Source organism: Nelumbo lutea, chromosome 8, assembly GCF_056320005.1.
Source record: "Nelumbo lutea isolate HS-2025 chromosome 8, American lotus-T2T, whole genome shotgun sequence".
NCBI lineage: Eukaryota > Viridiplantae > Streptophyta > Magnoliopsida > Proteales > Nelumbonaceae > Nelumbo > Nelumbo lutea.
In genome coordinates this window covers 14,685,147-14,739,762 of record NC_142691.1, presented here as the reverse complement: position 1 = coordinate 14,739,762, position 54,616 = coordinate 14,685,147, and the positions used below count along the sequence as shown (strand labels likewise).

Below are 54,616 nucleotides of genomic sequence, written 5' to 3'. Positions count from 1 at the left end.
ATCCCCAATGCAAGGCTGTAAATGCTCTTCAAACTTCAAACACGCTCTTGCACTGATTGAAACCAGCTTCCAAATTTATACTACTTTAAAAAGTACGAATAGCCTCAAGAATATTTCTGGAATTTTGTGATGACAAAATTTACCCCTCTATATTTAAATTTATTGATAAAAAATGAGGGCAAATAGGACAATTAATTTTTGATATTAAATGAGTTGAAAATAGTTAATTTTAAGATATTCAATGCATTCAATTATCTCTCATTAAATCTAACATTTAAGGTATTAATTTGCATTCACCTTTATTGAATTATATATTTAAGGCTTTTTTTGTTTCTTTTCATCATTAAATTCTATAGTTCAATACATACATAATAAATTAACAATTTCAATAACATAAAAAACTTATACTTTTAAAATCTACTTGGAAAAAATAGTGTTTTCATTTAGGTGGTGGTAAGAAATTAAACCATTTGGGTCAAATGGGTCAATCCATATTGTCACAATTAAATAATAAAATTCAAAAATATATAAAATGAAAAATATAGAAATTAAAAAAATGGGAATGTTTTTAACATCATATATTTGACATATTAAACAATAATAAGTATGATAAATAATATGTTAAAAACCGTCGGGTCATTGGTCACCAGTTCGACTATCAAGGTCAAACAAGTCAAACTGCTCTGCATCAACACTATGTGTGTGTGTAAAAATACATATTTTATCAATAAATAGTATAATTATGTTTTACATACATTTGATAGTTATGATTTACATTATTACATATAATATATGTACTATATTACATTTATTTATGTTTTTTTAATTTCATTTTAATTTTTTATTTATAAAAAATATTAAAAATTGCCATTTGGGGCTAAAAAAGGGCATTTTTTGCAAAAATAGCAAGCAAGGAACATAATGCCCTTGGGAAGTATAGATCTTAAAAAATTACTCAAAAAAAAAGATAACTCCAATCGAACATCAGAGTGCAAAGTTATGGCTTCCAAAAATTTGCACATAATTAAGTGCACAACCTGCAACTTGATTACTGTATTGAATGAGTCAATGATTGAACTGCCCAAGTTAGACGGTTTTTAACCAAAAGGGGGAGTTTCGACGAAACCAAACCTAGAATCAAAGTTGAGTGACGGTTTAAACAACTCAATTGGCCAGGTCAACAAGTTGAAAACATTGATGATAAATAATAAATGTTTTTATTAGTGATGGAAATGAAATGTAAAATTTAAAATCAATTGGAAGTAAAACTATTTTCCAATTATCTCATAAAATCTCATATTTGAGGTATATTCTCTTATTAATTCCTATATTTAAGATATATTTTTCTCATCATTAAGTTCTACTAATTAAATCCACAAACATTAATTTTAATAATATAAAAATAAATATTTTGAAAACAACACCATTTTCTTCCCTATCGGTGGTAGGTAAGCAATTCAACCATTTGGGATTAAATCCATTAATAAATAATAAAAAATTAAAATATATAAAATATATAATACAAGAAAATAAAAGGAACTAGGCATGCCATTAATATCGTATATTCATTATACTAAACAAAAATATGTATGAAATGAAAGAAGTATTTTTGTAAATGATGAAAATGAAATACCAAAATTAAAATCAACCTAGAAATGAAATGATGTCATAGTCAAATAATAAAATTTAAAAAAATAAAAAATTCAAAGAATCACAAAACTAAATATTATATATACGATATAATTTTATCAATAATGGAAATATAATACAAAAGTTCATGTTAGCATAGAAATCAAACTATTTTTCTTTTTGGATCGTGGGTTAGTGGTTTGGGTCAAATGGATTAATCATGATATAATAGTTAAATAATAAATATTTAAAAAATAATAATAATAAAGTACTATTAATCAAAAGAATATATGAAAATTATATATTAATTATGTTAAACAAAATTTAAGTTTGATAAGTAAAAATTATGTATATAATGTAGATGAGACATATAATTTAAAATTGATCCAAAAGCAAAGCTATTTTCTTATTTAAATGGTGGTTCAATGATCCAACTTTTCAAGGAAATTCATGATGCCCTAATTGAATAATAAATATTTTAAAAAATATAGAACACAATAGATAAAAAGGTATAGATTTTTGTCAATGAAATTTCAAAACATTTATATTTTTATATAATAATTGTTATTGTAATTTAAAATTTCGGTAGGTACACATTTAATACAAATATTTAAGTTTATTTTTAACCATATTGTCACTTTTATTAATTTTCAATTTCTATCCAAACTATGATAAATCTAAAATTAAAGTAATTAATATAAAAAATTCATACGTACAATGCACGTATGTAGTTACTAGTAAGGTAAAATACGAACTTAAAGTAATTCCCAATACAAATTAACCCAAATTTTGCATTCTTTCATTTGCACTCTCATGAATTTATACTAGTACAAATAAAATTGCACTACAACCAAACATAGCCTTGAACACAATCAGCACAATATATTGGTGTTAAAAAACAGGGATAATCAATGTTTTAAAAATCAACTTGGAAGCTGAACCGTTTTAGAGTTGTATATTTGTGTCTACATAAATATACTATATGTAGACATATAGTATATTTATACATATATAAGAGTTGTATATTTGTGTCTAAATGCAAATATATATATATATATATATATATATATATATATATATATATAAACCAATTGGAATAACAAAAAAATGCATAAGATTTACAAAAAGAGTATATATAAATAGCCATAAAAAATGCATGAGAAAATAAAATAAAATTACAGAAAATTATCAGTAATCATCCTTGAAAAATAACATTTTCAGAATATGAAACCAATTCAGGAATGCCATTCTCAAAAAACCATAACAGAATTTCTGGTTAGGACACGTCCGGCATTGTCAAAAATTTTAAACCAAACCGTTACTCGCTAACGGGTCTTCCGGATTGACGGTTCAATCATTCGGGTCAATGATTTGTTGACTTGGTCAATAATTTTTCATTAAAAGATGAACCGGAACCAGAAATGTGACCGGATGACGATTCGACCATCTGGATCAACGACGGGTTAAAAACATTGGGATACTGAAACTAAAACCTCCAACAAAACTAATTTGTTATTTTGGTAGGGAAAAAAAAACTCGTTGAATGCACTTTCGTTTGATAGCTGTTTTACTGACTGTGGGATCAACCATTTTACTCCACACCAACCATAAGTGAAACAACTAAAGTTGAGCCAATCTGTTCTCACACGATCGGGACCACGAATTGAACAACCCCTTAGACTAAGGAGGAGAAAGGAAACAATAGATACCCGAATCAATCAATTCCCTAGTTATTGTGCATGTGGCTCGTGCTTGTGAATTAAAGGAAAAAAAAGTTGCACCAAACAGCTACCCTCCTTCCCTAATCCCTAGTTCTAAGTCTGTGAGGTATGAAACTATGAATAGGTCCATTTGGTGATGAAGATCCATCATTAATTCGTTTTTTTTTTTCTTTTTGAAAAAGAAGTTTCATTAAAGCTCAAAGATAGTCTAATACAGCAGATATGATTCCATCATTAATTCTTTTTTATTTTTGGGTGAATAAGATCCACCATTTATTCAACATGCAACAAGAACCGCTTTTACAGTAAGAAGAATAATTAAAGGTGATATGATTCCTGAGTTGCCACTGTTTAGGAAATTGTGGGCCCCACTGGATGGACCATCTCAGCGATTAATTGGGCCACTAACTAGCTCGTTCATCTGGATGATCCACGTATCTCTTTGATAAAGAGGTTTTTTGACAATCATAAAAATCTCCCCTATAAGTTTCATTTTAGTAAAATCCTCTCCTGTAGTTTCAAACAATCTTATCTGTTACCTCCCTTCCATCATTGTTTGAGTTCATTATCAAGAAAAAACATTATTGTCTCCATAATATAGACTTTAAATTTACAAAATTGCCCTTATTATGTGGTTGGAAGCCTTTTAATATGATCAAAATGCGAGATTTTCCTTTTTAGACTTCACCCTATCATAATGAATTTACAAAATTAAATTACTTTACTCCTTAATTTGGCATAGAGAATTTTTTTAGTTAAAAATTAAAATTTTTTTTGAAGTATTATAGTAAATCTCTATCTGAATTATGGACATAAGGGTGAAATAAGTATTTTTAAAAATTAATGCATTAGACTAACGTTTTATGGCTGGGGCAATGACGAAAGGGATTAAGGGAGGTAAAGGTAGGATTTTTCAAAACTATAGCAGAGGTTTTTGTTAAAATGAAACTTTAAGGGAGGTTTTTATATTTTACCTTTTTCTATTTGATAAATCCCTTTTCAGTATTCACAAAATAGTGTCCACACTGTTCTCACAGCTATTTGCAATCATGTATTGGGAATATTTTCATGCTTGTATGCTTTGGGAGATATTTCTAATGCACAATTGCAAGTGGCTATAAATACGTACGGTATAAGCACCATTTTGTGAGGACCGAATCCTAGTTTATTAAACCTTCTCTGGGTTTTCTAAAAAGGTATTTAAACCTCCTTGGAGTCCCTTCAATTTTGACCTGCCCTTAAACCTCTCTTTGACTTATGGGACAAAGGGACTTACAAATATACCTTCGGTTATTTTTAAGTGAGAGAGACATTAAATGTCTATTACGCCCATACTAATTCTTCCTATCAAGTTGTTAGATTTTTTCTGATTCCAACTTTACCCTTAAACTGTTAATACAATAAATATATGTCTAAATCCTTACATAAGGACAAATTTGGTATTATAATATGTCTAAATCCATTCCAGTAGTTGCTATTAAATTTCTAACAGTAAAGTAATAGAAGGGGTGTATTAATCTCTTTATAGGTCAAAATTGAGGAGAGGTTTAAGACCTTTTCAGAAAACCCAGGAGAAGATGCATTTGGCATTTCTTATTTTAAGGATTTATCTCTTTTTTTTTAGTTAAAATGCCCATATAAACTTTTTTTTTAGTTTAAATTAAGGAATGCCAAATGCAACTTAAGGGATTTACCGCTTTTTAGGCAACAATCACCCATGAAATTCAAAAAGCTCTAAAGACCTTTTAGCATTTACTATCATAGATAAAATGGTTAAAATTATCCAGGGACTAATAAAAAATAGGGGCAGACAAAAAGGACTTGGGTCAAATTAATATGAAATGATCTTTAAGTGCCCACAATTTAATAGGGTTACAAGTTGGTCCAAGCTTGGAACTAGACCGAGGTCAAGTCTGACTTTCTAAGCTGCACCCAGTTCGTAGTCTCAAGTTGGAATAAAGACGAGGCTGGGTTTGGACCGGGCTTAGACAAGACTTCCTATTGGTTAGGCCCGGGCCCTGTCTGAGGATAAAAAATCCAAGCTGGGTTGACTGAATTCAAGTTAGGATCACCCAAGTTAATCCCCTACAATTCAAAAATAGACATGACAATGAATAAAACAAAATGGTGAAACAGAATTCATGTAGCCCGACCTTATATGGTGGCTTAGACTACGACATGGCTGACTTGCTGTGTGTGTATTTTGATGTGGTATAACCCATCTAGGTCCTATAACCCTAGACCGGGGACCTCCCACTGAACAATGTTACAGTGGTTTGTGGTCTGCTTTCATCATCACCGTACGTGGGCGTCAACTTATGCAGATTTGGAAATCCTACAATCTTAGTGATTGCTGTTAATAAACCAAGCAAAATATAAAAGGATCATGCAACTAAACTGTATTTAAGTTCGGATTGGACCAACCCAGTTTTCAGTTTGGGTTGCATTTGCATTAGGCACTTGAAGGAGACCCGGTTTGATCTCCCTCAGCTCAGTTAAACCAATTGGGCACACCAAGGTCCTGGACCAGTATATTAACAAGTCAATATTGAGCAATTCTTTTTTTTTTTAACCGAGTCAATATACATACCGACACACCTTCCTACATAAATATTAGATAACTTCATCTGCAATTTGGGCTGTTATGCCACGTGGCTTCACAAAGTGCATTGTTCATATGGGCATTAGAGTTTCAAAAGATGCATTTCCACACTCTTAATCAACTTTCTCAATACATAACTATAATATTAATTGTTTTCCTGCAAAACTCTATTCTCTTTCTATAATTCTGTTCAAAGTTTTGTGTCGGCTAGAGAAGAGTTCAATATTACTTTTCAAACATTTCATGTGTGGAATAATGTGGAATAGAAAAATAGGAACATCAAAGCAATAGCCACTGGCCCCACAAGCACAAACCAAACCAACCTCGATTCCTAACATCTGAGACCAAGCCAAGAGATCTCCTCAACTAGACAGTTCTCATAAAACAATATTACACCATCATCCACAGTACTATTCATACCAAGCATACATCCCACCTCCCTATATTCTATTTGATCAAGTCCACATCAATAGCTTCAACGAGTAGTTGAGAATTAGGACTCTTCTGCATTCTTCATCCTCTTCAGGATCTGTATTTTATCAACTTGATCTGCAATTTTGATTCTATAAGCTTTGCAAAGCTAGAATTATGACTTACTTCTACAAGCGGCCAAGTGTTTTCTTCAAGGAGGGAGGAGAAGTAGGCACAGTGGCATACTGTAAAGTTGTCAACATGGATCTGAGAGAACCTCTTTTTGTGCTCTGCAGCCAAATCCTTAGTTGACTTGTTGATGGAAAAAAAATCCATTTGATCTCTTTCTTATCGTTTCTTTTTTGCTAGGTGACCTAACAATTTTCTAGTGTCACCAACCAATTGATCTGATAAGACTGCTAGTAACAATTGGATTTGACCACATCATGGAAAGAGAGAGAGAACCCCATTTTGAATTTGGCACATTGTTGAGATGATTCAGTCTAAGCTTACCCATTACTAAAGGTAAAAGCAGCATAGAAGGCAAGAAACCCAAGTGTTTTCTTCAAGGAGGGAGGAGAAGTAGGCACAGTGGCATACTGTAAAGTTGTCAACATGGATCTGAGAGAACCTCTTTTTGTGCTCTGCAGCCAAATCCTTAGTTGACTTGTTGATGGAAAAAAAATCCATTTGATCTCTTTCTTATCGTTTCTTTTTTGCTAGGTGACCTAACAATTTTCTAGTGTCACCAACCAATTGATCTGATAAGACTGCTAGTAACAATTGGATTTGACCACATCATGGAAAGAGAGAGAGAGAACCCCATTTTGAATTTGGCACATTGTTGAGATGATTCAGTCTAAGCTTACCCATTACTAAAGGTAAAAGCAGCATAGAAGGCAAGAAACCCAAGTGATTTATAGAGGGAATTTGTGATTCCATTTGGTTTCTAATGATGATTCAACCCTTAATAACGGATTAATAAGTCACAAACATGTATTAATCCTTTGGAGTGAAGCCTCTAAACATGGGTTGATGAGTGTATTAGTCTAAAACCATGTACCCAACTTTGGTCGTTACTCAACAGTTTGGGAAAAAGTAGACGTTACTCTCTAGCTTCCTCACATCATATCATACACGTGAAGTTACAAAGTAGCTTAATTTGCAGTTAAAACTTAAAGGGGTCTGAGTTGCAGCATTGTCAACGCTTTAGGTGTAGAGACACTTAGGCAGAGGTAGCTTCTCACTCTCTACTCTCCTCCATCTCCATGTGAAGAAAGCATCTTCAAATCCGCGTAATCTCTGGCCATCCCACCTCTCCCACTCTCCACCCCGGATTTCAATTCCATCATTCAATTCAACTCGTTAATATTTCTCGATCACGCGCGGGGGACTCCTTTAATGGGCCTGTTTGGGGCCTAACTCAATTGCCATTCCCTTCGAGGTTATTCATGTGTGATGTGGCCCACTATACATTAATTGGTCTTTTTTCTATTATTAATTTTTAATGTGGAATAATGGGCCCTCCAATCCAAAGATGAGATTCAGGGGAGGTTATGACTGGGCCAGAAATCAAAAAACAAAAACCAAGAAAGTACAAAGAGAACACTGAAAACAAAGCCTTATGACTAAACCGTACCGTTCTATTTAAGATGGTGTTTGGAAAAAGGAATCAGTTTCTTTGAATCGCTTACTCATGAATCGTTGACTTTGAGGTTTTTTGAAAAATCATCAATCACTGCCATCATATTATTGCCAAAAATCACTTTTGAGAATGAAGAATCGATCCCTGATTCTTAGACTTGGTTCTAAACACAAAAATCAAGGGAAATTGATTTCTTAAAGAGACCAAAGTCCAAACCAAACCTACCAATGGGCTTTTGGAATTATAATCAACATAATCCACACACAGAATCACCAGGTCATACTCACTGACCCTCATTCTACATAGGCCCATGTAAAGGTAAAAGCCCATTAAGCCCATCTACACTTCCCAACACCAATACCATGGTCCCACCCCTACTTAACTAGAATTCCAGCTCTCCACATGCCTCATTCTACATAGGCTCAAGCTTCCCGTCCAGACTTCCCTATTTCTCAGTTCAGGGAGAGAGGGAGAGAGAGAAACTCAGGAGTCAGGAGTCAGGAGTCTTCTTCTCTGAGACAAAACAACTTGATTCCTCCGTCGCAGACGACTGACCCATTCTCCTCTCCTTATCCTACACTCACCCACGACCTCCTGATCTCGTCCTTCTCTTTTTAATCTACGCTTCCCCTCTTCCCTCCTCCCCCCTTCACCCGCCACCCCTTAATCGCTCCGCCAGTTCTAGGGTTTACAGAGCAATGGGGAAGGGAGGATCTCTGAGCGAGAGCGTCGTCAAGAAGATCCTGCTGTCCTACACCTACGTGGGCATATGGATCTTCCTCAGCTTCACCGTCATCGTCTACAACAAGTACATACTCGACAAGAAGATGTACAACTGGCCCTTCCCCATCTCCCTCACCATGATCCACATGGCTTTCTGCTCCTCCCTTGCTTTCCTCCTTGTTCGTGTCTTCAAGCTCGTCGAGCCCGTCTCCATGTCCCGAGATCTCTATGTCTCCTCCGTCCTCCCAATCGGAGCTCTCTATTCTCTTAGTCTCTGGTTCTCCAATTCCGCCTACATCTACCTCTCTGTGTCCTTCATTCAAATGCTCAAAGCCCTCATGCCTGTCGCTGTCTACTCGATCGGGGTCCTCCTTAAGAAGGAGGTTTTCAAGTCCGCTACTATGGCCAACATGGTCTCCATTTCCGTTGGTGTCGCCATTGCTGCTTACGGGGAAGCACGATTCGACACCTGGGGCGTAATTCTCCAGCTTTCAGCTGTCGCCTTTGAAGCCACCCGCCTGGTCATGATCCAGATCTTGCTCACTTCAAAGGGAATCACTCTTAACCCAATCACTTCTCTTTACTACGTCGCTCCTTGCTGTCTTGTCTTTCTGTTCATCCCCTGGGTGCTTGTTGAATTCCCCGTATTGAAGGAGATGTCAAGCTTCCACTTTGATTACGTGATCTTCGGGACCAATTCGTTGTGCGCGTTCGCATTGAATCTCGCGGTATTTTTGCTTGTTGGGAAGACCTCGGCGCTCACCATGAATGTTGCTGGAATCGTGAAGGACTGGTTATTGATTGCATTCTCGTGGTCGGTGATCAGGGATACTGTGACTCCAATCAACTTGTTTGGATATGGGCTCGCGTTCTTGGGTGTTGCATATTACAACCACTCGAAGTTGCAGGCGCTTAAGGCCAAGGAGGCACAGAAAAAGGCAGCTCAGGCGGATGAGGAGGCTGGACGGCTGCTCGAGGTGAGAGAAGGGGAAGGTGCGGGTAGGAAGGCCGATTCACAGGCCTGATTCTATACTTGATTCAGATAAATTTTTTCTATCTAACAAGTGAGCACAGGAAAGAAAGGACCGGAAATGGGTTGCCTCAGATGGATTTCGAGGCAGGTTTCCCATTTGGGTATTTTTTTGTTTTTTGTTTTTGTTTTTGTTTTTTTTGTTTTTGTTTTTAGATATTCGTTTTTTGTGTTAGATCATGGTGGTTAATACTGAGGAATCGAGTTCTCTGTCTGTTTTCTACTTTGCCAATTCCTGTATTTGAGTAGAGAAAGAATCTCGAAGCTCTTCTTTTTCTTTTTCTTTTTTTTCTTTTTTTACTTTGTTAAGCACATGTAGGAACTCGTTCTTCTCCACTTGGAGAAGATTTAAATGCTTATTTATTAATATGTGTTTCCCCTTACTTGAATTGAATTAGCTTACTGCCCTGTAAAATGTGTTTTCTTTTTCATATTCCATAGATATATGAGATAATGCGCTGGATGTGGTTATTGTTTTTGAATGTGAAGTATGGTTTGACCATATAAATGAGCCAAGGGTTTCCTTTGCATGGAAAATAAATGGCGAAAGTTTGAGATGTGGAAAGTGAGTTTCAGAAGGGTACTGCGTTAATGGACAACGTTCTCAGAAAGACAAGGTAGTACAAAACTAACTGGTTAATATGATGGAAATATAGGATTCTCCACAGGCATAAAATCAGCTTTGGCATTACTCGGATTATATCTATTTAACTTGGTGGTACAGCTTCATTAAGTTGCTTAATTCCTGGACACCCATCATCAAGTACATTGTATTATTTGATGCTTTATCATCTTTTTCCCTCCATGAAAATGATAGATGTTATAACCTAGTCTCTTCATTAATCCGTTATCAGTTTGCAAATTGTAGCCAAGCAAGGTCAATAAGGGTTTGATATCTTGAGGTTTACACGAAGAAAATAAGGAGATAAAGCCCAATGTTTTATCCAAGGATGTGTAAGTTGCAGTAGGTTCTGTTTTCTTCTTAACATCTTTGATTGCTCAGAAGGATAGTATTTTGTTGCTATGGGTCAAATAGTTGTGTTTTTGTGTGTGTCTGGGGGGGGGGGGGGTACATAGCAAGTTTGATGCATATACAAAATCATGTGTACCTTTTCTGATTACTTTAATCCAATAAAAGCCCGTTTCCGAGTTTTCTATTTGTAACTAGTTAATCCCCTGTTCTGGAAATTGGCTTCTGTGCTTTCTACATACATTCTAGTGAAGAATAAGGCCTCAGAATAATCACATTCAAAAACTTGGCCCAAGCACCCCTTTTCACTAGAGAAGTCAATTAAGTTGGGTCTGCCTGATAGCACCCCAACTGATTATATTAGTTCTGCTTCTGAGTTTTGTGTCCTGATTATAATTGAGTCAGGACTGGTTTTTGCTGTTCTGATCTGATTATGTAATTAATGATATATAAGGATCTCATGTATTGTTTCTTTTTTGTAATTTTTGTTATATTTTATATCTAAAACGATAAATTTAATAGACAGTATATAAGATATATGTATATACACACACACACACACATATACATACTCTTTTTGTTTAAAACATTTGTTTATCAACATATAAACAGCTTTCTGTTTAATATCATTTTTCTTACAGTTATATTATCAAAAACGAAGTCCCAAGTTGTTATATAATAGGTAATTATAGATGTCAAGTATAATTATTAATTATCCCAATTAATAATTTGTTCAATCCTGGGTCTTTTTGATAGAACTGATCAATAATCAGTTCAAGACCAGTCCAGCCTCTCCTGAACCAGACCCAACCCATTTAAGAACTATTTTTCACCCACTTTACCAAATGTCACAATCAATTGTTGTTTGACACCTTGTCTTTGATTTGGAGTGAGAAGTGCATATGCATTCTTCTGAACGCTTTTGGTATATAAAAGAGCACACAAAGTTAATCTGCAGGTTTGGAAGAGCACTGAGGCAAATGCGCAGTCCTTCTGAGGCCTATGTGTGGTGCAGTAAATGAGACACTAACACTGTATCCAGTTGCATCACTTTCCTTTTTAAACAAATTGTCTGTGAGTAGTTCTTAGCTTGTTATCATAGATGGGGACACAGGGTGTATAATTGTTACTAAGCTAGGTTGTGTTGTTAAGTAGTATGTTATAGCTTCTATGGTACCTATTTTGTGATAATTCAAGTTTTGTATTTTTTGTTTTTTTTGATGATTAAGTGCTTCAACGTTGCTGAAGAAGCATCGGCAATGGGAAATTTCATTTTGGGATTCAAAACTCTTGGGGAGTGGGTAACCAAACGAGTCACATCTCTATAACATCTCACCTTCAAGAAGTACAATACATAAACCATATTTTGCAGTCCGCTTTCTCACCCACACAGCTCATCTTCTAAAAGTACAATATATAAAATTATGAATCCATATTCTAAAGTCATCTTCCCCACTCTCGGTGCTCAGCTTAAACAACTAAAATCTACACTTGAACTTGCTCCACGCACTTCCACAGTACCTCTGAATATAATTTCTTGTAGCAGCATAGCACTTCTGCAATATATCAAACTCAAAATAAGTACAGAACTGTACATTTGATGAATGATGGCTTCCACATTTTCAGTTCAAAACCCAAACCAAGAGTGCCTTTGCAATTCCTTGTAAGCTGACTGGTAAAATGGATAATTTGGAACAGGGAACTCTCACTTGGGCTATTTTTAATTGATCATTTGGAAATATCTGGCAAGCAAATGCTGGACCAGATATTACAAAAGGCATCTTCTCATACAGTTCATAGCACATCAAAGCAATGAAGACAGTAGCAGTTAAGAAGTCTTGCTGCAGCACTCTCAGGTTCTGGAACAAGAGCAGATGTTAAGTTGTTCCAGAAATGGAATCTAAATGATTCGTTCAGAATCTTCTGAAGAAGACGTCCTGTTGGGCTCTCTCAGCCTCATCAGAAGGAGCTGTGAAATATCTTTTGATATTGTGATGACTTATTGGAAAGAACACAAAAGATAGTTGCTTTTTTAGCTCAATCGGTTTACCAGAATTATCCCATTTGCTTAGAAACTTTTTACCCACTCTTGTCAGTAGGTCAGCCTCATTCCATCTCAACTGAGCATCATCATATGTTGAATAGAACTCTTTCAGGCACTCCATTATGAAAGGACTATGCTTTCTAAATGCCATCACTGCACCATTGAGAGAACTTCCATCCACCGGATCCTCCATGCCCCGATAGAATTATTAAATGAAGACAAACGCTTCAACACCACAACATCAGAATCAATAGAGTCCGCAATATTTATACAGAGCAGCCAGACGGATAAGCTTACTGTAGTGGATAGAATAAAATTTTGTCTTTCTCCATTCATACCTAAGATCTGCTATGCTGTTCCATTTATCTTTCTGTGGATTGTTTGGAAGATTTGGCCAGTTTTTCTTAATTCCATGCTGCTGGTTGCTTAAGATAAGAGCTGCTTCTACTTTCTCTGCTTCTGAAAACAGAAACACCCATGAACACAGGGTAGCATGTTCTTCGTGTCCTTTCTCTGCTGTTATGAACAGAATCAACACAAAAGGTTGCCCTGTTTATGTAAGCACAGTAGCCATGTTTTCTGTTATTTCTCCCAATCTGTTCTGGATGAGTTTGGTCTCTTAACAATGTGGCATCTTAGTTAACTCCATCCACTAAAACCCTTTCTTGTTGTCCTTTCTCTCTTCTTGAGTGTTTTCTCAAAATTGTTGAACTTTTTATTCTTCATAGAACTTGGCTTGATTCTATGAGGTTTGGTTTGCACTTTGAATGTTAGGCAATAAGAAACACCATGACCTTCAGTGTTCTTTTGTCCACTTAAACTACAGGTTCTGGCTCAGTTGGAAATGTCTGGGAGGTAACCCAGACTTGGAATCCAATACCCCCCACCATTACTAATCACCACCAATAAACTACCCAGCTATTATTGAAACTATCATCGTCAACATCATTTGCAGTTATCACATTGTTATTACAATATGGAATATGACATTCTGATCTACACTTGATGGACCTTTACCAATCCACCTGAATGAGTAGTCATTCTGCATCATGTTTCATGTTCCATATGATCCACCTTCATAAATACTGCCCCTCTTTCAGTCACTTGGTGAATTAAGCAGCCTGTTTCCTACATGCTTCTTCCAACCATCGCCAGCAGTCATGTGAATGCTTCCTTCAAGAACTTCGCTGAATCCCAATGGTGTTTTTCTATTATCTTCATGGAAGCTTTGCTTGTTAGAACAAACTAGGCAAAAGCTTTTGACCATCAGTTCGAACATCTTCGGGTTTCCATTGCTAAGGAGAACGGTACTACGCTAGGTTGAAAAAACACCACTATAAGAGCTGCATTTCTATGTTTCCATTCTCTTGCAGGGACGTATGAGGTAGGGGCGTCAATCAACCGGTTTTACATCCGATCCAATCCGATCCAAATGTTATCAAATCGGATTTGGATGGTCCATTATAATTATTGGATTGGGCCAGTTCAAAATAAATTGGTCCATATTCTTATTGGTCTGAATTGGACCTAAACTAAATTTCCAACAATCCGATCATGGGGTCAAACCTTTGTCCAATTTGAAAACAATCAATAGGGATGGCAATTTCTACCCTACCCGGTGGGTACCTGCCTCTATCCTCTCCAACTAGGCAGGGTTCTTTTGCTTAAATGATGGGTTTTGGGGCAGATGCGGGTTTTGGGATTCTACAATCTATACAGGTACGGTATTAGGCTAAATCCAGCCCTCCCCGACCCGCATATTGTTGGAAAACATATAAAACTTTATGTACTAGGTGTTGATTTTAATAATATTTTGAATTTTATGTGAATACTAATTGATAGTTTGTGTTTTTTACATGTCTTAATCAATCTTGATGTTTATTTGTGTTGTTTTACTTATTAATTGCTTATATATGACAAGAAATAATAGGAAATTAGATGTGGGTTTTAAACCCAACCCGCCCCTACCCTTGAATGCAAGGAGGGTAGGGTTGGGGAGGGTTTTGCACTTTCATGTGCGGGGAGAGTTTGGATTCTCAAAATCCAACCCGCTATGGGTTTTGGGGTGAGTATGGGTTGGGAGGTTTAGGGATGTGGGTAGGGTTTATAATTTAAAAACCTTTTGTGAACCCGTCCCATTGCCATCCTTAACGATCAAAATTGAAGCTGACATAAAATCACTTTTACAAAAACACTTTTACAAAAGCACTTTTATAAAAGTAACTTTATGAAAAGTATTTTTATGAAGCATTTTTATAAAAATACTTTTATGAAAGCACTTTTACAGAAGCAGTTTTGTAAAAGCACTTTTATGGAAGTACTTTTATGAAAGTATTTTGTAAAAGCAGTTTTATAAAAGCACTTTTATAAAAGCACTTTTAGGACCACTTTTATAAAAGCTCTTTTATGAAAGAACTTTTATGAAAACACTTACAAAAACACTTTTACGAAAGTACTTTTATAAAAGCACTTCTACAAAAGTATTTTTATGAAGCACTTATGTGACTTTCATAAAAGTGCTTTTTCAATGCCAAAAGGGTATATTTTTTAATTTTCAGATTTTCTTCATTTTAATATGTTTTTGAAATTTTTTATATGTTCTGTTTTTATATAATTTTTTATATTTCATTCGGTTTGGATTGAATCCAATCTAGTCCATTTACATTTTAATGGATTGGATTGGATTTGGACTTACTAGATTGGGTCTAATCCATTTGTAAGTGGACTCACATTGGACTGGATCGGGTTGAACCAAATCTAGTCCAATTGACACCTCTAGAATGAGGTGATAATTATAAACAGGGTACGGAACAAGCAGCGGGAGCCTGGATTGGTTGCTCGACACACGGGTTAGATAACCAGAGTTCGGATTTGGGCCCATAATATAGTTTTAACCATGTGTCCGGATCAAACCTAGACTCATTCACACGGTGTTTGGACCAATATCATTTCCTGAGAGGCGTTTTCTCAGAAAATGGTGCTGCATAAGCATGTTATTTTTTCAAAAAAAATTGTTTTCTTAGGTTTTTTATTTGGTAACGTTGTTGTTGCTACATGGGCATTTTTCAGTGCCATATCAATATATTGTTGCTAGCAACAGGAAAAAAAAAAAAGAGGACACCTAAAAGGCATTTTCTCATACCACACCTTTCCTGATTTCCACGGAGTGGTTTGAGAAAACATCTTTTGGAAAAATGGTTAATCAAATAGTAGACATTTTCCCAAAAAATGGGTTAATGATGTGGTGTTGATGTGATGCCGTTTTCTAAGGAAACGATATTGATGCCAAACACCTAATTAGGGACTGTTTGGTTTTATTGTCATTTATTTAATAAATGTTTTACATGACACTTCCCTTGAAAAGCAAGAAAAACTATTGAATAATGTTTTTTGACAGTTAGGTGCTATTAGGCACCACATAAGTTGAATAGTAAAAAATACCGCCTAAGAGTTGGAAGAACAACATATGTTTTTCCCAACATATGGCTTTTATACAACTCAAGGACAATATTTTTTTATAAATGATTTAACCAAACAATATTTCAAACTCCCTAATGAAAATGCCTATATGATGGTTAAGTTGGTGCCATTTTTCGTATAAATGGCAATGAAACCAAACACCATTTTCACCTTGTAAAAACCTTTTTAACGGGAACATCCATTGACCATTGGTGGAAAAGAGACCTTGAACAGGAAAGGAATTAAGGAAAAGGAAAGACATTTGTTACATCATCTAAGAAATTGAACGTCGAACTGGAAAGGGGTATGGTTCTGGTGTTTTCTTTCTGTAACCTCAAAACTGCTAAAACTGGCAAATTATCATCGAACAAATTTGGGTTTGGTTATGTACTTTCTAGTTTTCAGAACATTTGTGGGGATCTGTTTTTGCAAGCCATTTTGTTTGAATATGCATAGGATTCACTGATGTATGATCTTTCTTTAGTCACAATTCAAGTGCCTAAGGCTGCGTTTGGGAACGATGCAAATAAGTGTGAATGTAAATATGTGGAGTGTAAAGCAATTCATATAAATTGTAAAGTTGGGTTAGTTTTGCACCGACGAATTTACCATTTTACCAAATAAACTTTTATGCTGATTTTGGACTTTGGAAACAATGCAAATAGAGTGTAAATTCTCAGGGTAAATTTGCACTCTGGTTCACTTTTACCTATATTTGGCAACATTACATTTATGCATTGACAAATGACAGACCAATGCATATTTACCTTGATAATAAGATGTAAAAGTACATCAATAAAAAAGAAGTAAATTTGCACTCAAGTGGGCTTTCCATTAAAAAAAAAAGCATATGTTTTATTGGAATTCATTTTTGCATCCATTACAGATAAAATTCTGTTTGGTAAGAAGGTAAATTTGTCGGTGCGAAACTAACCCAATTTTGCAATTTATTCGAACCGTTTTACACTATACATATTTGCATTCACACTTATTTGCATTGTTTCCAAATGCAGCCTTAGCTGTAATGGATGTAAACACGATTCCAATAAAGCATATGCCTTTTTTTTTTATCAAAAGCCCACTTGAATGCAAATTTACTTCCTTTTTATTGATGCATTTTTACATCTTATTATCAATGTAAATATGCATTGAAAATTTTGTTTTTTGTCATTTGTCAATGCATAAATGTAATGTTGCCAAACATTAGTAAAAATAAACTAGAATGCAAATTTACCCTGAATCAGGATTTACACTCCATTTGCATCGTTTCCAAACATAGTAAGGGTTGATAAATTGTAATCTTGTTTGGGATGTTAAGTGTTAAAAGCCAAGTGATTCAAGTGCTTCCTTGATTATTTTCTATATGTTTTACTGCCACAACACGTGGTCTGTTATGAATCTTCTCTTTTCTACTAGTTAGGTCTGTTTGTAGTCTTAACAAGGTTGAATGTGATATGGTACCAATTTGTTTTAAATTCAAAGATTTTGATCATATAAAACTTCATATCCTTTGTTTAATGGGTTGTTACTGCAAATACATCAAAAGGATGACTCATTATCAGTCAATAGAGGCTATTGTCAGGGCGGTGCCCAAGATCATGTCAAGTCCAATAGTACCTTTCAGTCTTGGACCCATGTTTTTTACCCAGAGAAAAGAACATAATTTATAATTTGAATCAAAGACCTAAATGTTACTAGTTTAGTAGTAGCTCAATTTTGCATTTCATAGTCTTTTGGGGATTTTACCGTTCAGTCCACCCTTAGGTGGACCTACTACTAGACTAAGGGTGGACTGAGTCCTTCCTGTCAAAAATCCCTAGTCTTTTAATCTTTTTTAATAATACAATTAAGGTGTTGTTTGGTACTATTTACATCTCGTGGATGGACCATTTCGTTCCACGCCACGAAATGAAGGTAGCGTTCGGTTAACTGTGGATGGGACCGGTCCACATTATCTCATGGACCAGTCCCGTCCACACCCTAATTTCTCGACAATGGCTTCTTCTCATGGATGGATTTATTCCACAGGTTGCCTTTGATAACGTGTTTCACGCACAATATCTATATCCCTACATCTTGTTCAACCTCTCCTCCGCCAAACCTCTGCTGCTATGCTCCACCGCCACCGCCTCTGCTGTTGTGCTCCTCCGCCAAATCTCTGCTGCTATGCTCCACCGCCACCACCTCTGCTGTTGTGCTCCTCCGCCAAACCTTTGTTGCTATGCTCCTCTGCCTATGTTGTGCTCCACCGATGTTGTCCAAGTTCTTAACCGAAGGTAAGACCCATGTTGCATCATTTTTTAATATTTGACAACATCTTTTTTTTTCTCTTCACCAAACCTCTACATTGCTTTCCTATTTTTTTATTGGTTTTTTTTTGTTTCTTTTTGCGTATTACATTGCTGGGTTGGTGGTCACAATTTCCAACATGCATGTTCTTTAGTTTTGGGTATTGCGTTGCAGTCTTTTTCTCTCCTTTCTCTCTTTTATTCTCCTCCTATTATCGTGATCATCTTTTCTTCCATTATTTAATTCTATTACAAATTTTAGATTTCTTTTTATTCTATGAAAAATAGGTAGAAAATACTTAAAACCAAATTATACCTTTGAATTTGCACAAAATTCCACTAACCACATTTTCCTGTGATTCAAACAGTCCTTGACATTATTACTGCTTGTGAATAGAACTGATCATATGACACAATAATCTCAACTACAAGAATTTAGATTGGAAAATAAAAGAAAACAAAGAATCAATTATAGTGATGAAATAAAATACTTATTTAGGTGCAATAAGATGATACTTATTCAGATGAGAGCAGAGTTGGGTCACCAATAGGATGATACTCCCTGTTAACCTCCATCACCTGCTTTGCAAATGAGAGCAGAGTTGGTTTTTGAATATGAAAGTTACTATTTTCAGGTCCACATAACTTATTAGGCAAAGCACAAACAAACCCATCCAGGCCACCACTGGGAATGTCAGCATCAATGAAATAATATTTTTTAAAATATTTAATATATATTTAATTATTTTACTATTGTTTTATAAAAAAATGATATTTTTTTTGTTAATATTAATTCATTGATGCATTTTTTTAAATATTTATTATACAAAATGCAAAAATTACATATTTATAATTAACTATGTATATCATTAATTCCATGTACATGAGATACATGGAAACAAAACAGTCACCACACTACAGAAACACCACTATGGGTGTGGACTGGTCTTGTCCACACAGTTTGTCCACAGTTTAAAACAGCTATGGACTATGGTGTGGTGTGGATTTGTCCACACAGTTTGTGTTTGGGGGAATGAGTACCAGTTTGTGTTTGGGGGAACTTTTCTTTAGGCTGTGTTTTCTTGTTGTGTAAAAGTCCACTGATGAAGTTCAATACTGAGCACTTTAAAATTTGTTAACCGTTGTACTTTGAAAAATGTGACTATCGATGTAAATATTATGTCAATTTTATCGATGTTGTATTTACATCGATTATCAATGTAAAACTCTATCGTGAGTGGAGTTTTACATTGATTTACGATATAAAACTATACTCCATCTAAATACTGACAAATAATAGGAGTGGATTTTTACATTGGTCTGCATTTACACCACAAATAAATGCAGTCTTAGTTTTGTTTTTTCAAAATTGATATGGTTTTAGTCTTAACCTTTTCGTTTCCTCTTAATTCTTATATCTTAAGAGGAATCTTTTAACTTTAAGAGAAAAAATGGATGTTTGTTTCCTCTTATCTCTTAAAGTGCAATCATACAATTTTTTGTTTTCCAATGATACCCCAAAAAAGATAAACAAAAATTCTCATATGTGGAATCAAAATGGATATTTGATAATTTTCAGAATTCAGAATTCAGAAAAACATTCTCTGTATTTAGAGTTTAGAGAAAAGAAAAGTTCACCAATACTAATAATCCTCTTAATGTAATTATTGCACTTTCAGATGTCAGACTTCATAGCAATTGAATAGACCTTTAGGCTTGCCTACACCCTAAAATTGGTCAAAAGCCCAAAAGAGCCTTATTTAAAGTATTTGTGACATGCTAATACGTATGTATCTACCAATATATTATGAAAATTTGATCATAGAAACCAAAATATAGATTCAAACTTGAGTTTGGACTAGGGGTGAGCACTATTCGGTTGAAACTGAAAATTTTGATTTCGGTTAAAACCGAATTAATCGAACTTCTTATTATTATATGTAATATATAATATGTAATATAATATATATTTATATATAATATACTGAAATTTGATTTCATAATATATATTACATGTTATAATATACATAATAGAATATATGTTATTAAAATTTGGTTTTAAATGAAATAACCGAAAACCGAACTGAAAAATTCAGTTTCAGTTATTTTGGTTTTGGTTCGATTTTTAAAATTTTGGTTTATTCAATTCAGTTTTTAATCGAAGAAACCGAATGCTCACCCCTAATTTGGGCTGCAAGGTGTCAACCAGCTGATTGGTAAGGTTTTCTATTGGTTGTAGTGGAGACTTGGGACTGAATCCTGCCCTTACGTGGGTGAGGGGTTACGGGTTGGGGGATGGGCTACTCCCGTTGTATAGCCCTTCAAAAATAAGTAAACAAATAAATATATAGAGAGAGATAATCCAATTTCTTTGACAAATACATCATGTTGAAGTTGTATGAGAAAGAGATATAAACTTTATTGCAAATTCCTAGAAGTACTACAATGATAAGAGACTACAGTAATGAGAACGATCCATTGTAGTAGTTGCCATTAATTGCCTGCTTCTACTTTTCTTGACATTAACACTCGTATTTGACCCATGTTCGCACTTTGCTAGACCATAGTGCTATTAATCCCCTAACCACTAACCCAAATGCAAGAACTTTAGCTTCCAATCTAATCCATATGATGTGATCATGGGCAGAAATGCACAGACAAGAAAGCATGTTTGTTGCAGTTGTGAGAGCAACACTAACCAGAATGACATAATTGAAAGCAAATTAAGTGGGTTTTTCTACGAATGAAAAAAGAAAGCGAGAATGACTTATCGGTCCGGGTCAGAATTTTTTAGCTCCACCGTAGGATGAATCTTGACCATGAATTGATGTCAAATTCACGTCTTGAGGGTGGATTATAATTCTCCTGTGCTGTCTGAAGCACATTATAGAAATATCCATATATCCAATACCTTCAAGTGAGTATTAGTGCATTTTTTTTTAATTTTATATATATATTAAAAGATTCTATAGATTATTTTAAAGGTTTAAAGTTTTTAAAATACTTTTATTAAAATATTTAAACATATTTGGATGTACTGATACCGATATAATATATATGCAAGATATTGACACATTGCATAATTATTTTAATCTGTGTTTTGCACCCAAAAAAGAATCTGTCTAATCCTTTTAATATTTTCTCTTTTCTAGTATGTTTTATTCTTAAACTTATATGCCCTTTTCTTGTTTGGTCAGTCCTCTAATTATAGCCATAGATAATTATCGCCACAAGATATCAAAATAGAAGCATATGCCACCTCTTTATCTCTTCCTACTGAAGAGGATTTGAGTTGTCTCACATGCAATATGTCACTGCATTTTGTACCAGAAATTGGGGGACCACTTAGGGGGTGTTCCACCATGTAAATGTTTTTGTTTTCACTTGTTTTCAAAATTGCTATACCAGCAAAAAAAAAAAAAAAAAAAAAACAAAAACAAAAACATGTTATCTTTCTTTTTGTTTTGAGAAGTGAAAATAAGAGATTTTGTTTTAAAAAACAAATCATACTTATGAAACCAACATAATCATGTTTTCTAAAACAAAAATTCACTCTTAACAAAAAACATGTACACAACTAAGAACATATGCACACATTCTCAAGGAACTATTCAATATAAAAGCTTAAGCCATTAGGTGAGGTCTTTGAATTGTTATTTATTCTCTAACACCCCCTCATGGGAAAGCTTATTGGGTTTGAAGCGTCAATTGGCACATGCCTGCCTATACCTTGTGCTGAAATTTAATCAATTAAAATGGGACAATGATGGTTGAACACTAAACCACTTGGTCAAATAGACTTTGATTCCATCTTAATAAGGAACAACCTTAAAACTTAAGCTGCTAGGTGATGTCCTTGAATGAATTTTTATTCTCTAAGAGACATTTTGTGATCAACAAACTAGTGAGATGCATTGTCCCAACCAAAAGGTTAACAATAATGCACATTGATGCTCACATATTTCAATACCTATATGAAGAAGAGAGAGAGAGAGAACAAACTAACCGACACTATAGCATGTTCCAAATCAAAACTCAATGATCATATAGTTATTTTTTTTATTCCTTCAAATTAGTTATTTTTTTTATTCCTTCAAATGGGAGAACGCCATTCTACAAGGAATGGGAATTTAAATCCCATGCTACCCAATCAAATGGTTGGATCCATTCCAATTCCAATTCCATACCCATATTCCTAGGAACCAAACGAACTATAAAATATGTGATCTACAATATGTATAGATAGACAGAAATGGAAATAGATGAAAATAATGGAGGAAATGGTAATAGAAATACAAAATACTACTCTTGATTATGATGATTCTTGATCATTTATGGTTTAGGGTTAAAATTACAAAAATTTGGTCCTGGAGAAACCCATCCATGTAGAACTTAGAAGGGTACAGCCTGGTATAAAGTTATAAACCATGTTATTTGTAGTGTTTCCTTTGAAAAAAATTGAACAAGTTGCATAATCTTGGTTAAGATAGGAAAAAATGGCTAATTTGGCATTTGAAGTCTGAAATAGTTCTACTTATGTTTGAGGTTATCCCCTATATCCACACACACACTAGTAAGTGTGCAAATACTTTTCACATGACAATTCTGATGATGATAGTAAATAATATGTTTCCAAAAATTTTCTACAATTTTATTCTTATTTATCACACTTATTTTTGTTTAATATGATAAATATACAATATTAGATATGTGCCCAAATATCTTTTACATTTTTTTATTTTTTATACTTTTGATTGTTTTCATCCTTGTTAATTTTTATTATTATTTAATTATGACATCAAGGGCTTACACATTTAACCTAAAGGGTTGAATTGTTGACTTGCTATCAAATAGGAAAACAACCCCATTTTTTGGTTGATTTTAAATTTATATTTTATTTCTATCATCAATAAAACAATTATCCTTTGGCACACTTATTTTTTTAATATGGTCAATTAGTACAAGAGTCAATGAAGAATGGTAGTTAATACCCTAAATATAAGAGTTAATGAGAGGGAATTGAACAAGGAGAAAAGTAGTAGTTCAAATTACATTTTATGCCCTCACAATTGAAGAGACCAAATTCAAAAAATATGGATATTTCAATGAATGTTACTAGGAGTTAATACTTTATATATAAGACTTAATGAAGGATTCGAATGAGGAGAAAAGTGGTTGTTCAAATTATATTTTTGTCCTTATAGTGAGAGAGACTAAATTGAAAATTTGGGGTATTAAATAAAATATTCCACACTTTTAATAATAGTATAGATATGATCTTAAATTTTGTATTCATTAATGTTCTTAGTTTGGTTTACTGTCTCAATTAAAGTTTTTTTATTAAAATGCAAATTTGCTCCCATGATAAATCCATATCAAGGGGTAAATTCTGTCCAACAAAAATTTCAAAAAATAAGACCCATTCACACTTTTATAAGTAGTATAGATATATTTGATTTTATTCAGTCAACACTCAATAAATATTTTGAGAGCAGTGTTAATAATTTGCTTGTTCAATGTACTCATTGTTACTCGTAAGTGCCTACAAAATTTTCAAATATCATGTCTTTTTTTTTTTATCACAATCGAATCTATGGTCTTCAAAATCGGACCGGATTGGACGGTCAAATAGGAAAAACCGGGAACCAGTTAGGTGACTGGTTTTGGTTTTCCTCAAAATTGGAAATTTGCCAAAAAAAACGTTGATTTAGTTAGCAAACCTCTGACCGAGTGGTTGAACCGTTTGGACCATTCGACGGTTTTGACTTTTTTTTATTTCTTTTAATTTTTTGTCAGAATGGGCCATCTATTCGGTTCAAACAGTCAGACCGTTCAACCTAGGGACCAGACCCCTGACCGATTCGTTGTCTAGGTTAGTTTTAAAAACCTTGGTCGAATCCATATATCTTATTAACAATTGTGTTAGAAATTTGCTTGTTGAGTATACTCACAGTCTCTCATGTGTGCCTACCTGAAACCTGATCCAGACTGTGAATGAGTAGGGTGCCTTTGATGCCACAGATCTGATGCATTGTAGGATCAGTGAGTTGTCAAGTTTCTTTCACAAACTGCACAAAATGGAGTAGATTTGTGGTGTTCAAACTTAAAGTGACATATTCAAAGACAGGTTTGAGCAATCCATTCCATTTGCTTACCATTCCCTCATTTTATTTCTTCTTCTTCTTCTTCTTCTTATTTTTTTTTTCAAGAGGGGAATATAGTACTGATTTGAGGACTTCTAAATTTTCACTTATAATTGGGGGAAGCAGACTTGAATCTTTGCAAAACAATTTCTTCCTATGAAAACTTATGTCCACTAGGTCTTCTTTATATTCAATATTGTTCAACTACTTTTAGAATGGCTCTTAGACATCTAATTGCCTTCATTTTGATTGTTATCGAGAAATCAAAAAACGCAAGGGTGAGCATTGTTTGGTTAAAATAGGAAAACTGAATTAAAAATTTTGATCTTTTTTTTTTTTAATTTGGTTATTTTGGTTTTCAGCTAAATCAGTGTGGTTTTGATTTTAGGTTTAAAAATCCACTGAACTGAAAAAATGATTCTTATAGCTAACATATATAATATTATAGGGAGAATGATGGTTCAGCCTAGGGTTAGAATTTGTAGGCCCAAAGTATTGTTGGGGTAGGTGCCAGCTCAGAATTGATGCCAATTCACAGGCGGGCATTGGTGCATAAAGTGTGGATTGTTGACATTTTGAATGTTTATAGCTCTGCAGTGGAAATAAGAAATCTGCATTGGGCCTGTCCATACTTTTCTGATTATTATATAACCGATTTCCAATTTGATTTCTCTAAAAATTTCAATTTTTAAAATTTCAGTTTATTTTGTTTGGTTTTTAACCATGCTCACCCCTTCAAAAATGAAATATTTTTTCTTCTTTTTTATCCTCTAAGTTTACTCTGGTGGAGGAGCATCCACCAATGATTTTATTTAAATGAAGATCATAAAAACAAAGGGGCAGAGCTTACATACCTGATCCTAGAATAGAGATACAAGGCTGCAACACAAAATTAAACAATCATGGGCATCCCAAACATCTAGGATTGCAATTTGGATAGGCTCGGGTTGGGTTTTCACCAAAATTTGAATGGGCCTGGCCAAAGGCCTAAGCCCAAAGCAATGTTAAATTCTTTTGTGGTTGAACCTGAGTTGCACCCCTACAAAAGACCCTTTTGGGGGTATTTTGGTAAATGAACACTCTGATATTGTTATACATAGGCAAATTGGGAATTTTAAAATGTTTTAAATGCATGACAAAATCTCTTTTTTTTTTTTTTTTGGTTTTCTTTAGGCTATGTTTGGTTTTCCCTGTCTTCCCCTTCATTTCCCTGCATTTTCCTTTAAACCAAACATAGCCTTAACATTTAACTAATAAATGGGGTCTAATTGTATAATTGTTTTTGAAATATCATGGGAAGAATGTGGGTAGATCAAATTACAAGGGAGGTTAAAAAGCATTTTTGAAAAAAAAATACAAGGGAGGTTTAAGTAATTTACCCTTTTTTCCCTTCCACACAAGGGTTTGACTACAATACTGGAAAAACTTGATAATTGAAAATTTTATGACCAAACAATTGGTATCATAAGTGTGTTAACTAATCATGTGGTATTTAACAAAATCCATGGGTGGGTTTTGATTGGTCAAAGCTCTTCTAGATAACCAACAAGGACTTCCTTCTACAAGAGTACTTGTCCTATAAGACTTGTGGAGGGGTCATATGAGCCATCAATATAGATATGGTCATGACCACAAGGGATATGTGTAAACTGTATCTTTGATGGATGATAGGAGAAAACTTGTGTAGTTACAATACCAAGGTAGTTCTTTGCTCTATGAAGAATGTGTGGGGGCAAATTATGGGCTTTAAATATTGTTTTGTTCCTAGCCTCCCAAATAAGATATATGAGTAAACAAAACCTCCCAAACAATCTATTCACTTCTTGTTTGCACCAAGTTAGCTAGGTTGATGTAGTGTAACCATTGTTTCACTATCGGTTAGATCTTCGGGTCAGATCGGATTTGGATCACCCCCATCCGATTTGATGTGTTATATATTTATAAATATAAATATAAAATACATATATGTTATTTATTTATTTATAAATATATTATTTATATTATATTTTTATAAATTTGTTATATTATTTATTTTTTACAAAAAGACATGTATATATATGATGAAAATAATTAAAAATACTTGTATTTTTTGTTTTTTCTTTATTTAAATTGGTATATTTTATTTTTTCTTTTAATAATTTATTAATTTTTAAAGAAAACAAGTCGGATCAAATCATATCCAAAGATCCAATAGGATTTGAATTCAGATAGAGTCCTATCAAATCCGATTGGATCAGATCCGACATGAACAATATCAAATTGGATTTGAATATGCCTTGATTCAAATATGATCTGATCCATTTGTATCCCTAACTATTTGGTGCAAGGGCTTTTGTTGGAGCTTGTCTAGATTAATCCCACCTTGAGTTTCACACCAAATCGCACTAGAAAAAGGACATTTGAAAAAAAAATGTGGAATATAGTTTCTAACTAAACAATATTGTTCTTGTGGGGGCAGCCATTTGATGCATTTATCTCTTGTTACAATACTTTCTAGGTAAATATTTGAAAATGATATAGAATCTTGAAATTCTAAAGTTGATTCCAATTAAAATGTGGTTGTGAAGTGGATGGTAATATGTTAGGAAAGGGCCTATAACTGATTTCATTGTATAAACCCCCAAATTATTGTGTTTCACATTAATTTATTTGAGTGCAACTCCATGTGAGATCTAATAGCCCTGATATGAGCTATTGACTAGGCTTGAAAATAGTGACAAATTGGCTAGATTCCATGTGCCATCTGGATTAAGTAGTTCTATAACTCTGAGTTGTTGAGCATGGTTAGGCAAGGGATGATCAGAAATTTTGATTTTAGATTCTTGAATAACTTATGAACTTGTTTCCACCATAATAAACTTCTATGGGTTACTGCAGCCATGCAACTAAGAATGAGCTTTTATTTGAAAAATATTTTTGCTTCGCAACTCAACTCCATAAGCAATTAGGATTAGTAATTAACCTCTATAGTTGCTTACCTAATACCACGGACAAGTTCTTTCTAAATCCCAATCAACCGATAGTAGGGATGATCATTTCAGCCCGGCTTGGCCCAGAAAATCCGGGCTTGGGCCTAGGTTTTTTGTTAAGGCCCAACTTGGGCCCGGGCTTGCATTAGGCCCGCAAAATCTAGGGCTAAGTTTGGGCCTAATTTTTTAGGCCTGGCCTGAATATTTATAAATAATATATATCTTTATGTATATATGTTATTTAAAAACATTTGATATTTGATATTTTTATATATTAAATAGAGATTAATAGAGATTCATAGGAGAATAAAGATTTTAATCTTACGGTCTTAGATCTTACCAAATTCTAATATAGTATTTAATGAAATATAAAAATTACTAAACCCTAACATTCTCGGTTCTCTCTCTCTCTCACCAATTTCACAAAACCACCATCGCACCCAATCTCTCTCTCTCACCAAAAGATGAATATTCTAATGATGAAGACTCCATTGGTGAAGATAAATCTGAAGTTTAGAGTGGTTGCTAGTTTTGGGTAAAATTGAAACCATTTTCAATATTTTATTATTTATTTATTTACATTAATTTGAACTATTTTTTCCTAGTTTGCTAATATCTTTTTTATTTCACATTTTATCTGTAAGGGTTGAATGGAAGATGGAGCCCCTTATAGAGATGCTTAATGTTGTTTTGTGGATATTACATGACAATGGATGGTTATTTTTTGATAGATATTATAGGTTCTAGGTTGATTTTTTGTTGATAGAAGAATTTGTTTGTTAAAATTACCATTTTTAGCATACTAATGACCAATTGAAACTTATAAATTACAAGGTATAATTATTTAATTTCTTTTATATTAGAAGCTTTTATCTTGGTATTAAGTTTAAAGTTTCTTACATATTACTATAGTCTCTACGACAATAAATGAACAAAAGTACAATTGTTTAATTTTGGAATTAAAATACAATAGTTAGGCCTAGAATCTTGGCGGCTTGGCTTCGCCCAGGCCCATGTAGGACTGGTCTCAGGCTTATATTTTTAGGCCCATAATGCAGTCCAGGCCGGGCCCGAGTCTAACCTAAGCCCGTTGTTATGAAGGCAAAGCCTGACTTGGCCCATGATCACCCCTAACTGATAGCCCTTGGCAAGCAAATTTTATTCCATGAAAATTGTGTTCTTGGAGTTTTATCTTTCCAATTGCCACAAAAAAAAACCTTGATGCTTATTCTATTTGTCAATAAACCTTATTTAGCAAAATTGCAGTAGACATTGAATATAGAGACCAAATCAGCCCCCCACAAAATTGCCCCCGATAATGTCCCACAGCACATCCCCGCTGTGTATTGTGAGACGTTTGTTGGGGGCTGATTTGTACTCTTAAATAATATATAGGAATGGATTGGATGACTGACTTAACTAGTATTGTTCTACTTGCCTTGACAGCAGCTTAGAGCTCCAACCAAGCCCAAGCATGGCTAGGTTAGAGTTGTCGGGTTGGATTTGGGTTCAAAAGTTTTATTTTTTATTATTTTTTTAATTTCAGGTTGAGCCTTGGCTTCACCTTTAGGTAACCTAAACTCGGCCTAGCTTGGCACTCACCAATACGGACTGAGCCAGATTGGATGGGCCGTCCGACTTAGGAATTAGGGTTGGGCCTGCCCGACTTTAACTCTATCCCAACCGTAGCCATTTTGTCCGACCAAAAACTGGCCCTATGTTTCCTAATCAGAGATTACAAAAAGTTAAAATTACATAAAAGAAAACGTGAGCGGCAGGATTCGAACCTGCGCGGGCAGAGCCCACATGATTTCTAGTCATGCCCGATAACCACTCCGGCACGCCCACTTGAATGAAAGTTTTCTCCCGAAATCCTAGAAGAAACTTGAACTCCAAAATCAAGCAAGCTGTAGAATCCGCGGTCTCGCACTCTCGCAGTTTTTCACTGTCATTGACTCATTTCAGCAGATTATTTGGGACCAACCTTATAGTATGACGTGGTGTATTCTGATTGGCGTAGATATGAGGTAACGGCATGCAACCTATCGAACTTGAAGCATATCGTACGGAGTCTACTGACCCATCCGGAGTCGGCTCAGTTGCTGGTTCGATTTTTAAAACATTGTTTGATTTGTGTCTTGTTTGGAGTTTAGACCAGACGCCGAAAGACTCGACGGCTCGGAACTGTGAGAAACGACTAACGAGGAGGAAGGACGGGGGAAAATCCGAAAATGGGCCGGATCGGAGAGACCATTGACTCGATCAAATCTTTACAAATCAGGCATGTTCTCTCCCAGGCCGTCAGCCTTGGTTCGTAAAACCCTCCCTCTTCTATTCATTAGCTGTTTTCCTTGTCATTCACGGATTGTATTTGGTTTGTTGAAATCGTTGCTTGGACATTCTGATTTGATTACTAATCTTTTCCTTTTCTTTTGATTTGAGAGAAAAAAGTCGATGAGTCGATGCTTTAATGCCTCTTACAACGTGAAAGAGTACATGAACATGGATATCACCTTGGTCATTTTCTTGGGGATGGACTTAACCCTACTAGAATGTCAGTAATAAGATCCACTTGAATCACAAGTCTGCAACATATAGGTTTAGTTAGACACGACGTTGGTGTGCTGGAGTCGTCTCATGCTTACGCGTCAATTGCATTTCGAAAGATTCTTTAGGATAGCTAACCAACGGACGAGAAATACTAAAAGTTATTCCTCATACAAGTATGAACACTACTCTCTCGACCAAAGTCCTCGACAGAACATTGGCTCCATCAACCACTCTATGCTTATGCTTTTACATAGAGGCCATGAGTTGGAAGCTCTTAAATTACTTAGGGAGCAGCTGCGGTGGGGTGGCACCAACACCCTCAATGAGGTTACTGTAGCTGTTGCTCTCAAGGCTTGTCGTGGGGACCCAAAACCCGGGTGCCAAATTCATGGACTTGCAATTTCATCTGGGTTTGATTCGTTTGTCACAGTATCGAATTCTCTGATGAATATGTACTGCAAATCTGGACAATTTGATCAAGCGTTTGAAATCTTCAAGAACTTAAGTAGCCCGGATATTGTTTCTTGGAACACGGTTCTTTCAGGTTTCCATGAAAGTCAGGATGCGCTAAGATTCACTCTTCAAATGCATCAAACTGGGGTCTCCTTTGATGCTGTGACTTATACTACTGTTCTTAACTTTTGCTCAGATATTCAGGACTGTCTTCTGGGTTTTCAGTTTCATTCCCTTGTAAATAAATCTGGGTTTGACTCTGAAACATTTGTTGGGAATGCACTTATAACAATGTACTCGAGGTGGGGCTATCTAGAAGAAGCTAAGAGATTGTTTGATGAAATGCCCCAAAGAGATTCGGTTTCTTGGAATGCTCTACTTTCAGGCTATGTCCAGGAAGGAAATTATGGGGTAGAAGCAGTTTATACATTTGTTGAATTGGTGAGGGAAGGTATGGAGCTTGATCATGTCTCTTTTTCTAGTGTGATTTCAGCTTGTGGCCATGAAAAAAGCTTGGAACTTGGGAGACAAATACATGGTCTAGTTTTGAGATCTGGGTATGGGACTCATGTTTCAGTTTGTAATGTTCTCATCTCAATGTATTCAAAGTGTGAGGTGGTTGAAGATGCTAATATGGTATTTGAGAGCATGACTGAACGCAATGTGATTTCATGGACGACCATGATTTCTATAAATGAAAAAGATGCTATTTCTCTCTTCATTGATATGAGAAAAGATGGAGTTTATCCAAATGAAGTAACATTTGTTGGATTAATCCATGCTATATCAGTTGAGAATTTGGTAAAAGAAGGGCATACAATTCATGGATTTTGTATAAAAACTGGTTTCTTGTCTGAATTGAATGTTTCCAACAGTTTCATTACCATGTATTCTAAATTTGAGTCCATGAAGGAGTCAAAGAAGATCTTTGATGGGATTAGCTACAAAGAGACCATATCATGGAATGCTTTAATTTCTGGGTACGCACAAAATGGGATGTCTCAAGAAGCTTTACAGACATTCTCCTTAGCAATACTAGAATCCTATCCAAATGAATTTACTTTTGGCAGTGTTTTAAGTGCAATTGGATCTGCTGAATCTGTATCACTGAGGCAAGGGCAACGGTGCCATTCCTGCATAATCAAACTTGGGTTAAATACCAACCCAGTTGTATCTGGTGCACTCCTGGACATGTATGCAAAGCGTGGGAGCATTGAAGAGTCACAGAAAATATTTAGTGAATCACCTCAAACAAGCCAAGTTGCTTGGACGGCAATTATCTCTGCCTATGCAAGGCATGGAGACTACGAATCAGTGATGGAACTGTTTGAGGAAATGCAAAGAAAAGCAGTCCCACCAGATTCAATTACCTTTCTATCTGTTCTAACTGCCTGTGGCCGACGTGGGATGGTAGATATGGGTTGTCGAGTATTTGATTCAATGGTCAAAGATCATCACATTGAACCATCCCCTGAACATTATTCATGTGTTGTGGATATGTTGGGCAGGGCAGGGCGGCTTGATGAGGCAGAGGAGTTTGTGCGTCAGATGTTAACAAAGCCAGGGTTGTCTGCATTGCAAAGCTTACTTGGGGCTTGTAGGATTCATGGGAATGTCGAAATGGGTAAAAGGGCAGCTGAGGCTTTAATGCAGATGGAACCCATGGAATCTGGTTCTTATGTGCTGATATCTAACATATATGCTGAGAAGGGAGAGTGGGACAAGGTGGCAAAGGTAAGGAAAGGGATGAGAGAAAGGGGAGTAAAGAAGGAGATTGGTTTTAGTTGGGTGGATGTGGTTGGTGGTTCAACGTACATGCATGGGTTTTCCTCAGGTGACAGGTCTCATCCACAAGCTGAGGAGATATGTTGGATGGCAGAATTGTTATGGTCAGAAATGACATCTTTAGAGAGAAAAGAGAGAGGCCTTCTTCAATCTATAATGTAGCCCAAAGAGCTGAGTCCCATGAAAGGGAGACACTTGTGGTTTAATTTTTCCCTTTGTCTCTTTCTTTTTTGTCCCCAGATTTTCTCTGTTGAAAGATGAGGAACCTAACTAAAATGGGCAATTTATGGTTTCTTTACTAAATACGCTTGCGTATGGCTTTTCATCCCTTTTGGCATGTAAGGAAACAGAAGTAGTTTTCTTGTTCATGAAATGTGAATGCATGTCTGTTCTGGCATTTTTACTCTCACACACAATGTTCTTATTAGATGTTTCTGCCTTAGGCATGTGTTGTGAAATTCTAGTTTCAACTAGATATCGATTATGTGCTATTGTTAAAATCAATTTGAATGTTTGATGTATCTAGGATGTAAACTGTTTTGTGTAAACTCCTTATTCCTTAGCATGGTTTTGCTGACTCCTGAGTTGGCTCCAATCCTACATAGGGGAAGCTGAATCATTGTGCTGACTCCAAATGCACTGATTCCATGAAATAATTAAATAATGAAAATTTTGAGTATATAGTAATCATACCAACTTTAGCTTCAGCCATTAAGGAGCTCACAACCTCCTTAATTACTTAATCATCAAAAGACAAGGCAATAAGTCATTCAGTTTAATCACTTCAACTGTATCAAATGGTCCCTCAACTGTGAAACTATTTTATATTTCCTGTTTCTTGCTTTTGTGTTTGGTTGGCTAATTGTTGTGTATTTGTCTCCCGTGTCTCATTTCCTGGACTCTGGGAGCTTTATCTTTAATCAAATTATAGATTAAATCCTTATTGATATGTTGTTAGTGATCAAAAGAGAAAACAATGCCAAGATTCGCACTAGTTTCGAATTAAAATGTTTCTTCATCAATTTTATTTTGTTTTATCTTTCCATTAGGGGGCCTTCTGTATCCACATTTAAAGTTTTTTTCCCTTAATCTGTTTCAGGCATGATTGTTACATCAGCATTAATAATATGGAAAGGATTGATGTGTATCACTGGTAGTGAATCGCCTGTTGTTGTTGTCCTTTCTGGGAGCATGGAACCTGGCTTCAAGAGGGTGAGTCCAATGCTAGTAGGGCTATCTTGAGAGCTTAAGTCTAAAATCATTAGTCCTATTCATAGAAAAAACTGTATGTATTGATGAAAAAAAACAAAAAAAAAAATTCTGTATGCTTTGAAGTTTCAATTAAGTCAGCATATTATTGTATTGTAATCATTATGATATGTGAAAATATAGTATGATATACAGTGAAACTAATCTTCTTTAATGCTATGCATATGATCTTTAAAGCAGTATTATTTGACCCTCAAAGGCCATTACCTGATATTGTCCCATCTATCTGGGGTCTTGGGAGGGGTGGACTAGATAAGGACCTAACCTTTGGCATTTCTTTCTGCACATGGTAGTTTCTCTCAGACTTGAACCTCCAGTGTCATGCTTGTCAACCTGAGATTTTACCATAAGTGTTGTGAGACCATATCAGACAAAATTGGAAACATCACTGGTCATGGGCTTACCACATTAACTGACAATTTAGTTGTTCAGCCAGTAAAAATCGTCAAAAGAAGGGGAGTTTTGAAATGGCATCACCAGTTTGAAGATTTAATATCTTATCCAATCTGGGTTTGACAACACTGTTTTAAATAATAACTAGGCAACTAACCTGTTATTTTGTTTGGGATCCACTACTTCTGTTAAATTTTGGTTGGTTTTCTTATTTAATTTAGGAAATTAAATCAGGTTTAATTTGTAATTAAGGACCTATTTTGTCTAAAAAGGGGGACCCACATTAATTAACATGTCAAAATCTTTATGGTGAGTCTTTTATTTGAGTTATAAAAAGTTAGAAAGGTTGGTTCTTATTAATATGGGATCCACTCATCCACATCTTTTGAAGTGAGCACTTTTTTTGAGAGTGGAGATAACCTTACCTTTTCTGAGAATGGAGGTAACCATGTGTTTGAGAGTAGATACTTTTAAAGGAGAGGTTACCCATTTGTCTCATGAATAAGCCCTCTGGTCCAAGGTTTTGCTTATATATATATATATTATATTTCCATTATACTACCATTAGAGTTCTATTTGTACCTTTCTTAGATCTATTCTATTTTATCCTTTGTTTTCTATCCCTTTACAGAATGCTTCAGTCAAAGATATCCACATAATAATGGCTTTGGAGGGTCTTACGTCTCCTTAAATTTGTCGGGAAATAGTATTTTTTTATTGAACAAGTCTTCTTCCCATCATCATCATCATCCACGTCTTATCCCAACTATGTGGGGTTGGCTACATTATTCCTGTTTCACCAATCTGTTCTATTTAAAATCATATCCACTGTTATTCATGAGGGTTTGGCAAAAGTTTTAGTAGTAATCCAGAAGGGCAAGCATTTCAGATCATGAAGAAAGGTTGAGGTGTCCTTTGAATCTTCATTTAACTATACTGTTCTCATGGGTGCCATGATGGGCTAATTACATATTGGACATTCTTGTGAAGGATACATATATATATTTGAGTCCATTGGCTGTTTTTTGTTTGCCACTTCTCTGTTCTGCTATGGCTTGATGGTCTGTCTGTCTCTCATTTCATGTATTTGTTACTAAAATTCTTGGTAATTATAAAAAGAGCTTCAAATAAACATTGTTGAAAACAAAAGACCCCAATGGCAAATTACAAACATAAAAAATTTTCAGTTCTAGCTTCTAAGTCTTCACATATCTAGTGGAAAATGTGGAAAGTGATGTTGGTTAGCCATTCCATTAGCAGTGTTGTGGGCTTTTGGTATGAAAGGAACAGTAGAATATTTGAGCGGAAATCATCATCCAAAGAAATGGTGATTGATGTAGTGGTTGAAGAACTAAGGAACTGGTTGTCTAATACACAATGTATTTAAAGATAATACTTTTTCTGCTGCTTTTTTGAAAGTGGATTTTTTTTGAAAGGCCCTAAATGGATATACATGTACATTACCTCATTGTAGGGGCCATTACTTGGTGTAATGGTAAAATCTCGGGCTGGCAAGTGTGAGAACATGGGTTTGAGTCTGAGGAGCTATCACTTTATGCCAAAAGAAAATGTTGAAGGTTAGGACCATATCCAGTCTACCCCTTCCAAGACACCAGATTGTTGGGACCAACATTGGGTTATGGCCTTTATGTGCAGCACCTCATTGTACTGAGGTCCATACCTCTTTCTTGCTATTAATGAAACTTACCTTAACTATTTCTCAAAAAAAAAAAAAAGTTAAGAATCAAAATGCTCAATAAGAAAGCTATTGCCTCTATAATTCTCATATTGAAACATTATCTCAGTTTTTGTACTTCATATGGTTAAGAACTTGGCTAATGGTATAATTTACCTTGATATTGTGCTTCATTCATAGATTGCCACCATTTATTTAGAACTTACCCCATGTGGTTAAGAATTTAACTTCCCTACTGTTAACATGCCCAATCTGGTATAGTTTACTCATGTGGTGCATAGATTGTCACCATCTTATATATAACTTAGCTGCACAATAATTTCTGTTCTTTTTTTTTTTTTAATTCCGCTGCAACTATACTCATTTCTGTTCTTGCAGGGTGACATTTTGTTTTTGCACATGAGTAAGGATCCTATTCGTGCAGGGGAAATTGTCGTGTTTAATGTTGATGTATGTGCCTTTTCATTATGTTAGTTGTTTCTTTTTTTTGATTTGTGTGTTCTTCTCTTGCTTGACATTATCATTGTTTGATTTCCCATGGCCAAACAAGCTATCTTATGATTAGGGTTTTTGTTACGGTAGCATGGCCCATATTCTGAACATTGTAGAAAAGGTTTAATTGATTCTAATTGTGAATCATATCATAAATCATATGATTTTTTTTAATGTTTCTTAGAAGTGCGCCAAAAAATTAAAACATAACTGCCAAAAACTCTTATATAAGAAAGTAAATTTACCCCATTTTATCTGTATCTACCATAATGTACATAATAAACAGGGTTTATTGCTTGTACACTAGAGTCAAAGATTATATGATTAAGTTTGACTTAAAAATCAATTAAGGCACATATAGTGGCTCTTTAACCTACAATATGATAGAAAATAAATTCAATAAGGTTTCTAAATAGGTCTTAAATAGCCTAAATAAATCTTATTCTAGTAAAGATTTTAACCAGTGCCCTTTGAACAATATTAAAAAAACAAAAGATTTTTTTGATAGATGAGTGGTATTTTATTTTATTTTGATGAGTAATAGTAAAATTTTATTAATTTAGAATTGTAATTTCGTACAACACCCCATGTAGGGATGGCAACTTCCCCGTAAAACTGGGGCCCTGCCCCGCCCCGAATTGGGCGGGTTTTCCCCGATCTTAAACAGGGACGGGGCAGGGATGGGTTTTGCCGTTTTGCTTTTGCATATAATTCCCTGAACCCGCCCCGGACTTGGTGGTAAATTATTAAAATATGCCTAGGTTTAACATAAATTTCTAAAACATCTTTAAATGTTCCCCAAATTCCTAAAACCTTTAGGGTCCAATAATTTACTGTTTAAAATACCCCTAAATTCCCATAATATAATTTCCAAAATACCGCAAATATGATGTATTTTTAGGTGTTGACTCGGGGAGGGAAAATTTGAGGATTCCTCGTCCCTGATAAGGAGGAGGTGCCCCACCTCAAACCCGCTCCACCACTGGGGACGGGGTAAGGGATTTTGGCTACGGGGCGGGGATGGGAAGGGGGTGCCCCACCCCAAACCTGCCCCATTGCCATTCCTAATCCCATGGAGAGGTGCGAGCTGCAGTCCCTCCTAGAAGCTTACAAGTGTACAATCAGCCTAATAGGAGGCACGAGATGTTACCTCCCCTTGGAACTGTGCATTGAGCAAATAAGCACAATCTAGCCTGAATTACAATTATAATGTAGCCCAAAACAAATCGCCCCTTGATACCCCTTGTTTAACCAAAGAATCAGCCATGGCATTTTTCGATCTGCTGACCCACCGAAAACTAACTGCCATATTGCTTGGCAGCCAATTAACTTTCTTTAAAAGGTCCTTGTAACACCAAAAGACTATTTTCTGAATTTGACAGCCAGCCCACTACCACCTTGGAGTACCCCTCAACTATCAAGTTCTCCACTCCAAGTTGATTAGCAACCTATATACCTTGTACTGTTGCTAGTATCTCAGCTCTTATAGAGTCACCAACTCCCACTGGTCCTGAGAATAAAGATAGGATGTTGCTATCCTTATCTCTCAGAATTCCTCCTATACCTTTTGGCCCTGGATTGCCTTGATTGCTTATGTCAAAATTCAGTTTAACCACTCCTTCCGGAGGGGGTTTCCATTCTCCTTGTAGAAGAGTTTTTTGAATTGCACGAATCACATAGATTGTAAGATTTTTTAAGAAAAAGATTCAGACATAATAATTGAATTGAAAGCCTTGGAATTCATAATTTGAGTTGTGAATCACGTTGTAAATTGTAAGATTTTAACAATAATACGTGTGCCTCCATCAAGTACAGCATTCTATTTTATGATACCCAGATACCTGTACAAGGGTGCCATATTGTGTAGGATACTCCATTTTTTTATGAAAGTTTCCTTTTCTTCTAATAATTTTTCTTTTTTATTTGTTACCCTAAAAATACTCCAATTTTTTGTGAAAATTTCATATCCAACATTGTGTCTAGCAATGTCCTTGCTGCATTTGGGTAACACAGTTTATGTTTGGAAAGAAATCTCTCTATTAGCAGTCAAATGATTTCCATTATGGAGGACCTACCCTATGTTGAATTGTTATGTAAGTTGTAGTGTGAATGCCACTTGAAGGTATGTGCTTTGGAGTCAAACCTGTTTGATCCCAAATTCCTGAGATAGGGGGATTCCAGTAAGATGGATCTGTCAACTGTACAGGTCATTATTACCATTCTATTACGTCCAGGAATTTTTTTTCAATCAGCAACACAGAGAATCTCAAATTCATTAATAATTAAAAAACAGGTTACAACAAGAAGTTGTGAGAAACTAGCAAACCCATTACAGGACTGGCCACCCAACACTATATTACGATTGTGCTCAGTACATATTTTGTCTTTGAACCCCTTGCTTAGCTAAACTATCTGCTAAGCTGTTAGCAGATCTTCTAACCCATCTTATTTGAACATTCATGCCTTTTGACGGCCATTTGAAGCTGTCAAATCACCTCACATTTTTTTTTCAGTTATCCCACTACTATCTTTGAATCACCTTTAATAATCAAACTAGCAATTTCCAATTCTTTGGCTTTCTCAACCCAAAAACTGCTGCTAAAAACTTTGTTTTTATCGAACCACCTTGCTCAATTGGGCCTGAAAACAAGGCACATATAACACCACCCTCATCTCTAATCACCTCTCCAATTCTTGAGGGACCCGGATTGCTGACACTACTACCATTAAAATTCAGTTTCATCCAACCACTCACTGGAGGTGACAAACCTCTAGAATTTTTTGTTTCCTAGAGGAAGAGTCAGCAATGGCCCCTGCACTCCTAAACTCCTGAAGAAGTGCACTTTGAAGTCTGTAAAGAGTTTCAAGGTCTTTACCCAATGTGCAACCCTTAGAGTTATGAGCTCTATCGCTGTCTCTTTGCTCCTCTCATTCACCCACAAAATGTCTTGTGTTTCTTTCTTTCCACACTGTCTAAATCACTGCTGCCCTTGTACACTTCCCACACTGAGCAATAGCTTGATATATCTTTTTGGTTTATAAAATAACCAGTTCAGTTTGCATCACTGTATGAGGACGTATCTATAGACCTACTAATAATTAACCAGATATCGACATAGTGACAAATCTAGAAAGTAGAAATTGTCATCTAATGATGATCATCCAAACCTGTAGTCTATAATAGACTTTTTGCATTGGCTAACAAAACATATGGGGTGGGCAAAAATAGTTTTTTGATGTAAGAAATTGTCAAAAAACCTTTGATTTACCTGAGGATTTGATATATGATGCTTAGTATTTTGTTCTGACCTTCTGTTGCAAATATTTCCCTCAGCTAGAGATATAGATGCATTATGTTTGGTGTACTTTTGGCTAATCGGTTATTACTTATTGCTAATATCATTAATTCTACACTTTTTTTTTTCTTTTCATTAGGGACGTGAAATTCCAATTGTCCATCGGGTAATTAAGGTAACTTCTATGTGGAAAACTTGTGTTTTGTTCAATTATTTCCTTTCAATATTACACTATATGAAATAGGAATAATTATAAAAAAATATATGAAATAGGAATATCTGAATTTGCCTTGTATTAATTTTGTGCATTTTGGATTATTTCTTTGGTAAGTGGATAAAGGATTTCATTATTGTAGGAGAGAGAGGTTCTCTCAACAAGTACAAGGATCTAAGGAAAATAAAATTAGAGGGAACCAAATAAATAAGCCTCATGCCTTCGTCCCTTGCAATACAATAGTAGATTCAAATATATGCTGTTTCCATCTACTTTCAAAAAGACTTTGGCTGATTCCTCTAAATTGCTTCAAGATCAGGGCCCATCGTATTAGGGTTCTCCCTATTTTGCCGATCATGGCCTCTAGAGAGAGACTCGGATTTTAAGATTCTCATATTTTACTCATGTCATATGGACCAACACAAAATAAATGATGGAGGATTCCATAGGATTGCCCCTCTAATACTAAAGCCTTCACCCCTTGAAGCCTGAACCAACTGGGCTAAGCTCCCTAGAGCCACCCACTGCCTATGGAATAATTTTGAAAAATGTCTAGGGCTAATGGTCTTTCTTTGTGTCTCTTGGCTTCCACAAAAGGTCCCTCATTAGTTTCTCTAGTTGATTGGCCATTTTGGTGGGGATCCTAAAGGTAGATAGGTAGTAGACTGTAGACTGGCAAATTAGTCAAGGTTGACTTTATTAGAGTTATTCTACCCCCTAAAGAAATATAACTTATCTTCCACCTTGCAAGCCTCTTTGTAAACCTTTTCACTACTGGATACCAGGAGCTATTAGAATTTGGGTTCCCTCCCAAGGGTAGTCCCAAGTACTGTAATGGCCATTCTCCATTTCTCCTACCTCACAACCCAACATTCTAGCAAGGTTTTCTACCTCCCCTTTCTTTTTATTTAAGCCCGCTACACAACTCTTATTCCAGTTCACTTCGAGACCCTTTCGAAGTGTGTTACCATCCTTTGTAGATTAATCGTTTCCTCCCTTTCCCCTTCGCAGAACATAACAATATCATCTATAAATTGTAAATGAGTAACCACTACATTATTCCCCCCAACTCTCCAGCCTCTAATTAAATTATTAGCATCATCCCTTGAAATTAAATAATTCCGCACATTTTCTATTGAAGTGAAAAGGAAGGGGGCGAGGGGATCTTCTTGTTGAAGGCCCCTTTTAGCTGGAAAGAAGTCCCTAGCTAATCCATTGACTAGTATGGAATGATGACAGGAAGAAATACAACCCTTCATCCATTTACACCATCTCGCTCCAAAATCTCTCAATCTTAAAACTTCTAATAGAAAGTCCCAGTCCACCAAATTATAAGCTTTTTCCAAGTCCAACTTACAGACTAAGCCTTTTTCCTTTCTCATTTTCTTGAAATCCACACATTCATTAGCAATGAGGATATGGTCAATTATTTGTCTTCAAACACAAAGGTCCCTTGATTTGGAGGGATCGAAGAGGGAAGGACTTTTTTAATCCTCTCAGCCAACACTTTAGAGATAATTTTATACGTGCTTCCCACTAGGCTTATGGGTCTAAAATCTTTTGGATGATCTGCATTTGCTTTCTTAGGGACCAAGGCAATAAAAGTTGCATTTGCCCCTGAGTTGAATTTACCCCTTTCAAAAGATTCATCGAACACTTTCACTAGATCAAGACAAAAATGCCTTCTTTGCTGCTTATGAATAAACAAATGAATAAATAGGACAGGAAAGCCTATGTCAAGCTGATCAACTGGTAGAATCTTCGACCTTGTTGACTCAATTGAATCTCTCCTTACAGATAGGATGATTGTATGAAATTGAAAAGACAGTCCATGCCATGGACAATGGGTAGTAGCATGTAGTAACACAAGGAGCCCTTCTGGGTGTGCATCTGGGAAAAACATAAATGATGGTTCCTGAAACAACTTTCCTCAATGGAATCTCATTTGGGTTGATATTGAATAGGTTTTTTTTTTTTAATCTGTATATGTGCATATATGTGTGAGTTTTCATCTTTGGTTATTTTGTACTTAGTACTGATTTCTTTGGTAGGTTCATGAACGGCAAGATACAGAAGTTGATATTCTCACCAAAGGTACCATGTTCCTCAAAATCAAGACTTCTAACAAGAGAAATCATCTGTAAGCTAGTATTGGGTTATTCATAATTCAGTGAGGGCATCATGTCCAATTGTTTTTTTAATGTCTCAAAAAAATTTTGCTGGTTCTAATCTCATTCTTCCTAAATTGTTATATTCTACTAACACAAGAGACCACCACCCTGATGGTATGTTGATTTTCTCTTCTCTTCATTTTCTGGTCAGGTGATAACAATTTTGGGGACGATAGGCTTTTGTATGCTCAAGGTCAGCTCTGGCTTCAGCGGCACCATATCATGGGGAGAGCTGTTGGGTAAATATCTTGAGCATTTTATTTCTTTATCTGGTGCAAGGACATAGGCCACTTGCATTCAGAAGTGGCCATAATTTACATATCCTCATCTCCTAGGTAGTGTGGGTGTATTTGACCTTTGTCTTATATTGTATATAAACTTTACATGGATTCAATATTAGTGCAGTATTATAGTTTCTGCTCTGCATGATCTGCTATCATTTTGGAGCTCTGTGGCAAATCTTATCCAACAAAATGTTGTGTGTTTGACATTGTCATGTGTAATTTATTGTCAGTGGTGCAATAGGTCAATGGTTTCATGCATTTAAATTCCATCCATTATTTATGCCTTTTCACTTCATTTAACTCACTTTGCTACTCTGAAAGCAATTGCTCAGTTAATTCCAGGAGGTCAGACTTTGGTTGAGAAGTTGTCTTTATATTTTTGGTATGGTGGCACCATGAGACAACTTCTCTGTCCTGATGGGATTTCTTTGTTACATTTTGTGTTATTCTTTTATTGCATTTACCATGAAAGAATGAGACATATAAATCAAAATTGCAAAGAAGCAAGAGTTTGTATATACCATCTGCCAATTAAAGAAAAATGAGAAGGAAATATAGAAAATATGCTTTATTTATTTATTTATTTGCACTTAGTGATCACCTTTTCTTCTTTGGCAGGTTCTTACCATATGTTGGATGGGTCACCATTATAATGACAGAAAAACCTATTATTAAGGTTTGTTTCTTCAGAATATCTTGTATTTTGTGATAGCTACCACTACGACTAGTAGCTGTTAAGCAATTAATCAATAAGAGCTACTAAGTGTGCATCTGTTAATTATTGATAATTAACAATGTTTCCTAATAGAGAATCTGTACAAGGCAAGGATTTTCCTTATAAAGGTTGTTTCCACACACTGTTCTTTTTCTAGTCAGTGTGAACACAAGGAAGACCCTTTTCTTGGGTCTTGTCATAAATTTTCTTAGAAACTGTTCCTTGCTGGTAAGTAACATGTCCACTTAAGAAAAAAAAAAAAAAAAAGAAAGAAAGAAAGAAAAGGTAACATGTCCACCAGAGGGAACTTGTTATACTCATTTATTAAACAAATATAAAAACGTCAAACCTGATATTAAATGTGCCTTTCTCATATCTATGATTAACAAGTTTCTCACTAGAAAAAAGTGTTACTAGTAGTTAGAAAGCAGCAGATAATTTTGGAATGGTACTTTAAAAAGTTATTTTGGCTTATTCGATAGTACATGAAGTTCACCATGGAGCCATTTATATATTCTAGATTCTGAGTTTTGATATCGATTCTTGCAGTACATACTCATTGGTGCCCTGGGGTTGATGGTCATAACTTCGAAGGACTGAGGAATGAATTTGAATTGCAAGGCTTTGGTCAACTTCACAGAAGTCATTTCATTTTGATCAGATGCCATCTTTCTTTTCTGTGTACATTGAATAGAAGTCATGATATTTTTGAAAGAATAGATCAATTACTCAAATTGGATGGAAAAGTTGATTATATCACTAGCTTTAAAGAGATCAGTTCAATGTTTTTGGTCATTAACTCCGTATAACATAGTTTTCTTTGTTAATCTTTGCTTTCTTCTCACGCTTTGCACCTGTTTTCTGCCCTGACTAGTTACACTTAAAAAAGTTAAAAGCATGTTTGGATGTAACAATAGGGGAGATTACCTTCCAAACTTGCTTAATGTAAACTTTGGAGGCTGATAAAAAACTGTAAAATTTGCGAAAATAGTTTCATAGGGATGCACTTAACAACAAATAGTTCAAATAGGTAATAGTGGCGCATACAGAATACTGGAGTGTTCAAAATAGGAGTGACCTTGAATGAGTAAGGTGACTGAAATCATAAGTACAGTAGTGTGATGGTGGGCAGGTCTCTGGCAATTGAAAAATCCAATAATCCAATAAAATGAGTGGGTATTCAGGATAAGCAGCACTGTGAGCATGCTTTAGCGGCTTACTGAGGTATGTCTAAAAGCGATAGTTGTAGGCACTGGCTTCGCATTTATTCTCCCATCCCCATTCCAAGCAACCAAAACAAAACTAAAAATTTTGTCCTCCGTCGGAGGAAAAGGTCACGACCATGATAAATACACATGGGGCTCAAGAGTATTTCGCATTGGGATAAATTGGGTAGCTACTGGTACCAGGTAACTTCATATAATGTCTTTGTCCACATCAATTCTCTACTTGTGCTTCTTCTCTGTGTTGCCCCTTAATTTCTTATAGTACTTGATTCTTTTAACATATAATCCCGAAAAAAAGAAATGAATTTCTTTTCTTATATGGCAAGGTGGCTGCTGAACTTCCACTTATATACAGTTAGTTACAGGCCATCCAATAGCACATACATGTGTTAGAATTAGAAAAGAAGAGAAAATAGTAAGACAGAAAATGGTGGAATGCAAGCAACAATAAAAGCCTAGGTGAAGGGTGACTGTTGTTATCAGGACATTCACTCAAGTCACTCGGGAAATTAGCAGCTGCTGTTTGTGGAATGTGGATCATTGATCCTGCACAGACAGCACGCTTGTGCTGCTTGCATTCCCTTTTGTTCAAAAATCCTTACTCTGGGTTTATCTCAATTCCACCTTCTACTCGGTCCAAAACGTCTTATGGAGGGCACGTGTGCTATCTTGTACCAATCTTCTCCCACGGTTTCCTGAACCCTGGCATTGAATTCATCCGACATCCAATCCATATACAGTTCCTGTAGTGTGTCCACATTCTGCAATCCATCTGGAAGCATTTTCATGTTTCTACAAGATAAGAGCTCCAACTTTCTAAGACTGGAGAAAGCTCCTTTCCCCACCTCACTCCATTCCTCCAAGTGATCTGCATTTGAAATTATCAAGTGATCAAGCATAGGAAATCCCCCTCCAGGACAAACCATCTGCTTTGTTCTCCATTGGGAGTATGCTATCTTGAGGTACTTGAGTCTTAGCAGCTGACTTAGGGTTGGGAACGGGTCCTCCTCTCCTAGCATGCAGTCTCCAAAGGTAAGGTGAGATAGGTTTGGTGGGAATTCAGAAAGGCTTGGTAGCTTATCTATCCTTACACCGTTTAGACTCAGCCTGTAGAGATTGGGGTGATTGTTCATCACTGATAAGGGAAACACCATTGGATCCCTAAGATATCGATAGACCCCGTGGAACAAAGCTAAGGATTCAAGGCGGTTCAGTTTTGCAATCCAAAAACTTAATGCCTTTGCTTGTGACTGTAAGTCCCCCACCAGACGCAGCTTTCTTACATTGATAAAGCTGTCCCATCCATCCTTCACACGGCTGTTCCTGTCTATGCCCAAGCTCCAAAGCGTCTGAAGCTGGTGGTGGTGGCGGTGATTCTTTGAAGGGTGGTAATAGCCATCAGAGACAGAGTCTAGTCTTGGTGGATCCAACACTTGTATCCCATCAAATTCATTAGTCAAGTAGAGGTGCCTCAGTTGTTGCATCATTGAAATTACATTACGCTCCAAGACAATGGAAGTATCCTTTACATCTAGTGTTTGTAGGTTCCAAAGATTGCAAAAGGAGGGGGAGAAGGATCCACTCCCTCTTGTCTTTCTCAAGCCTAGGTACCTCAGGTGAATCAATTTACCCACTTCATTGGGTAACTTTGGTAGCCTCACGTACCCCAGATCAAGCACTCTAAGCATTCCAAAGATGAAAGGGACCCTGGTTGTGCTTACAAAGAGTCCATTAATGCTTGAATCAGGAAGCTCACCATTAAGGGACAGAAGAACTGAACGGAGTCGCGGTTGACAGGAGTGGTAATGGTACCACAGCGGTATGTTTTCCTCTGTGTCATTCTTAGAATTCAGAACAAGTCGCCGTGCCCTGGTATTTAAGGCTGGATCAGGGGAGGTGCAATCCTGAAACTGAAAAAACTCAACTTCCTTAGCTTTGGATATGGAGAGGTCCCTCAGGAGGTCATGAACACGACACTTCTTCACTGTCCTATCCATCCTTCTTGCCACTACTTGAACCATACTTCTATCACTTAATTCTTCCAAGTAGTCCCCAGCAACATCCTCCACTGCTCCACCTCGTTTCTGAACCAAACCCTCTGCAATCCACAAACGAATTAATCTGCGTGCAGAGATTTCAGAATCTTCAGGGAAGGATCCAAGGTACAGGAAGCATGGCTTCAAGTACAAGGGCAAATCGTCATAGCTCAGAGCCAAGATTTGAGAACATTGAGTTCTGTCTTGATCCAGTTGCCAATTAATGCGCTCAAGCACTTTTGTCCACTCACTCAAGCTCCTTTCTTTTCTTGACAATATACCTCCTAACACTACAATTGCAAGAGGCAGACCTCCACACTTGTCCACAATCTTCTTCCCAACATTTTCCAGCTGCTCCTGACTCGTCCCCTCGCTAAAACTATTTCCAACCAAGAATGACTTCTTTGAAAACAAGGCCCAACTATTCTCATCGCTCAGAAGTTGCAGTTCATGAACTGGGCTAGCCGGATCAGCATGTAAAGCAACATCTTTACTCCTAGTAGTTAACACTATTCTACTTCCATTACCCATATCAGGAAAGGCTCCTTTGATTTCATCCCAAACATCTGTTACCCAAACATCATCCATGATCACCAAATATCTTCTCTCCTGAAAGAATCTATGGAGCTTCTCCTCCAACTCTTCTACACTCATCTCTTTGGACTCCTTTCTGGGGAGACCCATCACTTTCTTTGCTAAATCCTGTAAAATCTCCTTGGTATTGTAGACCTGAGACACATAAACCCAAGCCCGACACTCCCTGAATTGGCTTCTGACATCTACACTGTTATAAACTTGCTTAGCAAGCGTCGTCTTACCCAGCCCTCCCATGCCCACGATGGAGATCACACTTCGTTGCAGGTTCCATTTATTGATTAGTTGCCCTTTCAATGAATTTATGTCTTCTTCCAGACCAAAGATATCGGGTTCATCAGAGTGAGGGGATATTCGTCTCCGCTCTCGCAATCTTCTGCGAGCAGAGCTGGACCCTTCTCCCACCCTCTCTCCCCCAATCATCTCTTCTTGAATTCCGTAAGTTACTTGTCTTTTGGAGATATCTTCGATCCTGGCTTTGATCCGCTCAATCTCTTGGGAAACCCTGTGCCGATTCAACAAGTCACTGAGGAAGATGGAAGCGTACCTTGTTATGAATCCCCTCCTCCTCTGAACTGCTCTGCTGAGGATGAAATTCTCGATAACGTCCTCTGCATCATACGCAATGTCTCGGAAGTCTGCGACCCAGTTGGTGATTCTCGCATCGCCTTCTTGCTGCTTCTCATCTGCGTGCGTTAAGAAGCATTTCATTTGTCTGAGTTCTCCTTTAATCCATTCGAACTGGTCTCTCACCCCACGCAAGAAAACCGCTTCCTGAATAATGAGTTCAGCAATTTTCTCCACGACGACAGCAACGACAGCCTCGGTTGCCATCTCTCTTTCCTCCTCCCCCTTCCACCACTAGTTAGTGGGTGTTGAGTGGATCAGGGTTCACTGAGGACCCATCCCATGAAGACAAGTCAATCAATGGAAAAAGGCAAAATGCTGATGCTAATATACTGCTATTGCACCTTTAAAGAAGACAGAGACTAAATCATGATCACAGGGATAAAATAGACATGATCAACTTGATTTTGCAAACCCCAAGATGGGGTCAATCCATTATCCGATGAGCATGGATTGAGCTTCACAGGATTCAGAATTGAGGCGTCTTCCTGGTTCCCCACTAGAGGCTAGATTCAATTATTTATCCGAAGCCTGCCACAATTCATAAAAAAAGTTTGTGTTACAGCTGTGATAGTGCTAAAAGCTTATTCTCATTGGATTAAAACAGCAGGCTTGACCTCAGATTTGAAGAGTCTGCAAGAGTGCAGCGTTTGACCAACGATGGTTGGTATGGTGATGGTCGTATGAGCTCATTTTAACCACCGAGCCATGCTTGGAATCTGCTACAAACAAACCAGATACGTGCACAACGGACTATACTGTTGGTGTGTGGACACAGACTCCGGCTCTTCCCATGTAATACGTTACAAGTGAATCAGGGGTGGGGCCAAAGCTAGAAACCCATCGGATACGGCTGTTAGCGGATCCGTGCGATTCACAGGATTTATTAAGAGGAAGATAAATAATAGAAAGGATTATATACTAAAATACCCCTTAGAGTTTCATGGATTTACTAAAATCTACCTTATAGTTAGCATTTTACTAAAACACCAATTTATAATTTGTAATGGATTTAATCAATCTTCTATTAAATTATAATGAAAAATGACAATGTTGACCTTAATGTTCATTTTAATAAATTTAATAAAAAGAAAATAAAAATAAAAATACCATTTTCCCTTAATAAGACACGGGCAACCACTCTATTGGCTATATTTGGTCAGTTTTGTTTTTTATACGAAAAAAGTGTTAGGAGTATTTTTGGAATAAAAAATCATTGGCCTAATGGCAAAACAAATACTTCTTAATGAAATGTTGATTAAGTAAATAAGTTGTAAAACATATGTGATGTTTTAGTAAAATGAAAACTATAAGGTAGGTTTAAGTAAATATGTAAAACTATATGGTGTATAGGAATGTCAACATGGTGGGGATCATATTCTTTGTCCCTGGCCCTGATTATGAAATAGCCCCCATCCCTGATCCCCAATGGGGATGGGTTCCTCGAAGGGACCTGAAACCTCAAAATGTTTTTAGATAATAGTATTTTTTTTAAATATATTTATTTGAAAGAAATAAAAACTTATATATATATATATATATCAAAACATATTTAAAACATTATTTATAATTTAAATTTTTTATTTCTTTTAAATAAATAATATAGTAGTTTATTTATTTATTTAAAAGAAATAAAAATAATGTTTTAAATTTGTTTTGATATATATATAATCGGGGTCAAGGTCGAGGTGGGGTAGGGACCTCAATCCCCATCCCTGACCCTAACCCCGACCTCAACATGGGGATTCTTATTAATCCCCATCCCTGCCTCTGCCCTGCCAAAACAATCCCCATCCTGAGCCCCATTGGGTCTGGGAAGTTGAGTCTCCGTCAGTGATGGGGAAAATTGCTATCCCTTAAAGTGTGTTCTAATAAATGACCCTAATAGAAACACATAAGAGTACACAATTATTTTATATTTTCAAAATTTTTAAGCAATTAATAATTATTCATATTTTATATTCTACTTTTAATAAAATTTTTATAACACAAAAAAAAAATAATTAATTCCAATTAGGTTTATTAATCAAACTGATGAAACCGACCAACCCAATTAACTCGACTTGAGTTGCTCGGTTTTCTAGTATTTTAGGTTGGCTTTGTTTAAAAAATTTTCCAATTCGACGAAGTTGGATTAGTTTCACTTTGGCTATTTGTAAACCGACCAAAATCGAACGACCTAACCATGGATATATATTAATATTTTATATTTTAAATATAACTTTTAATATGGAAAAGTGGGAATTTTCCCATATTTTTAGTCTAAAATGTTTCATATCATAAATCTAATTTTTTAATTTATTATTTAATAATTGCACTATAATTTTTAAAAGTAAATTAAAATTTTAAGTTTAAATCTTTTGAACAAACTAACCAAACCAAAAAAATTGACCCAACCTGACCAAGTCAATTTGGTTGGCTAAATAGCCTACGACCAAACTGAACCAACTCATGAACACTCATAATTTCAACTAAATTAATATTCTTATTTCTAGTAAATAACAATAGTTTAATCTCCAATAATTATTGAAAATTAATAGAAAAATACATAATTAATGAAAATATATTGATAATGAAATTTAAAATAATTATAGAAATTACAAAAATACAATAAGTACTAAAAATATATTAACTTAGTCAATAAATAGTATAATCTCAAATAATAGTTTAATCTCTATTTAATATTAATCAATAACTTATAACAATAATAGTAATTTAATCTCCAATAATTATTGAAAGTTTTCTATAAAATAACAAAACAAAATAAATTTAAACATAATAATTGAAAATACATTTATCACAACAGACAATAAATATTAATTTTAGTATATATAATTATATAATAAATACAAATTAAGAGTTTAAAATTATTATTAATAAATATTATTTTTTGAAAGTTATTTTCTCAAATTATTACTTGATATAAGTGAAGTTAATTACTTACAATATTTTGTAAAAATATTAAAATATTATTAATTTCAATGTTATGTTAAATATTTTGTTATTTAAATACTTAAATAATATGTAAAATATTTAAATATTAATTATTTATTTAATTTAATTATCCATAAAGTCATAATTTATACTATTATTAATTTTATAATATATTAAATTATTAATTTAAATATTATTTTATAATTATTTTTCTACTTTGAGGAAGTTTTTTTTTTAATTTATTACATAATTTCGTTATTTTAACTATTTAAAATCTAGTTATGATAAATATTTAAATAATCTATAAAATATTTATATTTTTTGTTATTTGAATTTTATTTATTTAAAGCTATTACTATTATTAAATATTTAAAAAAATTAAATTGATAATACAGAAAATATATTTTAAATTGTTAGTATGTAATTTCGTGATATATTTTGTAAAAATATAAAATTATTTTTTAGATTTTTAATAAATATTTTAAAACTATTTTATAATTTTTTTAGGATATTTAAATAATTTTTAAATTTTTTAATCCAAACTTTCTTTAGATAGATATAGATAAAAAGTAGGGGAGAGGATAAATAGGAATTAGAGATAATTTAGGAGAGAAAAGTCTTACTAAATTAGAGATAGTTTTGGAAAAAGTGGGGGAGGTAGTTTAGGAGTAATTTTAGGAGAATAGATTGTTTAGGTTATTGGGAAAGTACATCTCATTAGTTGTTTAAAAAATGACATAGAATTAAAAAAGTAAAAAATTAAAGAAAAGAGAAAATTTATATATATATATATATATATATATATATATATTACATAATTTCATTATTAATTTTATAATATATTAAACTATTAATAATTTGAATATTATGTTATGATTATTTTTCTACTTTGAAGAAATTTTTTAAATTTATTGTATAATTTCGTTATTTTTAACTATTTAAATCTAATTATGATAAATATTTAGTTATTTAAATATTTAAATAATCTATAAAATATTTACATAGTTTTAATTTTATTTATTTAAAGCTATTACATTTTATTAAATATTTAAAAAACATTTAAATTGATAATCAGTAAAAAAAAACATAATTTAGATTGTTAGTACATAATTTCGGGATATATTTTGTAAAAATGTTATTTTTTGGTGTTTTTAATAAATATTTTAAAAGTTATTATATAATTTTATTAGAATATTTAAATAATTCTTAAATTTTTAATCCAAACTTTCTTAAATAGATATAGATAAAAAGTAGGGGAGATGATAAATAGGAATTAGAGATAATTTAGGAGAGAAACTCCCTAGTAAATTAGAGATAATTTTGGAGATAAATAGAAATTAGAGATAATTTAGAAGATAAATGGGAATTAGAGATAATTTAGAACATAAATAGGAATTAGAGATAATTTTGGAGATAAATAGAAATTAGAGATAATTTAGAAGATAAATGGGAATTAGAGATAATTTAGAAGATAAATAGGAATTAGAGATAATTTAGAAGATAAATAGGAATTAGAGATAATTTTGGAGAAAGTGAGGGATAGTAAAGGAGGTAGTTTAGGAGAACTTGTAGAAGAAGAGATTATTTAGGTGATTGGGAAAGTGAATGCCATTGGTTGTTTCAATAATGACATGGAATTAAAAAATGAAAATTTCAAAAAAGGAGAAAATAGATAAATAGCTTCTCTCAAAGGAGAGCTATGCTACAAGACCAGTTTTAATGTATATATATGGATTCGAAGATTTGACATAATAGAGTTGAATTGGGATATGACTTGTTTTGATTCAATAAATATTTAAATTCCATCAATTATTTAATTCTTATATATATTTGTATATTTTATATTAATAAAATTTTATTTTATACACTTATTAATTGTCTAAAATAATAAATGGATTCAAATCGAATTTAACCCACTTACACAACTATCATTGGCCATTCCTCCTAATTGGAAGGGGTGTCAAGTGACCATCTAACCACGTGGTCATTGGTCACACAATTAGGGGTCTAAATGGATTGAATTTGAACCAAATCAACTAATATCCAAATTCAAATTTAATTAGAAAATCCAATGGATATTAAAAGTAATGTTCAAATTTGAATTCAATTATATATTTGAATATTCAGTCTGATTTGAATTTGAATATATAAATCATGGTTTTCAGAACTGGATCAGACTGGACCGGTTCTTGATTTTTCCCAAAATTGGATTTTTTTCCATAAAAACATGAATTGGTTAGCAAACCGTTGACTTGGGTGGTCAAACCAATCAACGGTTTTGATCACTTTTTATTTTTTTAATTTTTTTAAATTTTTTAATCAGAACGAACCAATCGACTGTTCGACCCGGGAACTGGACCCATGACCGGTTCATTGTTCGGGTCGATTTTAAAAACCTTGATGTAAAGTGTGTAAATATATAAATTATTTATATAATTTAAATATTAAATATCTAAATTATATATAATATATAAATATTTTATATATTATATATAAGAATTAAATAACCATCAGATTCAAATATTTGTTGAATCAAATAAAGTCATATCTGAATTCATTTCGATTATATCAAACCTCAAATTCAAAATAGGATTTTCGAATACAATTGACACCTCTAATCAATGGGTTAAACACACGGACCATGAACCTAAAAATAAAGCATCAATGGCTGGTGCATGCCATAAATTCTACAGAAAAGTACGGACAGGCCCAATGCAGATTTCTGAATTCCAATGCAAACCTATAAACATTCAAAATATTAAAACCCCCCATTCTATACACCAATACCAGCCTGTATCTTGTCTTCAATTCCAAGCTGACACCTACCCAACTATACTTTGGACTTACAAACTTTGACTCTGGGCTGAACCATTATTCTCCCTAAATTCTATGAATCATGAATGCGTTTAATGATGATTTGGTCATTATGGTCCTATCCCGTCCCCTATACCAAAGTCCTTGTTAGGGTTAGACGGTCATTGATCTAAACTTGGAGAATAGCTCTAATAGGTAAAATAAATAAATAAATCAATAAATAAATCAATCAAAAAGAGAACGAGAGGAAATAGGTAGACTAAGGTGGTTTATTACGTCACATAAGACCATATACAGCACAATCTACTACAAGTTGTAAGGGTTGGAAGGATAGGGACAGAACAAAAAGGATATTGAAGTTGTAAAAAATGGCACTAAATGGAAAGGAATCTTCAAATGATGTGTTGACTAGTCACCTTTCAGGTTTATTATATAAAAATGTTAATCATAGTGATAAATAAGACAAATTAATAATAGTGCCAAGTTTAGAATAAAAAAATAGGATAAATCGCTAAAACCTCTATTGAAGTTTCTGGTCGTTGTTGAATCCTTTACTGAACTTTGAAAATCGCAACCACCTCTCCTAAAACTTCTACCACATTTGCAAGTAGATCTCCTTTATTAGAATCATGTAATAAGAGACATCAAAATGTCTAAAATAACTAAGCAGTTACTTTTGACCAAAATATTTATTTTTTAATTTTTTTTCTTCATATCAGTGTTACCCCAAACCCTTCCAATCTCTTTTTAGGAAGTTGATTTACTTTTCAAAATTTGCCCTATCAATCACTTAAATACAAATCTGCAGATTCATTTGAACTCTCTTCTTTGTTTTGTTATTCATAAAATTTGTATTGTCTTTTTATAAAACCCACAACAATAGTAACTGCATGAATATTTTTAGACATTTCCATGTCTCTTACTAAAGGATTATGATGAAGGAAGATTTGGCCCGACCTCTCTATTATGTGACACGTGGCAGAAACAACAGCTCGGCAAAAGGGGCCAAGCCTAGGCGGGAACAAGGGGACACACTTCGCCGAACTGACCCTTGTAACAGCTCGGGATACACTTCGCCGAACTGACCCTTGTAACAGCTTGGGATACACTTTGCCGAACTGACCCACCTTGTAACAGCTCGGGATACACTTCGCTGAAACTGCCACCTTGTAACAGCTCGGGATACACTTTGCCGAACTGACCCACCTGGTAACAGCTTGGGATACACTTCGCTGAACTGACCCACCTTGTAACAGTTCGGGATACACCTCGCTGAAACTGACCAGCCCTATAGATACCTCCGAGCTCAAGACCGCCTCGCTCAGCACTTCGCATCACCTTCTGGGCACCAAAACCAAACAAGTCATACCATGCTTGACACTAGGGAAGTCTGTGCCCGAGGGCGCTACGCCTGACTGACTTGGGATCTGACA

The 54,616-nt window shown here is 34.9% G+C and overlaps 3 protein-coding genes, 1 non-coding gene and 1 pseudogene across 6 annotated transcripts; 3 read left to right on the top strand and 2 right to left on the bottom strand.

Annotated features, from left to right (window-relative positions):
- Nucleotides 1-8,417: 8,417 nt before the first annotated feature.
- Nucleotides 8,418-10,150, top strand: LOC148842918 (putative sugar phosphate/phosphate translocator At5g25400 pseudogene; annotated as a pseudogene). The gene has a single exon (XR_016102872.1). The product of XR_016102872.1 is annotated as a putative sugar phosphate/phosphate translocator At5g25400 pseudogene (transcript).
- Nucleotides 10,151-29,400: 19,250 nt separating this feature from the next.
- Nucleotides 29,401-29,482, bottom strand: TRNAS-AGA (transfer RNA serine (anticodon AGA)). Its single transcript has one exon. It is a non-coding gene; the product is annotated as a tRNA-Ser (tRNA).
- A 123-nt stretch (nucleotides 29,483-29,605) lies between these two features.
- Nucleotides 29,606-43,779, top strand: LOC148842915 (uncharacterized). 2 transcript variants are annotated; one of them, XM_088958028.1, is made up of 8 exons: nucleotides 29,606-29,944; nucleotides 33,522-33,634; nucleotides 36,159-36,230; nucleotides 39,708-39,743; nucleotides 41,834-41,876; nucleotides 42,105-42,192; nucleotides 42,856-42,913; nucleotides 43,502-43,779. In XM_088958028.1, exons 1-8 carry the CDS (start codon nucleotides 29,866-29,868, stop codon nucleotides 43,550-43,552), a joined length of 540 nt encoding a protein of 179 aa, XP_088814154.1. In that variant the 5' UTR covers nucleotides 29,606-29,865; the 3' UTR covers nucleotides 43,553-43,779. The 2 variants fall into 2 exon arrangements, with proteins under 2 accessions (XP_088814154.1, XP_088814155.1); XM_088958029.1 differs by lacking the exon at nucleotides 29,606-29,944 and adding an exon at nucleotides 32,623-32,760.
- On the top strand, nucleotides 30,272-32,828 carry LOC148842916 (Pentatricopeptide repeat (PPR) superfamily protein). Its single transcript, XM_088958027.1, has one exon. The coding sequence runs from the start codon at nucleotides 30,272-30,274 to the stop codon at nucleotides 32,582-32,584; it is 2,313 nt and encodes a 770-aa protein (XP_088814153.1). The 3' UTR covers nucleotides 32,585-32,828.
- Nucleotides 43,780-44,460: 681 nt separating the features above from the next.
- Nucleotides 44,461-48,169, bottom strand: LOC148842914 (putative disease resistance protein At1g50180). Its single transcript, XM_088957088.1, has 2 exons — nucleotides 48,053-48,169; nucleotides 44,461-47,966 (listed from the first exon to the last, which is right to left on the bottom strand). The coding sequence occupies exon 2, from the start codon at nucleotides 47,640-47,642 to the stop codon at nucleotides 44,793-44,795; it is 2,850 nt and encodes a 949-aa protein (XP_088813214.1). The 5' UTR covers nucleotides 47,643-47,966; nucleotides 48,053-48,169; the 3' UTR covers nucleotides 44,461-44,792.
- Between the last annotated feature and the right edge of the window lie 6,447 nt (nucleotides 48,170-54,616).

What these genes read in the sequence shown, in the direction of transcription:
- LOC148842915 (XM_088958028.1), top strand. Translation starts at nt 29,866, where the DNA reads ATGGGCCGGATCGGAGAGACCATTGACTCGATCAAATCTTTACAAATC. An exon ending in TTGTCGTGTTTAATGTTGAT is followed by an intron (nt 36,231 to 39,707) that starts GTATGTGCCTTT and finishes TCTTTTCATTAG; the next exon opens with GGACGTGAAATTCCAATTGT. An exon ending in TTGTCCATCGGGTAATTAAG is followed by an intron (nt 39,744 to 41,833) that starts GTAACTTCTATG and finishes TTTCTTTGGTAG; the next exon opens with GTTCATGAACGGCAAGATAC.
- LOC148842916 (XM_088958027.1), top strand. Translation starts at nt 30,272, where the DNA reads ATGCTTACGCGTCAATTGCATTTCGAAAGATTCTTTAGGATAGCTAAC.
- LOC148842914 (XM_088957088.1), bottom strand. Translation starts at nt 47,642, where the DNA reads ATGGCAACCGAGGCTGTCGTTGCTGTCGTCGTGGAGAAAATTGCTGAA.